This window comes from Vulpes lagopus, chromosome X (assembly GCF_018345385.1).
Source record: "Vulpes lagopus strain Blue_001 chromosome X, ASM1834538v1, whole genome shotgun sequence".
NCBI classification, from domain to species: Eukaryota; Metazoa; Chordata; class Mammalia; order Carnivora; family Canidae; genus Vulpes; species Vulpes lagopus.
In genome coordinates, this window is record NC_054848.1 from 97,778,856 (window position 1) to 97,850,944 (window position 72,089).

A 72,089-nucleotide genomic window follows, 5' to 3' on the forward strand; every position below is an offset into this window, starting at 1 on the left:
CTTTCTTCCCTCTCCTTCCTTCCCCTTTTCTCCATCCCTCCTTTTCTCCCTTTCTAGCTATATATTTAGGAATGAAAATTTACTTTGTATGACCTATCACCCTCTAAACAATCCTCCATACTGCAATGATGAAGAAGATATCACAGTACTAAACCATTAACAGAGGCAACCTCATTAGTGTAACTTGATATCTCTGAACAATGACTGATGACATTGATGAGGTGTTTCTTTAAAAAGCAATATTTTAGGGATCCCTGGGTGGCGCAGCGGTTTGGCGCCTGCCTTTGGCCCAGGGCGCGATCCTGGAGACCCGGGATCGAATCCCACGTCAGGCTCCCGGTGCATGGAGCCTGCTTCTCCCTCTGCCTGTGTCTCTGCCTCTCTCTCTATCTCTCTGTGACTATCATAAATAAAATAAAATAAAATAAAAAAAAATTAAAAAAAAATCTTTAAAAAAAAAAAAAAAAAAAGCAATATTTTAATCAATTATTTTATTTGCAGCAAGGATGGTGTGTGTGAGGCCTTATTATTCTATATATTAGCACCACATAAAGTAGTTATCTCTATACTTTTTGGTTCCAAGATAAAATTAAAGCCTCAGTATATAAGTCCCATCAAGCAGATTGGCTGATACCAAATTCTTCAACCAAAGAGCAGTCATTTTAAACATATTGTGATCTTAGTTTCCATGGTGTACTTCCTATCCAACTGTTTGCTAGAAGTATTGAGAGTAGGCATACATTATCTTCTGCTATCCCATTTTTTCTTAAAGTAATCTCATACTTCATACTGTATATCAAAAACTGTAATTTAACTAAACAGTCCTTTTAATGACATACTACTCTGTGCTAAACCTACCCCAAACCACAGCATCTTAAAACTGCAGAGGTTTAAAGAAAATAAAACATTTTATTTGTAACGCAAGGGTAACGCAAATATAGATGTATAAGCAACAGTTCCCTTTGCTACGCACAATAGACTTAAAAATATGAACTCTATGTAGACAAATGTCCATCTTCTTCCTCTCAGTTTTTCATTTTCATGGACTTTTGGTTTAGATGTTTCTAAATTGCAGTTAAAATACTAGATATCCTGTCTCTTTGGAAATGAATCACACCAAGGAATCATCAAATTTTGCAGAATTCAGAACTTTAATCATTTTACCTCCAACTCTTCTTCAGGAGCTTTAAGTAGCATGAGTGTAGTGTAAAAATGTTACACCTGTAAGCCATAAAATGAACAATACAAACAATAATATGTTAACTTCAGAGTGGGAATTAAAGTATTTTGTACATAATGTTTTTTGAATGAAACTTTCAAATTGGAGTATCATATAGTAAGTGTATCTTTTAGGCAGGGCTTTTAAAAAAAAGTCATTTATGTAAGTCTATGTTTCCAAAAATACTCTCTTGTGCTTGTTCTGTGAGATGCTATGCAGAAAAAGAAATATGTCCACTTGTCAAATTCTACTTTAAGAGATCTTGCACTAGACAGTCCTCTCTAGAAGATTTACATTATATTAAAGACAGGGCCATAAGCAGCAGTAATAAAACATTTAACCTTGCTGAACCCACAGATCTCCAAATGTATTTTCCTTGCCTAATATTATTACAGCCACCCCATGTGATCCTTATTTATCTGAAGAACTTACTATAGAAATGTTGATGAAACAATTTCTTTTCTAAACTAAATAGGAGGCCATTGCCCACAAACATCCAGTCTTTCCCCTATGTCCTCAACTAATGTATTGTTCAGATAATTTTTCTTAAGAATCGTGATACAAAAATGTTCCCCTTCAAAATTGAACACTTATATGTCAGTGCAATAAAACATAAAAGGATTCAAGAGTCAACAACTTCTTCCTTTTTATCAGTCTGTTAATTAATAGTCAATCCTCCCATTTACTCTGAAAACCTTTCTCGACTCTATTTTTGGCCTCAAAACAAAGTTTCCTCTCTCACTTTCTTTTTACTGCCAAAGTACCAGTTGGTTGCTAGTCCCATCAGGTGTATATCAAATAATCCACTTATACCTACTTTTCTTAAGGAAAAAAAAATACTTATTCAGTATTTATTGAACACACATGTCCCCAAATCTGAGTCCAAGATAGTCAGTGACCTCCAGAAAAGAATTTACTAGAGACACAGGCTCAATGGGGAGCACAGAGAAGAAGCAACAAAATGCAGCCTACTATAGGTTTTATAGAGAGAGCAGGGGCAGCTGGGGTCCAGAATTCACAGAGGAAAGTGGGATCTGGGCCCCAGCAAGGAGTCAGAGGTTGGGCTCAGAACTGCAGGTGGTTTAGCTTGAAGGAAAAGGAGAACCCACTTGTATCTACTTAAATATGATATATATTTTCACACCTCTCTGCCTCTACTTTTCCTTCAGAAAGAAATGACTTTGTTCCAACTTTTTAACTTGTTGAATTAAGAAACTATTTATTTTTCAGTTTCATATATAACTTGCTCTAGAATATTTCCTAGTCACTTTCATAATGAATCCTTCGTTTGCATTTTTATAGAAAATTGCTTATGTAACTAATCCTGCTTAAAACTAGGCTTAATTTTACCTCATATAAGATTGTTTTTTACTATGTTTACAGACTGTAAATCTTGAGAGCAAAAGGCCATGAATCATTCTCTATATTACGTAGAACAGTGTCTTATACAAACTGTCATTAAATACAGATTTGTTGATTAAGTAAATGTCAACAAATTGAACTTTGAAGAGAGCTCTATTTACTCCACCCAAGAAATACACATACTTAAATTCTGCATTTTTATAATAATAAAACACTGAATTTAATCAGAACCTGTATTTCTCTTTCTTTAAGTTGTACACCTTTCTGTCTTTAATTTGTTAATCCTTACTACCCCAAGTCTGTATTCCAGAGAAAGGAGCATTTTCCCCAAATGTTCTATAATCTATCACTTCAATTATACTTTGCACTAAATAGCATCAAATTTTTCTTGTTTGAGTAATATGACTAGTTTCTGTGCCTGCACTATCATATTAAATTAACACAGAGGACATACAGGAAATATAGGGAATTAATGCAAAATAAATAGTTGACCCATAATAATTAAATATAATAACACTCTTTTCATTTGTCTCTCTCTTTCTCCCTCCCACACACATTCAGGAGCTCAAAATGCTGCGTAATTAAAATGTAATATCAAAAGAGAAAAATAAGATCATAATATACAAGTTCAAATACTCAAGTAAAGCCCTGATGAACGCCATCTTCTTTATTTTCTAAAAAGTACTAACAACAAGAACAGTAATAATAAAAGAGACCCACAAAAATGAGCCTAAGGCAGTGCTGACAATAATGAAAAGAACACAATATTCAAGGAATGGTACTAATGACCTTAGGTATTTATGAGTTTGGAAGTGAAAAGAAATGATCAATGCAAAATTCCTAAAGGAATAGGATTTAAGGCCAAAGTTTTCTTGGGTCATTATTCTCTTTCTTTAAGAGTGCCATCAAATGAACTAAATTATGAACATAAAATATAATAACCACAGCCATTCCTTTAATTCAACTCTGAAAGAATCCAATCAAAAATAATTCTAAAATATAAATATAGGGACACTTCGGTGGCTCAGTTGGTTAAGCATCTACTTTCAGCCCCGGTCATGATCCCAGGGTCCTGGGATCAAGTCCTGCATTGGGCTCCCCACTCAGCATGGAGTCTGCTTCTCCCTCTGCTACTCCTCCTGCCTGTGCTTGCTCTCTCTCTCTCTCTCTCTCTCTCTCTCTCTCTCTGTCAAATAAATAAATAAAGTATTTAAATATATGTATATATATATGCACATATAAATATTAAATTTTGAATACACACATATATCCTCCAGAAAACATCAGTAAAAATGAGATGGCATATTTTCTATAGTTATTAGACCTTGAACTGATATAAAACCAGAAAAGAGTATATTCTTGGAAAGATATTTAATGAAACTTGTGCTTGATTCACTTTGATTCTCTGCTCTTCAAATATGCTTCACAGGGATTTATTACAGGGTCACATAGGTAATAAGCTCATTTTCCCTTATAACTTTAAATCCTACAAGCCACCAAAGTACACCACAATTCCAAAACGCCAAGATCCTAGATTAAAATTAAATAAAATAGCTAAGCCAAAGCAGTAGCAACAACAACAACACATAAACACACACAAACATCTGCAAGTTTCCTTCATGAAGAAAGCAGCATATTTCTCAAAATTAAAAAAAAAAATCTCATTCAGTATACAAACACTGGTCCCAAAGTGCCAACATGCTGAAATCCTGGCAAAGAGGCCCAGGCAGCAAAATAAAATCTCTCATCTCCCTATGGATTGCAGAACATAAATAATACCAACACAGAGCTAATAAGTGGACTCATTTACCCTTTGCTGTGGCTTTCAGGAAACCTTTCATCAAATTTATTGCCAGAGCTGCTGCACATTATTGTGTTCTTTATTAGGCATTCTTCTCCCTGAAGATTAATTCAGGACTTTATGAAGCTGCATGATCCAGAGTAATAGATGACTGCAAGTAAGTTAAGAGGTGTCACATTCACATCACTATAGACACATGCAATTGTGGTCAAATATATAATGACATTCTTAACATAGTGTGTTGTCTTAAACTCGACATGACCATGTCTTAAACTCTCTTTTTGGATGAGTGTCAAAGAATGTTAAGGGGATATTCATATTTGAAGGAGACAGATAATGCAGAATAAATACAGTGGTAGTATGTTCCCTCAGCTGCATCTATATAGGATGACAACGCAACTTTTAAGAAAGTGAAATAGTCCGTCAAATCACAGGGTTTTATTTCTCATCTCCCTGATATCATCTGTGCTAAAAAACTATATGGAACTAATAAAAATGAATCAGATGTTTTATATACGTAACTTCTATGAAGATGAATTAAGTGTACAATTAATTGGTTTAATTTGTACATCTGAAGCAAATTTTGAATTTACAGCAGCATGCTTCCATAAATGAAACTGATTATTTTTTCTACACAGCTTCAAATTGAATCTATCCATCCATTCAACAACCATTGAGTGCCTACTATCCATTAGGTACTTTTCTAGGAACTGGGGAAACAATTTTTTTTTCATTGCAGAAAAGGCTAAGCTGAATTGATTGTTTAAATTTTATGTAATGAGGGGCAGCCCAGGTAGCTTAGCGGTTTGGCACCGCCTTCAGCCTGGGGTGTGACCCTGGAGACCTGGGATCGAGTCCCACGTCAGGTTCCTTGCATGGAGCCTGCTTCTCCCTCTGCCTATGTCTCTGCCTCTCTCTCTCTCTCTCTCTCTCTCTCTCTCTCTCTCTCTGTGTGTGTGTGTCTCTCATGAATAAATAAATAAAATCTTTTTTTATAAAAAAATAAATTTTATGTAATGAACAAATTGAAAGTTGATTAACTTAGCCATTTAAATATTATTTAGATATCTGCAAAGAGATCTGTATCTAAACCACAAAGCAGAATGCTGAACATTTAGTAATTACAATTAGTGTATTCAACATAGAGAACCCATCTGTGCTATCCACACCTCCAAGTAGACTTTTGATAATATTGCTTGGTCAAATTTACTGGAAATTTTAATTAGTTCTTTTTGTTTGTTTGTTTGTTTTGAAAAATGCTTTGTATATCTTGAGATCAATGCCAAAATAATGTTTACATACTTTTACTAAGATTAATATCTATAGGGTGTGCCTTTCATCTTTAGTGCAAATGACATCAAATTAAAGGGGATATTTAACAAAAAACAACATATACTTCTTTAAGCACTTACTAGGGGCTTCTGGAGGGCTGAGTTGGTTAGGCATCTGCCTTAGGGTCAGTTCATGATCCAAGGGTCCTGTCAGGCTGCCTGTAAAGGCCCACTTCTCCCTCTGCCCCTCCCCCTCACTCATGTGCTCTCTGTCTCTCTCAAATAAATAAAATCTTTAAAAAAATAAAAACACTATGTGACAGATACTGTTATAAGTAAGAGAGAAGAAAATCTATGTTTTAGTTTGGTATCTTTGAACTATGAATCTTAGAAATCTGAATTATCTACAGTCATGACTTCTTGACAGTTTGTTCCAAGTGCCCATACTTAAAAGGCGCTTATTTAGAATGAAAACAGAAATCTTATTTTTAACTGCTCTCCTAAAAGAGATTATTTTACAGTTAAAATTTGTGTAAGGCATAGAGTTTTACACATGTTAGCTTTTCTAACTAAATGGACACAATAATCCCTCTGTAATTCTAAAATTCAATGATTCATCCACTTACAAATAGGAAAATAGTACCTACTGGTGAAAATTATGGGCATACAGCTAATATGGATAAAAAGTAAAATTAAAGGCTCTAAAGATGGACTGTCTAGTCTGAAATAAAATCTTCATTTTTCTTGATTCAGCTTCACCATTGATAGTAGGCAATATAAACAAGTTGCTTGTGTTTTTCTTTTTTCTTTTTTCTTTTAATTAACTTTTATTGGTGTTTAATTTACCAACATACAGAAAAACACCCAGTGCTCATCCCGTCAAGTGTCCACCTCAGTGCCCGTCACCCATTCCCCTCCAACACCCGCCCTCCTCCCCTTCCACCACCCCTAGTTCGTTTCCCAGAGTTAGGAGTCTTTATGTTCTGTCTCCCTTCCTGATATTTCCCAACATTTCTTTTCCCTTCCTTTATATTCCCTTTCACTATTATTCATATTCCCCAAATGAATGAGAACATACACTGTTTGTCCTTCTTCGATTGACTTATTTCACTCATCATAATACCCTCCAGTTCCATCCACGTTGAAGCAAATGGTGGGTATTTGTTGTTTCTAATTGCTGAGTAATATTCCATTGTATACATAAACCACATCTTCTTTATCCATTCATCTTTCGATGGACACCGAGGCTCCTTCCACAGTTTGGCTATTGTGGCCATTGCTGATAGAAACATCGGGGTGCAGGTGTCCCGACGTTTCATTGCATCTGAATCTTTGGGGTAAATCCCCAACAGTGCAATTGCTGGGTCATAGGGCAGGTCTATTTTTAACTCTTTGAGGAACCTCCACACAGTTTTCCAGAATGACTGCACCAGTTCACATTCCCACCAACAGTGTAAGAGGGTTCCCTTTTCTCCGCATCCTCTCCAACATTTGTTGTTTCCTGCCTTGTTAATTTTCCCCATTCTCACTGGTGTGAGGTGGTATCTCATTGTGGTTTTGATTTGTATTTCCCTGATGGCAAGTGATGCAGAGCATTTTCTCATGTGCTTGTTGGCCATGTCCATGTCTTGCTCTATGAGATTTCTCTTCATGTCTTTTGCCCATTTCATGATTGGATTGTTTGTTTCTTTGGTGTTGAGTTTAATAAGTTCTTTATAGATTTTGGAAACTAGCCCTTTATCTGATATGTCATTTGCAAATATCTTCTCCCATTCTGTAGGTTGTCTTTTAGTTTTGTTGACTGTATCCTTTGCTGTGCAAAAGCTTCTTAACTTGATGAAGTCCCAATAGTTCATTTTTGCTTTTGTTTCTTTTGCCTTCGTGGATGTATCTTGCAAGAAGTTACTGTGGCCAAGTTCAAAAAGGGTGTTGCCCGTGTTCTCCTCTAGGATTTTGATGGAATCTTGTCTCACATTTAGATCTCTCATCCATTTTGAGTTTATCTTTGTGTATGGTGAAAGAGAGTGGTCCAGTTTCATTCTTCTGCATGTGGATGTCCAATTTTCCCAGCACCATTTATTGAAGAGACTGTCTTTCTTCCAATGGATAGTCTTTCCTCCTTTATCGAATATTAGATGACCGTACATTTCAGGGTCCACTTCTGGGTTCTCTATTCTGTTCCATTGATCTATGTGTCTGTTTTTGTGCCAGTACCACACTGTCTTGATGACCACAGCTTTGTAATACAACCTGAAATCTGGCATTGTGATGCCCCCAGCTAAGGTTTTCTTTTTTAAATTTCCCCGGGCTATTCGGGGTCTTTTCTGATTCCACACAAATCTTAAAATAATTTGTTCTAACTCTCTGAAGAAAGTCCATGGTATTTTGGTAGGGATTGCATTAAACGTATAAATTGCCCTGGGTAACATTGACATTTTTACAATATTAATTCTGCCAATCCATGAGCATGGAATATTTTTCCATCTCTTTGTGTCTTCCTCAATTTCTTTCAGAAGTGTTCTATAGTTTTTAGGGTATAGATCTTTTACCTCTTTGGTTAGGTTTATTCCTAGGTATCTTATGCTTTTGGGTGCAATTGTAAATGGGATTGACTCCTTAATTTCTCTTTCTTCAGTCTCATTGTTAGTGTATAGAAATGCCATTGATTTCTGGGCATTGATTTTGTATCCTGCCACGCTACCAAATTGCTGTATGAGTTCTAGCAATCTTGGGGTGGAGGCTTTTGGGTTTTCTATGTAGAGTATCATGTCATCGGCGAAGAGGGAGAGTTTGACTTCTTCTTTGCCAATTTGAATGCCTTTAATGTCTTTTTGTTGTCTGATTGCTGAGGCAAGGACTTCCAGAACTATGTTGAACAGCAGTGGTGAGAGTGGACATCCCTGTCTTGTTCCTGATCTTAGGGGAAAGGCTCCCAGTGCTTCCCCATTGAGAATGATATTTGCTGTGGGCTTTTCGTAGATAGCTTTTAAGATGTCGAGGAAAGTTCCCTCTATCCCAACACTGAAGGGTTTTGATCAGGAATGGATGCTGTATTTTGTCAAATGCTTTCTCTGCATCTAATGAGAGTATCATATGGTTCTTGGTTTTTCTCTTGCTGATATGATGAATCACATTGATGGTTTTACGAGTGTTGAACCAGCCTTGTGTCCCAGGGATAAATCCTACTTGGTCATGGTGAATAATTTTCTTAATGTGTTGTTGGATCCTATTGGCTAGTATCTTGTTGAGAATTTTTGCATCCATGTTCATCAGGGATATTGGTCTGTAATTCTCCTTTTTGGTGGGGTCTTTGTCTGGTTTCCGAATTAAGGTGATGCTGGCCTCATAGAACGAATTTGGAAGTACTCCATCTCTTTCTATCTTTCCAAACAGCTTTAGTAGAATAGGTATGATTTCTTCTTTAAACGTTTGATAGAATTCCCCTGGGAAGCCATCTGGCCCTGGACTCTTGTGTCTTGGGAGGTTTTTGATGACTGCTTCAATTTCCTCCCTGGTTATTGGCCTGTTCAGGTTTTCTATTTCTTCCTGCTCCAGTTTTGGTAGTTTGTGGCTTTCCAGGAATGCGTCCATTTCTTCTAGATTTCCTAATTTATTGGCGTACAGCTGTTCATAATATGTTTTTAAAATCGTTTGTATTTCCTTGGTGTTGGTAGTGATGTCCCCTTTCTCATTCATGATTTTATTAATTTGAGTCTTCTCTCTCTTCTTTTTAATAAGGTTGGCTAATGGTTTATCTATCTTATTAATTCTTTCAAAGAACCAACTCCTGGTTCTGTTGATCTGTTCCACAGTTCTTTTGGTCTCGATATCATTGAGTTCTGCTCGAATTTTAATTAACTCTCTTCTTCTGCTGGGGGTGGGGTCTATTTGTTGCTTTTTCTCCAGTTCCTTTATGTGTAAGGTGAGCTTTTGAATTTGAGATCTTTCCAGTTTTTGAATGTATGCTTGTATTGCGATGTATTTCCCCCTCAGAACTGCTTTTGCTGCATCCCAAAGATTTTGAACGGTTGTATCTTCATTTTCATTAGTTTCCATGAATCTTTTTAATTCTTCCTTAATTTCCTGGTTGACCTTTTCATCTTTTAGCAGGATGGTCCTTAACCTCCACGTGTTTGTGGTCCTTCCATATTTCTTGTTGTGATTAAGTTCTAATTTCAAGGCATTATGGTCTGAGAATATACAGGGGACTATCCCGATCTTTTGGTATCGGTTCAGACCCGATTTGTGACCCAGTATGTGGTCTATTCTGGAGAAAGTTCCATGTGCACTTGAGAAGAATGTGTATTCAGTTGAGTTTGGATGTAAAGTTCTGTAGATATCTGTGAAATCCATCTGGTCCAGTGTATCATTTAAAGCTCTCGTTTCTTTGGAGATATTGTGCTTAGAAGACCTATCCAGGGTAGAAAGAGCTAGATTGAAGTCACCAAGTATAAGTGTATTATTATCAAGGTATTTCTTGAGTTTGGTTATTAATTGGTTTAAATATTTGGCAGCTCCCACATTCGGGGCATATATATTGAGGAGTGTTAAGTCCTCTTGTTGGATAGATCCTTTGAGTATGAGATAGTGTCCCTCTTCATCTCTCACTATAGTCTTCGGGGTAAATTTTAATTTATCTGATATAAGGATGGCAACCCCTGCTTTCTTTTGAGGACCATTTGAATGGTAAATGGTTCTCCAACCTTTTATTTTCAGGTTGTATGTGTCCTTCTGTCTAAAATGAGTCTCTTGTAGACAGCAAATAGATGGGTCCTGCTTTTTTATCCAGTCTGAAACCCTGCGCCTTTTGATGGGGTCATTAAGCCCGTTCACGTTCAGAGTTACTATTGATAGATCTGAGTTTAGTGTCATCATATCTATTCAGTCCTTGTTTTTGTGGATTGTTCCACTGAACTTCTTCTTAAAGGGGAATTTTAAGAGTCCCCCTTAAAATTTCTTGCAGAGCTGGTTTGGAGGTTACATATTCTTTCAGTTCCTGCCTGTCTTGGAAGCTCTTTATCTCTCCTTCCATTTTGAATGAAAGCCTTGCTGGGTAAAGTATTCTTGGTTGCATGTTCTTTTCATTTAGGACCCTGAATATATCCTGCCAGCCCTTTCTGGCCTGCCAGGTCTCTGTGGAGAGGTCTGCTGTTACCCTAATATTCCTCCCCATAAAAGTCAGGGACTTTTTTTCTCTTGCTGCTTTAAGGATCTTCTCCTTATCCTTGGAATTTGCAAGCTTCACTATTAAATGTCGAGGTGTTGAACGGTTTTTGTTGATTTTAGGGGGGGATCTCTCTATTTCCTGGATCTGAATGCCTGTTTCCCTTCCCAGATTTGGAAAGTTTTCAGCTAGGATTTGTTCAAATACATATTCTGGCCCTCTGTCCCTTTCCGCGCCCTCAGGAACCCCAATTAAACGTAGGTTTTTCTTCCTCAGGCTGTCATTTATTTCCCTTAATCTATCCTCATGGTCTTTTAATTGCCTGTCTCTTTTTTCCTCAGTTTCCCTCTTTGCCATCAACTTGTCTTCTATGTCACTCACTCTTTCTTCCACCTCGTCAAGCCTCGTCGTTAGGACTTCTAGCTTGGATTGCATCTCATTTAATTGATTTTTAATTTCTGCCTGATTGGATCTAAATTCTGCAGTCATGAAGTCTCTTGAGTCCTTTATGGTTTTTTCTAGAGCCACCAGTAGCTGTAAAATAGTGCTTCTGAATTGGCTTTCTGACATTGAATTGTAATCCATATTTTGTAACTCTGTGGGAGAGTGGGCTGTTTCTGATTCTTTTTTTTGAGGTGAGGTTTTCCTTCTAGTCATTTTGCTCAGTGCAGAGTGGCCAAAAACAAGTTGTATTGGGAAAAGGAGAAAAAGAGAGAGAAAAAAGGAAAGAAAAGAGAAAAAGAAAAAAGAGAAAGAAGAAAAAATAGGGGAAAAAGAGAAGAAAAAGAAAGAAAAAGAAAGAAAGGAGAAAAAAGAAAAAAAGGGGGGGTGGGGGAAACAATCAGAAATCAAGAAGAAAGAGAGAAAAAAAAAGCACAAAACAAAACAAAAAACAAAAACAAAAACAAAAACAAAAAAACAAAAAACAAAAAAAACCACGGGGGAGTATCTTCCGATTCTGTGTAGTTTAAGTCCCTTGACTTCCCTTGGAACTGGTCCGTCTCGCTGGTCTTCTGGGGGAGGGGCCTGCTGTGCTGATTCTCAGGTGTTAGCACTTGGGGGAGCTGCTCTGCCCCTGCCTGGTGCAGGGCTCAGTGGGGGTTGTTCACCCCGTGAGGCCCCGGGAGGTAGCCACAGTGGCGGGGGCAGCTCTGGGACCCTGGAGTCAGCCCCCGCAGTAGCTCCGGGGCTCTCCGTCTGCAGGGCCTGGGGGCTCCGGGGCGGGGCCGCTGATCTGCTCAGTTCCAGGCAGGAGCGTCCTTGCTGTCCTGGGCCCTCCCGGCCTCTGCCTGTCCCGGGGAGGCCGGATCCTGGGCTGTGTCCCGGCGCCCTGTGTTCCGGGGCCTGCGCTGTTGGATTCGCGCTCCCGGCGGTGCAGCCCCCTCCGCGGAGCCGCTGCCCGAGCCCCTCCGAGCTGTTCCCGGAGCCGCGCAGCCCCCTCCGCGCGGAGCTTCTTCCTCTGCGCGAGCCGCCGCCGCTGAGCTGTTCCCGGAGCCGCGCAGCCCCCTCCGCGGAGCCGCCGCCCGAGCCCCTCCGAGCTGTTCCCGGAGCGACGCCGCCCCCTCCGCGGAGCCACCGCCCGAGCCTCTCCGAGCTGTTCCCGGAGCCGCGCAGCCCCCTCCGCGCGGAGCTTCTTCCTCTGCGCGAGCCGCCGCCGCTGAGCTGTTCCCGGAGCCGCGCAGCCCCCTCCGCGGAGCCGCTGCCCGAGCCCCTCCGAGCTGTTCCCGGAGCCGCGCCGCCCCCTCCGCGCGGAGCTTCTTCCTCCGCCCGAGCCGCCGCCGCTGAGCTGTTCCCGGAGCCCCGCAGCCCCCTCCGCGGAGCCGCCGCCCGAGCCCCTCCGAGCTGCTCCGGGTCCCGCCGAGCGCTGCAGCCCTTAGGGAGCTCGGCGCACTCTCCGGGGCGCGGTTCCTCTGTTACTGTCCCAGTGAGCCCGAGGGCATCCCCGCCTTTCTGGGGATCCTGCTCCAATTCCCGGGGAGCCCCTTTCCACGGGGAAGGTTGGTGCAGCTCCTGCTCCTCCGGGACGGGGCTCTCCTGTCCTGGGGACACTCGCCCCGGCCTCAGCCCGGCTCCTCGGGGCCCCTCCCCCTTGGAGGCCTTTTGTTCCTTTATTTCTTTTTCCCCGTCTTCCTACCTTGATAGAAGCGCGAACTCTTCTCACTGTAGCGTTCCAGCTGGTCTCTCTTTAAATCTCAGGCCGAATTCGTAGGTTTTCAGGATGATTGGATGGTTTTCTAGGTAATTTGCTGAGGACCAGGTGACCTGGAGACCCTACTCCTCCGCCATCTTGCCCCTCCACTGTGTTTTTCTTCTTAAAGTTATTACTTTAAAAATTCCTCTGGAAACCATTTCCACCCCCCAAAATATTGCAATATTTCTAGAACAGTTTGTCCACTGCCCAACAGGAAATAAATAATAAGAGTGGAGTCTTAAGTTGAAAATAATACAACTATATAGAACTAGACTATTTCTATGTGGAAAAAAGCCAGAGCAATATCTGAAAGACCTTAATAATTATACACTTTAAATTCCTGCTTTGGTATTTATTTACAAGTTCCATTCATACCATTTTCATCTTAGTGTGGAACATTTTCTACACTAAAACTTCCTAATTAGTTCTCATAAGTTTTTCACAGACAGGCTTGCTAGCAGAAGTTGTTTGTTAGGCTGTGACTACAGTAGGATCCATTTAGCTTTATATTATTATTATTTGGTGTTTTCAGCTATTTATGGATCAAGGTAGGACAATTTGGCAAAACTTTTTTAAAAGCCTTGCATATTTTGATAAAAAATAGTGCAGAGGATCATAGGGGAAGGGAGGAAAAACTAAACGGGAAATCATCAAAGAAGGAGACAAACCATGAGAGACTCTTAACTATAGGAAACAAACTGAGGGTTGCTGGAAGGGAAGTGGGTGGGGGGATGGGGTTATTGGGTGATGGGCATTAAGGAGGGCATTGGATGTAATGAGCACTGGATATTATATGAAAGTGATTAATTATTTAACACTGCATCTGAAACTAATGATGTACTACTATATATTGGATAATTTAATTTTTTAAATGAACTATATATTGGATAATTGAATTTAATTTTTAATGAAAAATAAATAAATAAAGGCCTTGCATTTTTAGAGCCAACTACATAATGGCACATTCTTTTCCAGCTCTGTAACAGTATAGCAAAAATCAAAAACAAGAAAGCAAATAAAACCTCAAAAATCATGAAAATAGGGCATATTTTTATAAAGCCTACATATAAAAGGCCTTTATCTCGATAAAAATATTATTCAGGTATAACATTTTAAAGTTGGGAAATGTGTGAAGCAGCAACAAGATTTTGTGAATTCCTTTACAGAAGTGAATAATATAGAAATCTCTTGTTAAAAAAAGAAATCGGGGGAGGGGCAAGATGGCGGAGGAGTAGGGTCTCCAAGTCACCTGTCCTCAACAAATTACCTAGAAAACATTCAAATCATAAAGAAACAAAAGGCCTCCAAGGGGGAGGGGCCCCAGGACAGGAGAGCCCCGGCCCGGAGGAGCAGGAGCTGCACCAACCTTCCGCTGGGAGTTACAGCAGGACCCCAGGGCGCAGGTGTCTGTTAGTGTCCCAGGGAGCCCAAGGGCATCCCCGCCCTCCTGGGGTCCTGCTCTAACTCCCAGCGAGCCCCTTTCCGCGGGGAAGGTTGGTGCAGCTCCTGCTTCTATGGGTCAGGACTCTCCTGTCCTGGGGACACTCGCCCCGGCCTCAGCCCGGCTCCTCGCGGGGCCCCTCCCCCTTGGAGGCCTTTTGTTTCTTTATTTCTTTTTCCCCAGTCTTCCTACCTTGATGGAAGCGCGAACTCTTCTCACTGTAGCATTCCAGCTGTTCTCTCTTTAAATCTGAGGCCGAATTCGTAGATTTTCAGGATGATTTGAAGGTTATCTAGGTAATTTGTTGGGGACAGGTGATTGGTGGACCCTACTCTTCCGCCGTCTTGCCCCTCCTCCCTACTTTTTTTAATTTTTAAAATTTTATTTAAATTCAACATGTTGTGTAATATTAGTTTCAGGCACAGAATTCAGTGATTCATTAGTCACATCTAACACCCAATGCTCACTACATAATGTGCCATCCTTAATGCCCATCACCAATTACCCCATCCCCCCATCCACTTCCCCTCGAGCAGCCCTCAGTTTATTTCCTAGAGTTAAGAGTCTCTATGGTTTGTCTCCCTCTCTCTGATTTCATGTAATTCTGTTTTTCCCTCCTTTCCTCTGTTTTGTTTCTTAAATTCCACATATCAGTGAAATCTTATGATAATCATCTTTCTTTGATTGAGTTATTTTGCTCAGCATAATACCCTCCAGTTCTATCCACGTCTTTGCAAATGGCAAGATTTCATTTGTTTGATGGCTGAGTAATATTCCATTATATATATACACCACTTCTTCTTTATCCATTCATTTATAAATAGACATCTGGGCTCTTTCAATAGTTTGGCTGTTGAGGATATTGCTGCTATAAACACTGGAGTGCTGGTGTACCTTCAGATCACTACATTTCTATCTTTGGGGTAAATACCTAGTAGTGCAATTGCTGAGTCATAAGGTAGCTCTATTTTTAACTTTTTGAGAAACCTCTATCCCATTTTCCTGAGTGGCTATTCCAGCTTGCATTCCTACCAGCAGTGTAGGAGGGTTTACCTTTCTCTGCATCCTCTCCAACATTTGCCATTTCCTGACTTGTTAATTGTAGTCATTCTGACTGATGTGAGGTGATATCTCATTATGGTTTTGTTTTTTCCTGATGCTGAGTGATGTGAAGTAATTTTTTATGTGTCTATTGGCCATGTGTATGTTTTCTTTGGAGAAATGTCTGTTCATGTCTTCTGACCATTTCTTGATTGGATTATTTGTTCTTTGTTGAATTTGATTAGTTTGTTATAGATTTTGGATACTAGCACTTTATCTGATGTCATTTGCAAATATCCTCTCTCTTTCTGTCAGTTGTCTTTTGGTTTTGTCAACTCTTTCCTTTGCTCTGCAGAAGCTTTATATCTTGATGAAGTCCCAATAGTATATGTTTCCCTTTGTTTCCCTTGATTTTAGAGACATGTCTAGCAAGAAATTGCTGTGGCTGAGATTACAGAAATTGCTGCCATGTTCTCCTCTAGGATTTTTATGGCTTTCTGTTTCACATTTAGGTCTTTCATCTATTTTGAGTTTTTCTTTATGTATGGTATAAGAAGGTGGTCCAGCTTCATTCTTCAGCATGCAGCTGTCCAATTTTCCCAACAGCATTTATTGAAAGGACTGCTTTTTTTTCTATTGGATATTTCTTGCTTTGTCAAAGATGAGTTTACCATATAGTTGAGGGTCCATTTCTGGGTTTTCTATTCTGTTTCATTGATCTACTTATCTGTTTTGTACCAGTACCATACTGTCCTGGTGATTGTTTGGGAACTTCTATACAACATTATAATAGTGATTTTAGTCAGTGCAATAAGAAAAAAAAAAAGAGGGCAGAAGATAAAAGCATGCAGATTAGAAAGAAAAAAGCAAAATAGAAGTCCTACTGGCATGATCTTTAATGTAGAAAATCCTAAAAAGATAGGCTTACACAAACACACACATTATTAATACTAATAAACACATTTAGAAAAGTTATAGAATACAAGAACAATATATTAAAAGCAAATAGAGGGCAGCCCCGGTGGTGCAGCGGTTTAGCGCCGCCTGCAGCCTGGGGGTGTGATCCTGGAGACCCGGGATCTAGTCCCACATCGGGCTCCCTGCATGGAGCCTGCTTCTCCCTCTGCCTGTGTAATTTCTAGACCAATACACTGAAAATTATAAACCATTGCTGAGAGAAATTAAAGATAATCTAAATGATCAATATTTAAAAGCTCAATGTTGTGAAAATGGAATTTCTCATCAAATTGATCTATAAATTAAAAGTGATACTTATCAAATGAAGTCACCAAAAATTACTAAGTAAGGAAATCCAAAACTCCGTTACTTCACAAAAGCAGGAAGTAAGCTGACAAACTGTCAAGATCAACTTTCGCAGAACTCTAGAATGAAATTAAAAATTTAAAATAAACAGAGTGTGCTTGGGGATCCCTGGGTGGCGCAGCGGTTTGGCACCTGCCTTTGGCCCAGGGCACGATCCTGGAGACCTGGGATCGAATCCCACATCAGGCTCCCGGTGCATGGAGCCTGCTTCTCCCTCCGCCTGTGTCTCTGCCTCTCTCTCTCTCTCTCTCTCTCTCTCTCTCTCTCTCTGTGACTATCATAAGTAAAAAAAAATAAATAAATAAAAATAAAAAAAATAAAAAAATAAACAGAGTGTGCTTAATGAAGAAAAGGTGATGAATTTACATAAGAGAAATCTGTGACATTTTAACTTACATGTTAACATCTCCTGCTCTCCATTCTACTTTGATGATGACAACTTGCATTTCCATTGCAGTTTACAAGTATCAGAAGAAAACATACAGAACTTATTTTTAAAGAATTCTGGTTGTGTGTTTTCACCTGTCTGGTGGCTCCTTGAGAAATAATCCAACGATCTGAGCTTGTTTTTTCTGCCACAGAACCTCCCCAGGGCTGAAACAGCATTCTGGTCAGCATTAAAGGATATGTATTAGCCACTGCTGCTATGAGCAAAGGATAACTAGATAACCAATAGGCCAAAAAGCTTGGAAAGGAAAAGGATAGAGAAAGAGATGTTTCCAGGAATAAGGGCTTTAAAAATCGCCTGTATATTCTAAGGAATCTAGAAGGCCACAGGTATGTCTGTTGCCAGAGAGATGTTCACAAAAGACCTGAGAAGACACTAAGCTCCCACCTCTGGCTTACCTTAAGGCTCTGTGCAAGCAAGAAGTTAAGGCCAAGGCCAGCTTGTAAACTGTCTGGCTAACTAGTTGCCTGACTAAGCATTAAATTCCTTAAAACAGACACAGTCTGCAAGCACTGGGAGATAGAAAAATAAAATCAAACCCAAACATCAAACATGTGATTATTTATTGACATATGAAAATAAATACTGTACTATCAATTCAGAGAACTAATTGCATGATCATAATTATACTCCAAGCATGAGTTGATAATTCTTACTAAAAGAAAATCTCATACACTGATATAACAGAGATTAATAAATAGTAAAATGGTAAAATCACAATGTCAACATTAGTAGCTAACAAATTTTAATAACTCTGTAATAGAACTAGGGTGCAATAGTACCCTGAAATAGTAAAAAATGTTGTGGGCAGAAATAAGCAAAAGAGGCAGAAAAGTAACATTTATTGAGCACTTATTATGTGCCAGAGTCTTTCATACACACTATCTCATTTGATTCTTGCATTTCCCTACAGTTTGGTGTTATTATCCCTATTTGAGAGCTGATCAAACAGCCTTACAGGTTGAGGAATTTGCCAGGATAAAATAGACATTAGGATTTGAACCCAGTTCTATCTGATTCCTATCCATTATACTGTTGAAATGTTTCTTTGTAAAAAACAGACTTAAGTTATTGAGGAGGAGAATGAGATAAAAATTCTGATGCCCAATCTGCATCATGATTTTCTGGGAGTGGATCCAGGCATAATTTCATAGAGTATAAAAGGGAATTTTAATGCATAGCCATAGTTGAGAATGACGGTCAAAAGAGAATTTGGGGCACACATGGGTGGCTCCCAGGTTGATCATCTGCCTTTGGCCCAGGGCATGATCCTGGAGATCCAGGATCAAGTCCCATATCAGGCTCCCCATAGGGAGCCTGCTTCTCTCTCTGTCTGTGTCTCTGCCTTTCTCTGTGTGTGTCTCTCGTGAAAAAATATATAAAATCTTAAAAAAGAGAGAGAATTTGGATTTTCCAAAGGAAATATAGGATTGATAATCAAGACACTGTGCTTTAGTCTCCTCTCAACTGTCACTAATTGTCTCTATGGCCCCTGTCAAGTCACCCAGCAATGTTGCTAAGGAGCTTACATATTAGAAGGAGGAGGCAGAAAATTAAAAAAAAAATAAACATGTAATTGAGATAGCATGATATAAGATGATAAGTTTATGGATAAAAACTTTAGCATGATATAAGATGATAAGTTTATGGCACAGGATTGTGGGATTCAAGTTTGGAATAAGGCAGGGCAGGAGAAGGGGACAGGGACTTTTAAAGAAGGTGGTGGCTACAGAAATCTCATCAAGAAGGTGAATATATATAAAAGTATTGGAAAAGTATAAAGGATTATATGTGCATATAATATGGTGCTATAGGACAGTTCTAGACTCTTGACCTAAGAGGGTTAAAAAAGCTCTGGGCTTTATCTGCGTATATGAGCAAGTATTTTTATTGAAACATATTTAGGTTATAACTTCACAATGTCAAACAATCAATTTGACTTCTTAAAATCATTCTGGGGGCACCTGGGTGGTGCAATTGGCTGAGCATCTGACTTGGTTTCAGTTCAGGTCTCCCACAGAGCCTGGTTGAGATTCCCTCTCCCTCTGCCCCTCTTGCTTGTGTTCTCTCTCTATCAAATAAATTTTAACTAATAATAAATAAAAAAGACTAATAATAAATAAAAAAGATAAAACCATTCTGTTGACCAATTTTCACTACTTGCTTGAAGCTGGCATAATTAATGCTAATATAGTGTTACATAGTGCCCCCAAAATCCAAACTATTAGTCAATTTGGTCTGTTCAATCCCTAGTTAAGTGAAGACAAAATTTGGACAAAAGTGATTATCTGATCGTGTTTTAAAATGGTAAATTCAGTATCCCTCTATGACTATGAATATATTTCATTGAATTTTTATAATACACTCAGTGCTCTTTTCTGGCCTTAGAGCTTCTGTTCATGTCCATATGCCATTGTACTCAAATAACATTGTGAGATAATAAAAATGTGTTAGCTACGAGTGCCATCACTGAATTTTATCATTCATCAGTGTCCTTTGTGTGCAACTCCAAGTTTCTGTATTTTAATAGAACCCATCAATTTCTGTGCACCTTATGCATAATTATGATCAGTTTGTGAGTTTTCTGAATTGATAGTACAGGATTTGTTGTTATGCGCTTAAGAGCCAAGAAAAAGGTCCTTTTTTTAATTTGCCTTGTTGTGTTTTCAGAATTCTAGCTTTTACCCATTTGTCTCCTTCATGTAAACCTTATGTTACTTATGTTAGCCATCTGAGTTCCTGGTGTTCCCAGTCTATTCAATGACCTTCAGAAAGATCAAAAAACCATGTTTATGCAGTTGATGCTGGACATAAGTTTAGCTACATATGATATTCTGAGTGATATTTAGGGATGGCTGTGTGACTTCAGAAGTAAAATAATCCTGATGCCGGAGAGCCATCTGTTACTCCTCAGCTTTTTCCATATTGTTTTTCTTACCTGAAATTTTCTCCCTCACTCTTCTTCACTCTGCTCAAGCCACTTGCTGAACCAAACATAGCATATATGCTCCAGGCTTAGAATATTTACGATTGCTTTTCCCTATGCCTAGGAAACTCTTCTTCAGCTACCCACATGGTCAACTCCCACACTTCATTTAAATTCCCTCTCCTCAGAGAGACATTCATGCACATCCTATGGTAATTATTTCTATCCCCACCTTTTTTTTCTATCCTTTAACTAGGGCAGTTGGCCTGGCCATAGTCTACTGAGCTATAATATTGAAAATTATATGTTGAATTATCTAATAGGTATATACACATGCTAATAGTACTGTCAAAATAGGGTCACTAATACATTTCTTTAAAATAACTTGCTATCATTGACTTGAGTACTTTAAACTTATTTTTTAATAATATATCAAGGATGGGAGTGAGGAACAATTTTCTTTTTAGCCCTTTGGACCTCCAAAGGTCTTACTTAATCCTACTTTAGAACTATGTCACCATTCTTTGACAAACTACATTCCATGCTAAGTTAAGTATATGTGTGTAACATAAGTCACACCTCTTATTTAGCTTCTTTAAAAATGAATATAAGCTCAGTTCTTTACCTGATAAGATCTTTCAAGATGAAAAAGAAGAAAATGTACTTTTTCCCTATCATTTTATTTTTATTTTAAAGGCATCATATTAAAGATCTTGTTTTATTTTTCAAAAGTATGGTGGCAACCTCAAATGGTAATAAGGCTCTAGTTAATATTATTCAAGATGACTTCTCAGAATAGAATATATAATAGTGCTGATCTGAAAGAGAATCTAACTAGCCTCTATCACTGTGTCTTTTAAAAGTACATGTGTGCTCTATTATCCCAGGGTTTGATGCTTAACAGTGACAAGAACTGAGAACTTTAGCATTGAGTGGACAATATGGCTATGGCAGACATGCAGTTGTAGACTATGAGATGCCTACTGCTTACATAAGTTTTTCCCCATCTTATAGTACTGTTGATCCCACATAGTTCAGTATCTTATATTTCCCCCTCTCCATTATCAGCATATAAATGCTCTTCATCATCTTTCTTTGGAAGTACGTCACATATCAAATTCTCCATCCTTTGAAATATATGGTCTGGAACTATTTAATAGCTCCAATATGATAATCCTGGGCTGCTGAGCACAACTGATTGGTGCATTAAACTGCTAGGAGACTCTTATCGAAGGTAGACAGAATTCTTCCCAATGTGGCCCTAAGGGACCCTCCAGTAATGAAAAATAGTAATTCAAAGATGTTCCTACTTGTCTGTTGTCAGACAGCTCTAAATAGAGTCCCAATAGTTTTTCTTTTTCCATAACCCTTATTAAAGCAAATCAAATGTAAGCCAGAAGTTGAAGAGTTTGACTAGAGACCCTGATATTATAAATTTAAGAAGTATTTCAAAGTCTTATCATTCCCATATATAACACTATAAAGCAATTTGATACATGCAAGAAAGTACATTTTCTTAAATTGCTATCACTAACCCAACTCATCAGTTTAAAAGAAAATCAGACTCACCCTTACACATATTCACATATATGTGCAATTATGCTTTCCAAGAGAAAGCATAAATTTTTATAAACCTGAAATGCATTCTTAAATATAAAGAAAACTTTCATGTTTTGCCAATCACACTATACCCAAAATGAATTCAGGAAGCTCTAGATAGTTAAAATAAAATGATACCTGATTTAAGATTCTGAGTTTGAAGACACATGTCTCTTCAAATAAATCTGAAAATTTTAAATTTGAATCTTGTCATTCACACATTTAAACATGATATGATTTCTTAAAATTGATCAATTTTTAGAATGAATAAATCTGTAATTGAATGGTATTTCAATAGCAGTATTTCTAAAGATGAAGAAAACAATGCTGAATTTGCTTGTGTGCAACAATTGTATATTATTGTACTCTAATTGCTCATAGTATTTTTTAATTGCTTCTTACTAATTGCTATATAGAGTTTCTTTGTACATCTAAATTCTCCTAAGTTCTATCCTAAAAGTAGCTGCATGCTGCACTGACATGTGATTGATCTATTTGTTGTAAAACACCTAAAAATCATAAGGCATTATTATCTGGAAAGACCTATAAAGATAGATTACAGTTATTTTTAAAAATGTCTTATTATTTCACGAACTCAAATGTTATTTCCTTTAGCTTCTACTCTATCATTATAGCTTAACCAAAAATAATTTCCTGCATTATGCTAAAATCATTCTTCAGAGATGATTGTGTTGCTTTAAAAGTTCTTTAATGGAGGAAAAAAGCTGAGATCTTTTTGATTACTAATATTCCTTTACTCTACATATGCTGTATCCTAGCAGAAGATTATATCAAATAATTGTTTCATTAAAATTTAAAGTACTTTTTTTTAGTTTTGCACACTGAAAGGGACCTGTTGCCAAAACAACAATCCTTTAAATATTCAATTGTGATTTACTTTAACATTATTTTCCTATTTTGCAAGCTTACCACAAGAATTTCAAATTAATGAGCTGTTTTTAAATTAAATCTGTACACAGCTTCATATCTGCAAATCTGAGATGGTAGATAAAGCAACAGCATCTGAACTTTCTATTATCAATATATGACATGTACTCATAGCAGGCCAATCATCCAAAATCGACAGCCTGAACAACAAGATGAAGAATGCATAAGTGGGGAGGGGGAGCTTTGAGTGGCTCAGTTGGTTAAACATCCCACTCTTGATTTTGGCATGGGAAATGATCTCGGGGTTGTGAAATGGAGCTCAGAGTTGGGGCTTATCTGCTTAAAACTCTCTCCCTCTACCTCTGCCCCTTCCCTCCCCTACCCCCACTTTCTCAAAAAAAAAATAAATGGAATACTAAAAGAATTCTTCTTAATTTCAACAATAAAATTCCATGTTAATTTTATTTTCTACAACCAGCTTTTCATTCAAATACAACATTTTATATTTATGGTAGAAAAAATCATTAAAAATGCATAGTGGTTTGCACTATCTGGAGTTTGGCAATAAACTCTGTTTCTGAACTGCACTTAGGTAAAAGAAAGCATTTTTAATTTTCAAATAGTTGCATTTAAGACTTAAGCACTAGGTTTATTTTCCAACCAACAGTAGGATGGTAAGAATATACTTAATAAGATTATTTAAGTCACTACATTAAAATATCTTGCAATTCATAGGATTATATTACTGGTACATACTGAGAACCATAATGTAAGTTTCGTTATATTCTTAATTTGGTTCTAATAAGTACACTTAGATTTTAATTTGTGGACCAATAAAGTAACATTGACATTGAAAAAGCCTCTTTCATATTTCATTTAAAGCAAAATACTGCAGAGAGCAAAATGACTAGAAGGAAAAATTCACCACAAAAGAAAGAATCAGAAACAGTACTCTCTCCCAGAGAGTTACAAAATTTGGATTACAATTCAATGTCAGAAAGCCAATTCAGAAGCACAAGTATAGAGCTACTGGTGGCTCTAGAAAAAAGCATAAAGGATTCAAGAGACTTCATGATTGCAGAATTTAGATCTAATCAGGCTGAAGTTCAAAATCAATTAAATGAGATATAATCCAAACTGGAGGTCCTAACAACGAGGGTTACCGAGGTAGAAGAACAAGTGAGTGACATAGAAGACAAGTTGATGGCAAGGAGGGAAACTGAAGAAAAAAGAGAAAGACAATTAAAATATCATGAGGATAGGTTAAGGGAAATAAATGACAGCCTCAGAAGGAAAAATCTACTTTTAATTGGGGTTCCAGAGGGCACCGAAAGAGACAGAGGACCAGAAAGTGTATTTGAACAAATCATAGCTGAGAACTACCCTAACTTGGGAAGGGAAATAGGCATTCAAATCCAGGAGATAAAGAGATCCCCCTCTAAAATCAATAAAAACCGCTCAACACCTCACATTTTATACTGAAACTCGCAAGTTCCAAAGATACAGAGAAAATCCTTAAAGCAGCAAGACCCCTAACATTTATGGGGAGAAATATTAGGCTAACAGCAGACCTCCCCACAGAGATCTAGCAGGCCAGAAAGGGCTGGCAAAATATATTCAATGTCCTAAATGAGAAAAACATGCAGCCAAGAATACTCTATGCAGCATGGCTGTCATTCAGAATAGAAGGAGAGATAAAGAGCTTCCAAGATAGGCAGAAACTGAAAGTATATGTGACCAAAACCAGCTCTGCAAGAAATATTAAGGGGGACTCTAAGAGAAAGAGGAAGTCCAAGGAAACAATCAACAAAAACAGGGACTGAATAGGGATCATAAGGGCACATATCTCCCAATAGTAACTCTGAATGTGAATGGGCATAATGACCCCATCAAAAGGCGCAGGGTTTCAGACTGGATAAAAAAGCAGGATCCGTCTATTTGCTGTCCACAAGAGACTCATTTTAGGCATAAGGACACCAAGAGCCTGAAAATAAAAGGTTGGGGAACCATTTACATTCAGATGGTCCTCAAAATAAAGCAGGGGTAGCCATCCTTATATCAGAAAAATTAAAGTTTATCCGAAAGACTGTAATAAGAGATGAAGAGGGACACTATATCATATTTAAAGGATCCATCCAACAAGAGGACTTAACAATCATGAATATTTATGTCCCGAATGTGGGACCTGCCAAGTATATCAATCAATTAATAACCAAAGTTAAGACATACTTAGATAATAATACACTTATACTTGGTGACTTGAACATAACACTTTCTATAATCAACAGATTTTCTAAGCACAACATCTCCAAAGTAAAAAGAGCTTTAAATGATACACTGGACCAGATGGATTTCACAGATATTTACAGAACTTTACATCCAAATGCAACTGAATACACATTTTTCTCAAGCGCACATGGAACTTTCTCCAGAAAAGACCACATACTGGGTCACAAATCAAGTCTTAAACGATACCAAAAGATTGGGTTGGTACCCTGCATATTTTCAGAGCATAATTCTTTGAAACTAGTACTAAACCACAAGAAGAAGTTTGGAAGGATTTCAAACACGTGGAGGTTAAGGACCATCCTGCTAAAAGATGAAAGGATCAGCCAGGAAATTAGGGAAGAATTAAAAAGATTCATGGAAACTAATGAGAATGAAAATACAACCATTCAAAATCTTTGGGATACATCAAAAGCAGTCCTGATGGGGAAATACACCACAATACAAGCATCCATCCAGAAACTGGAAAGAACTCAAATACAAAAGCTTACCTTCCACCTAAAGGAGCTGGAGAAAAAACAGCAAATATATCCTACACCCAGAAGAAGAGAATTAATATAGATTAGAGCAGAACTCAATGAAATAGAGATAAGAAGAAATGTGGAACAGATCAACAAAACCAGGAGTTGGTTCTTTGAATGAATTAATAACATAGATAAACCATTAGTCAGCCTTGTCAAAAAGAAGAGAGAAAAGACTCAAATTAATAAAATCATGAATGAGAAAGGAGAGATTACCACCAAAACCAAGGGAATACAAATGATTTAAAAAGTTATATGAGCAGCTATACGCCAATAAATTAGTAAATCTAGAAGAAATGGACGCATTTCTGGAAAACCAAAAACTACCAAAACTGGAACAGGAAGAAATAGAAAACCTGAACAGGCCCATAACCAGAGAGGAAATTGAAGCAGTCATCAAAAACCTCCCAAGACACAAAAGTCCAGGGCCTGATGGCTTCCCAGGGGAATTCTATCAAATGTTTAAAGAAGAAATCGTACCGATTCGTCTAAAGCTGTTTGGAAAGATAGGAAGAGATGGAGTACTACCAAACTCTTTCTATGAGGCCAGCATCACCTTAATTACAAAACCAGACAAAGACCCCACCAAAAAGGAGAATTATAGACCAATCTCCCTGATGAACAAGGATGCAAAAATTTTCAACAAGATACTAGCCAATAGGATCCAACAGTACCTTAAGAAGATTATTCACCATTTCCAAGTGGGACTTATCCCCAGGATTCAAGGCTGGTTCAACACTCATAAAGCAATCAAGGTGATTGATCATATCAGCAAGAGAGAAAATAAGAACCATAGGATCCTCTCAATAGATGCAGACAAAGCATTTGACAAAATACAGCATCGATTCCTGATCAAAACTCTTCAGAGAGTAGGAACAGAGGGGACATTCCTCAGCATCTTAAAAGTCATCCATGAAAAGCCCACAGCAAATATCATTCTCAATGGGGAAACACTGGGAGCCTTTCCCCTAAGATCAGGAACAAGACAGGGATGTCCACTCTCACCACTGCTATTCAACATAGTACTGGAAGTCCTAGCCTCAGCAATCAGACAACAAAAAGACATTAAAGGCATTCAAATTGGCAAAGAAGAAGTCAAACTCTCCCTCTTCGCCGATGCCATGATACTCTACATAGGAAACCCAAAAGACTCCACCCCAAGATTTCTAGGACTCATACAGCAATTCGGCAGTGTGGCAGTATACAAAATCAATGCCCAGAAATCAATGGCATTTCTATACAGTAACAATGAGATTGAAGAAAGAGAAATTAAGGAGTGAATCCTATTACAAAGGCACCCAAAAGCATAAGATACCTAACCAAAGACCTAAAGAATCTATACCCTAAAAACTACAGAACACTTGTGAAAGAAACTGAGGAAGACACAAAGAGACGGGAAAATATTCCATGCTCATGGTTTGGAAGAATTAATATTGTGAAAATGTCAATGCTACCCAGGGCAATTTACATATTTAAAGCAATCCCTATCAAAAGACCATAGGCTTTCTTCAGAGAGCTGGAACAAATCATCTTAAGATTTGTGTGGAATCAGAAAGAACCCCGAATAGCCAGGGGAATATTAAAAAAGAAAACCATAGCTGGGGGCATCACAATGCCAGATTTCAGTTGTACTACAAAGCTGTGGTCATCAAGCCAGTGTGGTATTGGCACAAAAACAGACACATAGATCATAGGAACAATGAGGGTCCAAAGGTGGACCCCCAACTCTATAGTCTACTAATATTCGACAAAGCAGCAAAGACTATCCACTGGGAAAAAAAGACAGTCTCTTCAATAAATGGTGCTGGGAAAATTGGACAGCCACATGCAGAAGAATGAAACTAGACCCTTCTCTTACACCCTACACAAAGATAAACTCACAATGGATGAAAGATCTAAATGTGAGACAAGATTCCATAAAACTACTAGAGGAGAACACAGGCAACACCTATTTTGAACTTGGCCATAGCAATGTCTTGCAAGATACATCCATGAAGGCAAGAGAAACAAAAGCAAAAAAGAATTATTGGGACTTCGCCAAGATAAAAAGCTTCTGCACAGAAAAGAAACAGTCAACAAAACTAAAAGACAACCTACAGAATGGGAGAAGATATTTGAAAATGACGTATCAGATAAAAGGCTAGTATCCAAGATCTATAAAGAAATTCTTAAACTCAACAGCAAAGAAACAAACAATCCAGTCATGAAATGGGCAAAAGACGTGAACAGAGATCTCACAGAGGAAGACATAGACATGGCCAACAAGCACATGAGGAAATGCTCTGCATCACTGGCCATCAGGAAAATACATATCAAAACTACAATGAGATACCCCCTCACACCAGTGAGAATGGGGAAAATTAACAAGGCAGGAAACAACAAATGTTGGAGAGGATGTAGAGAAAAGGGGAACCCTCTTGCACTGTAGGTGGGAATGTGAACTGGTACAGCCACTCTGGAAAACTGTGTGGAGGTTCCTCAAAGAGTTAAAAATAGACCTGCCCTACGACCCAGCAATTGCACTGTTGGGGATTTACCCCAAAGACACAGATGCAATGAAATGTTGGGACACCTGCACCCGGATGTTTCTAGCAGCAATGTCCACAATAGCCAAACTGTGGAAGGAGCCTCGGTGTCCATCGAAAGATGAATGGATAAAGAAGATGTGATCTATGTATACAATGAAATATTACTCAGCCATTAGAAACGACAAATACCCACCATTTGCTTCGATGTGGATGGACCTGGTGGGTATTATGTTGAGTGAAATAAGTCATTTGGAAAAGGACAAACTTTATATGGTCTCAATTCATTTGGGGAATATAAAAATTAGTGAAAGGGAATAAAGGGAAAGGAGAGAAAATGAATGGTAAATATCAGAGAGGGTGACTGAACATGAGAGACTCCTAACTCTGGGAAATGAATGAAGGGTAGTGGAAGGGGAGATGCTTGGGGGATTGGGGTGACTCGGTGATGGGCACTGAGGGGGGCACTTGGCGGGATGAACACTGGGTGTTATGCTATATGTTGACAAATTGAAGTGCAATAAAAAGAATTTTAAATATTTTTTAAGAAGGATAAAAAAAGAAGCAAAATAAAAAAATTCAAACTTCAAGGAGTAATAGAGAATCAATAAAATACAGTGTTTATGGATTTTAATACTTCTTTCCTCATTTGTCTGCTTTCACTGTGTGTGTGTGTGTGTGTGTGTGTGTATGCACGCAATGCACCATATATGCGTGTATGTGGAGAGGGATAGCTGAGGAGTTAATGCATGTGATGTCATGATTGTCTTTTTTTTTTTTTTTACTATTGTCTTAATAAGGAAAACTAAACCTGGGAGGGGTAAGCAGCTCGATTAAGGTCACACAACCATTAAGTGACAGAGCTGAGACTCAAGACCAGGCTTATTTAATTCCAAATTCTGTGTACAATCTACTATACAAGACTGGTTTGCATTAAACTATGTACTAACAGTGTCAGATACAATTTGTTAAAATACAATTCCATAAAAAGAACACATGAACAGTGAGTCTATATAGGAAGTATTAGTTCCATTATCCAACATTATGATTAGTATCTGACATTTGTATGTTTAATTAAAACCAATGTCAAAGCTTAAACTTATCTTCTAGGTATTTATAACATTCCCTTAGAGGGCTTAGAGCCAAGCAAGATAGCAGTGAGGTTTAGGTCAATAAAAATTGAATCAATGAAACAAATTAGAAGACCTTTCATAAGAGAAGGACTTATTTAGTCCAATTCTTATACTGCTCAGAAGATCCTCAGAAATGCTCTAAGTATAGCCATTCGTATAGAATGCTGAACTTGAGACAATGAAGGACAATGTCAAATCAAAGGCAAAAGTTTAAATTCTTGTCCTGGAAGGAAAAATTTGTTGAGGAAGCTCCTACTGCAGTTTATAGAAAAACCTTTATTCTGTGCTATGATAGACAGAATATTCTAGTTTGGTATAGTGTAGGTAAAATGCTTTACTATCTCAGCTTGTTTCCTCATTTTCTGCAATATATTTAAGCACCAGGACTACTGTTAAAATAATCCAACTATATATATATAGCAATCAGTATTTACAATGAATGGAAAAAGGAAGCTTTCAAGCTAAGGAGAATGAATTAGAAGACATTATCTGGCATCCAAGATAGAGCTCTAATTCACTTGAAAGTTAAGTTATAGAAATTAAATTGTAGCACCTGAATCTGTAAATCAGCTACAACATAGTTAAAATGATCTAGTCAGTTCCCCAGGATTGATCCTCCTAATATCGGTATGAATTTCTACATGCATTACTCTATACTAATTGTTAAAATCCATAGAGGCAAATCAGCATGGACAGAAGTGTGGGAAGCTTGTCTTAAAAAATTGATTGATTGATTGATTTGAGAGAGAGAGAGAGAGAGAGAGAGAGAGAGAGAGAGCACATGAGCAAGAGGAGGAGTAGAAGGAGAGGGAGACAAACAGATTCTCTGCTGAGTAGGGAACCTGATACTGGGCTCAATCTCAGGACCCTGAGATCATCACTTGAGCTGAAATCAAGAGATGGAGGTTTAACTGACTGAGACATCCAGGCACCCCAGAAACTTGCCTTTTACAAGCAACTTTATAGACAATTTTAAGGGACAGACCTAGACAGAATCAACAGTCCAGCCCGAGTTAGGCCACACTAAGGTCCAAGTTCACTTTTCCAAATGGGTCAATCATCTCAGCTCAGTTCCCATGAATTTTTCATCATACATCAACACAGTTTAAAAGATGTTACAGATTCTATTAGAAGTGTACCCATACTCCTTTGCAAGTCACATATTGTGCCATTTCAAGATCTTATAATTATCAGGCATAGCCTTGTGATTTTAACAAATCTTCTGGAGACTTTAGATGCCATGTGAGGAAAAGTCTGGTGAATCCACTACTGTAGTCTCTTTTCCATAACATATTTAGTCACTATTTGACTACCTTAATATCTAGTGATCACCAAATTGTATTTTATGTAGCCCCAGCCCTCTCTGTAGGAGCCTTAAGTTGGCTTGAATATCAGAGGTGATAAAGAGGTAGTAAAGAGTGGGGAGGCAGAGCTCCATGTTCTCCCATTTATCCTGCTTCAACAAGAAACTTCTCCTCTTAAAAATGTTCTAATTACTTAAGTTTAATTATTTCTTTTGTTTTTTTTTTTAAGTTCTGCTGCAGAACTATTTCTATTTGTAGGTCAGTAGAGAAGACTCAAGCAAGTAATTTCCATAATTTACTAATGTTAAGAAATTAACCAATTATGTAATAGCTCTTTCTAACCAAAAATGCATTATAGTAGATAATCAAGTTTATCTGTGGATAAACTTAGTTTGACTCTGTAGAACCACTATTTCACTTTAATATATTATAATTACAAGACAGTTATCACAAAGATCCAAGATTTGACTGAGATAAGCAGAGCAATGCAACGATAATAAAAATTATTATTTATAACATCACACAAGTTCCTTTCTGGGAGTAGCTGTGATGATTAATGTTATATAACAAATTGACTGGGCCAAAGGATGCTCAGATACTTGGTTAAATAACGTTCTGGATGTGTCTGTGATGGTGTTTGGGCTGAGATTTGAATTGGTAGATTGAACAAAGCAGATTGACTTCCCTAATGCAAGAAGGCTGAACATTCTTATATCCTAAGAGAGAACTACTGTCTGAGTTGGCACATGGATCTGTTCTTGCTTTTAGACTAGAGCTGAAATGATATGTTCATAGGTCTCAGGCCTCATAGCTTTCAGATTGGAACAGACCACCAGCTCTTCTAGTTCTCCTCAGGCTTTTTTAATCAAACTGAAACTAAATCATCAGCTGTCCTTGTTTGCAAGCCTTTGGACTCAGACTGGAACTATACCATCAGCAGTCCTGGGTTTCCATTGCCAACTGCTCTGGAGAATCTTGCTTAATACAGTTCCTTTTTCATAATTACATTTTAGCTAAACTTCATCTGAGTAGGATAATGAAATTCTAGCTCACATGCAAAAGAATAACAAGTCTTGCACTTCCAAAGTAAAATATTAAGTCACTTCCTCATTCATTTCACTTTTTTTTTTTTTTTTAGAAAAAGCAGTACATCATTGTATATAGTGAATGAAAAATAATTGGTTAGGGTTTATTTATTTCCACAAATCATGAGTATAAATCAAATCTAATTTATTAACTCATATTATTATTTTAATAATCAGAAATTCAGCAGAATCTTCAGAGTTATTTGAGGAAAAGTATACAGTATATCATGTTTACTTATAGGAAAAAGGCTTCAAAAATTATCATACTGTATATGATACTTCCCTACTTCTAAGTTAAATTTTGGTCATCCACTTAAAAAAATGTAAGTTTTATTACAATGTGAAAAATCATCCCATTTATTCATTAATATAATATATATTTATTGAGCACTCTTCTACAAGCTCAACATTGTACTACATGGAGTATACACTGGTTAATTAAAAAAAGACATGATTTCTGCTTTTATGGACCTTTCAATTTGATGAGGGTGAAAGGCAACAAAAAAATAAACAAACAAAAAAGAATATTTACTAACAGTGGAGAGAGTAAGCCATTGTATTTAAGGATTCTAGAGACCTTCTATTTATACTTGTCCTCACTCTTCATGTAAAAATGCATATAGAACAAAAGTATTAACATAAAGGAGAAAACAATGTATTTTCTAATCACCTTATTTCTAAGAGTAGAGTTGGCTTCTAACAAAAATGAATACTTGGCTTTAGTGGCTTTGCCTTTCTGTACCATACCATTTACTGAAAACCTTCTCTGGCAACTTTTCTGTGTATACATTTTGATTATTCATGAAAATTGTTTTGTCACTGTTATCTTACCCAAGGTCACCTCTACTGACTATCTTTGAGACCTATGCAAGCAGTGGATAGATTCCTCATAGATTATAGTGAATACACTATATGAAGGAAGGCTGACCTGAGGAAATCTACCCCAAAAGATGGCACAAATCTTTATGGAATGAGTATAATATTGTCTGCACTACAAAGGATAACAAGATGAACCAGAAAGGGACACTATCTTCAAATGGCTCTATTATCTAAAAGGGGTCATAAAAAAGCTACATGAATATATCAGGCATAACAAAGAGGGAACATTCCAGAAGTATTGTACTTATCTGATGTTTTAAATGCCAACATAGTAGAAATGAAGTAAAGGTGAACACCTTGCTGCCCTCCCAACATATTATTAGATAGATAGATATAGATAGATGATAGATAGATAGATAGATAGATAGATAGATAGATAGATAGATGATAGATAATCTTCACTTTTACATCTTTCCATAATTCCTAAAACCTACTATAGTTCATAAGGTGATCCTATATCAACATAAAAATGTTTTTTATTCATCTATTTAGTAATTGCTACTTACTAAGCTCTGAGCTAAGGATTGGCAATATAGAAGTGAGTACCCAAACAGTAACTTTGAAGGATATTTAAGGAGCTCTCTATCTACTGATATACTGTTCCCTGTGGTAGCTAGTATGATGTGTGGCTACAAGCAATCGAAATATGACTAGTCTAAATTGAGATATGCTGTGATCATAAAAATATATAGCAGATTTTGAAGATATAGTACCAAAAAAAGGAATGTAAAATATCTTATTATCCGTTTTCTATTCTGATAACATGATGAAATGATAATTTGAACTAAATAATTAAATAAAATAAATTAGCATAAATTCATTCCACCTGTTTCTATTTATTTTTTAAATATCCCTAAATAAAAAATTTTATTTTTTAAAAAAAATTATCTAAATTCATTTAGCCAATATATAGTACATACTTAGTTTTAGATGTAGTGTTCAATAATCTACGTATACAGTTACATATACACCACTTACATATAACACCCAGTGCTCATCTTGTCATGTGTCCTTCTGAATGCCTATCACCCAATTACTCCATCACCCCACCCACCATCCCTCCAGCAACTCTCACTTTGTTTCCTATAATTAAGAGTTTCTCATGGATTTTCTCCCTCTCTGATGACTTCCCATTCAATTTTTCCTCCCTTACCCTATGATTCTATGTGCTATTTCTTAAATTTCACATATGAGTGAAACCATATGATAAATACCTTTCTCTGATTGACTTATTTAGCTCAGCATAATATCCTCCAGTTCCATCCATGTCGATGTAAATGGTAAGTATTCATAACTATATAGTGGAATTTAGTCATCACCTTCTTTATGTATTTATCTGTTGATGGACATCTTGTCTCTTTCCACAGTTTGGTTACTATGAATATTTCCTGCTATGAACATTGGGGTGCAGGTGCCCCTTAAAATTGCTACATTTGAATATTTGGGGTAAATACCTAATAATGGAATTGCTGGGTCATAGTACGGCTTTATTTTAAACTTCTTGAAGAACCTCCACATCATCTTCCAGAGAGGTTGCACCAGTTTGCATTCTCACCAACAGTGCAAGAGGGTTCCTTTTTCTTTAAATCCTCTCCAACCTTTGTTGTTTCCTGTCTTGTTAATTTTAGACATTCTGATTGGTGTAAAGTGGTATCTCATTGTATTTGTAGTTGTATTTCCCTGATATCAAGTGATGTGGAACATTTCATATATCTGTTGACCATTTGTCTATCTTCTTTGAAGAAATGTCTGTTCATATCTTCTACCCATTTCTTGATTGGGTTATTTATTTTGGAGTGTTGAGTTTGATAAGTTATTTATAGGTCCCGGATACTAGCCCTGTATCTGATATGTCATTTGCAAATGTCATCTCCCATTCTATAGATTGCCTTTTAGTTTTGTTGACTATTTCCTTTGCTGTGCAGAAGACTTTTATCTTGATGAAGTCCCGATAGTTCATTTATACCTTTGGTACTCTTGCATTTGGAGACATGTCTAGCAAGAGGTTGCTGCTGCTGAAGTCAAAGAGGTTACTGCCTGTGTTGTCCCCTAGGATTTTGATGTCTCACATTTAGGTCTTTCATCCATTTTTAGTTTATCTTTGTGTATGGTATAAGAAAATGTTTCAGTTTCATTCTTCTACATGTGGCTATCCAATTTTCCCAGCACCATTTATTGAAGAGACTGTCCTTTTTCCATTGGATATCTTTCCTACTTTTTCGAAGATTATTTGATCATAGAGTTGAGTGTCCATTTCTGGGTTTTCTATTCCATTTCATTGATCTATGTGGGTGTTTTTGTGCCACTACCATCTTTCCTTGATGATTACAGCTATGTAATATAGCATGAAGTCCAGAACTGTGATGCCATCAGCTTTCGTTTTCTGTTTCATCATTCCTCTGGCTATTCGGGGTCTTTTCTGGTTCCATAAACATTTTAGAATTATTTGTTCCAGTTCTGTGAAAAATGTCAATGGTGTTTTGATAGGGATTGCATTGAACATGTAGATTTCTCAGGGTAACATATACATTTTAACAATATTTGTTCTTCCAATCCATGAACATGGAACATTTTCCCATTTCTTTGTGCCTTCCTCAATTTATTTCAGAAGTGTTCTATAGTTTTTAGAGTATATATCCCTTACCTCTTTGGTTAGATTTATTCCCAGGTATGGTATGGTTTTGGATGCAATTGTAAATGGGATTGACTTTTTAATTTCTATTTTTTTCTGTTTCATTGTTAGTGTACAGAAATTCAACTGACTTCTGTGCATTGATTTTGTATCCTGCCATATTGCTAAATTGCTGTATGAGTTCTAGCAATTTTTGGATGGAAGCTTTTGTGTTTTCTACATAAAATATATCCTCTGGGAAGAGTGAGAGTGTGACTTCTTCTTTGCCAATTTGAATGTCTTTTATTTCTTTTTGTTGTCTGATTGCTGAGACTAGGACTTCTAGTACTATGTTGAACAACAATGGTGAAAGTGGGCATCCCTGTCATGTTCCTGACCTTAGGGGCAAAGCTCTCAGTTTTCCCCCATTGAGGATGATATTTGTTATGGGCTTTCTGTAGATGATTTTATGATATTGAGTTACATTCCTTCTATACCTACACTGTGGAGTTTTAATCAAGAAAGGATGCTGTGGTTTGCCCAATGCTTTTTGTGCATCAGTTGAGAGGATAAGAATGTTCTTGTCCTTTCTTTTGTTAATGTGAATTATTACATTGATTCTTTTGCGGATGTTGAACCACCCTTGCATCCCAGGAACAAGTCCCACTTAGTCATGAGAATTAATCCTTTTAATGTACTGTTAGATCCTTTTGGCTAGTATCTTGGGGAGAATTTTGGCATCAGAGATAGTAGTCTGTAATTGTCCTTTTTGGTGAGGTCTTTGTTTGGATTTGGGATCATGGTAATGCTGGCCTCATAGAATGAGTTTGTTTTCCTTCCATTCCTATTTTTGAAACACCTTTGGGGATACCTGGGTGGCTCAGTGGTTGAGCACCTGCCTTTGGCTCAGGGCATGATTCTGGGGTCCTGGGGTTGAGTCCCACATCAGGGTTCCCACAGGGAGCCTGATTCTCCCTCTGCCTATGTCTGCTTCTGTCTGTGTCTCTCGTGAATAAATAAATAAAATATTTTTTTTAAAAAAAGAAAAACTATTTCCCTGATGGCAAGTGATGCAGAGCATTTTCTCATGTGCATGTTGGCCATGTCCATGTCTTCCTCTGTGAGATTTCTCTTCATGTCTTTTGCCCATTTCATGATTGGATTGTTTGTTTCTTTGGTGTTGAGTTTAATAAGTTCTTTATAGATTTTGGAAACTAGCCCTTTATCTGATATGTCATTTGCAAATATCTTCTCCCATTCTGTAGGTTGTCTTTTAGTTTTGTTGACTGTATCCTTTGCTGTGCAAAAGCTTCTTATCTTGATGAAGTCCCAATAGTTCATTTTTGCTTTTGTTTCTTTTGCCTTCGTGGATGTATCTTGCAAGAAGTTACTGTGGCCAAGTTCAAAAAGGGTGTTGCCTGTGTTCTCCTCTAGGATTTTGATGGAATCTTGTCTCACATTTAGATCTATCATCCATTTTGAGTTTATCTTTGTGTATGGTGAAAGAGAGTGGTCCAGTTTCATTCTTCTGCATGTGGATGTCCAATTTTCCCAGCACCATTTATTGAAGAGACTGTCTTTCTTCCAATGGATAGTCTTTCCTCCTTTATCGAATATTAGATGGCCATACATTTCAGGGTCCACTTCTGGGTTCTCTATTCTGTTCCATTGATCTATGTGTCTGTTTTTGTGCCAGTACCACACTGTCTTGATGACCACAGCTTTGTAATACAACCTGAAATCTGGCATTGTGATGCCCCCAGCTAAGGTTTTCTTTTTTAAAATTCCCCTGGCTATTCGGGGTCTTTTCTGATTCCACACAAATCTTAAAATAATTTGTTCTAACTCTCTGAAGAAAGTCCATGGTATTTTGATAGGGATTGCATTAAACGTATAAATTGCCCTGGGTAACATTGACATTTTTACAATATTAATTCTGCCAATCCATGAGCATGGAATATTTTTTCCATCTCTTTGTGTCTTCCTCAATTTCTTTCAGAAGTGTTCTATAGTTTTTAGGGTATAGATCTTTTACCTCTTTGGTTAGGTTTATTCCTAGGTATCTTATGCTTTTGGGTGCAATTGTAAATGGGATTGACTCCTTAATTTCTCTTTCTTCAGTCTCATTGTTAGTGTATAGAAATGCCATTGATTTCTGGGCATTGATTTTGTATCCTGCCACGCTACCAAATTGCTGTATGAGTTCTAGCAATCTGGGGGTGGAGGCTTTTGGGTTTTCTATGTAGAGTATCATGTCATCGGCGAAGAGGGAGAGTTTGACTTCTTCTTTGCCAATTTGAATGCCTTTAATGTCTTTTTGTTGTCTGATTGCTGAGGCGAGGACTTCCAGAACTATGTTGAACAGCAGTGGTGAGAGTGGACATCCCTGTCTTGTTCCTGATCTTAGGGGAAAGGCTCCCAGTGCTTCCCCATTGAGAATGATATTTGCTGTGGGCTTTTCGTAGATGGCTTTTAAGATGTCGAGGAAAGTTCCCTCTATCCCAACACTCTGAAGGGTTTTGATCAGGAATGGATGCTGTATTTTGTCAAATGCTTTCTCTGCATCTAATGAGAGTATCATATGGTTATTGGTTTTTCTCTTGCTGATATGATGAATCACATTGATGGTTTTACGAGTGTTGAACCAGCCTTGTGTCCCAGGGATAAATCCTACTTGGTCATGGTGAATAATTTTCTTAATGTGTTGTTGGATCCTATTGGCTAGTATCTTGTTGAGAATTTTTGCATCCATGTTCATCAGGGATATTGGTCTGTAATTCTCCTTTTTGGTGGGGTCTTTGTCTGGTTTCGGAATTAAGGTGATGCTGGCCTCATAGAACGAATTTGGAAGTACTCCATCTCTTTCTATCTTTCCAAACAGCTTTAGTAGAATAGGTATGATTTCTTCTTTAAACGTTTGATAGAATTCCCCTGGGAAGCCATCTGGCCCTGGACTCTTGTGTCTTGGGAGGTTTTTGATGACTGCTTCAATTTCCTCCCTGGTTATTGGCCTGTTCAGGTTTTCTATTTCTTCCTGCTCCAGTTTTGGTAGTTTGTGGCTTTCCAGGAATGCGTCCATTTCTTCTAGATTTCCTAATTTATTGGCGTACAGCTGTTCATAATATGTTTTTAAAATCGTTTGTATTTCCTTGGTGTTGGTAGTGATGTCCCCTTTCTCAACCACAATGAGATACCACCTCACACCAGTGAGAATGGGGAAAATTAACAAGGCAGGAAACAACAAATGTTGGAGAGGATGCGGAGAAAAGGGAACCCTCTTACACTGTTGGTGGGAATGTGAACTGGTGCAGCCACTCTGGAAAACTGTGTGGAGGTTCCTCAAAGAGTTAAAAATAGACCTGCCCTACGACCCAGCAATTGCACTGTTGGGGATTTACCCCAAAGATTCAGATGCAATGAAACGTCGGGACACCTGCACCCCGATGTTTCTATCAGCAATGGCCACAATAGCCAAACTGTGGAAGGAGCCTCGGTGTCCATCGAAAGATGAATGGATAAAGAAGATGTGGTTTATGTATACAATGGAATATTACTCAGCAATTAGAAACGACAAATACCCACCATTTGCTTCAATGTGGATGGAACTGGAGGGTATTATGCTGAGTGAAATAAGTCAATCGGAGAAGGACAAACAGTGTATGTTCTCATTCATTTGGGGAATATGAATAATAGTGAAAGGGAATATAAAGGAAGGGAAAAGAAATGTTGGGAAATATCAGGAAGGGAGACAGAACATAAAGACTCCTAACTCGGGGAAACGAACTAGGGGTGGTGGAAGGGGAGGAGGGCGGGTGTTGGAGGGGAATGGGTGACGGGCACTGAGGTGGACACTTGACGGGATGAGCACTGGGTGTTTTTCTGTATGTTGGTAAATTAAACACCAATAAAAGTTAATTAAAAAAAAAAAGTCAGTATGTCTATGTCTTTGTGGTGGGTGATCATCTCCTCTAGTTTATATTCTATTTTGTAGTATATTTTGTAAACATATTTGTTATGCTTTATGTAATGTTTTACGTTAAAATATTAAAGAATACTTACCAGAAAAAAAAAAAAAAGAAAAACTAAACAGCTTCAGAAGAATAGTTATTATTTCTTCTTTAAATCTTTGGTAGAATTCTCCTGGGAAGCCACCTGGCCCTGGAGTCTTGCTTGTTAGGAGATTTTTGATTACTGCTTCAATGTTGTTGCTGATTATGGGTCTGTTCAGGTTTTTAAAATTTCTTCCTGTTTCAGTTTTCCTAGTTCATAAGTTTCCAGGAATTCTCCATTTTTCTGGATTGCCTATTTTGTAGGCATAGATTTTCTCATAATATATCCCTAAAATTTTATGTATTTCCTTAGTGTTGGTCATGACTTCCCTTCTTTCATTCATGATTTTATTAATTTTGGGCCCTTCTCTTTACTTTTTGATAAGTCTGGCTAGGGGTTTAGTGATCTTATTAATTCTTTCAAAGGATCAGCTTCCAGTTTCTTTGATCTGTTCTACTTTTCTTCCGGTTTCTATTTCACTGATTTCTGCTTTAATCTTTATTATCTCTCTTCTCCTGCTGGGTTTAGGCTTTATTTACTGGTCTTCCTGCAGCTCTTTTAGGTGTAAAGTTACCGTGTGTAGCTGAGAATTTTCTAATTTTTTGAGAAAGGCTTGTATTGCAATGTACTTCCCTCTTAGGACCACTTTTGCTATATCTAAAAGGTTTTGAACAGTTGTACTTTCATTTTCATTAGTTTCCATGAATTTTTCAATTCTTCTTTAATTTCCTGGTTGACTCATTCATTAATTATCATGATGCTTTTTAACCTCCGAGTGTTGGTGTTCCTTCCAGTTTTGCTTTTGTGATTGAGTTGAAGTTTCAAAATATTATGGTCCAAAAAGATGCAGGGAATATCCCAGTCTTTTGCTACTGGTTGACACCTGATTTATGACTCAGTATGTGAATATGTAAAGTATATTATTCTGGAGAATGTTCCATGTGCACTCGAGAAGGATGTGTAATCTGTTGCTTTAGGGTGGAATGCTCCATAGATATCTGTGAAGTCCATCTGGTCCAGTGTGTCATTCAAAACCCTTGTTTCCTTGTTGGTCTTCTGCTTATATTATCTGTCGTTTGTTTTGAGTGGGGTGTTAAAGTTCCCTACTGTTATTGTATTATCAATGTGTTTCTTTGAGTTATTAATTGGTTTATATAGTTACCTGCTCCCAAGTAGGAGCATAAATATTTCTAATTGTTATTTCTTCTTGTTAGAAAGATCCTTTAAGTACAATATAGTGTCCCTCTTCATCCCTTATTATAGTCTTTGGATTAAAATTTATTTTTTCTGATATAAGGTTTGCTATCCCAGCTTTCTTTTGAGGTCCATTAGCATAACAATTGGTTCTTCCAGCCTCTCACTTTCAATCTGGAGATTACTTTTGTTCTAAAATGAGTCTTTTGTAGACAGCATGTGGATGGGTCCTATTTTTTTTTATCCAATCTGATACCCTGTGTCTTCTGATTTGAGCATTTAGCCCTTTTACATTCAGAGAAACTATTGAAAGGTATGAGTTTAGTCCCATTTATTATAGGTAAAGTCCTTGTTTCTGTAGATTGTCTCTGTTTCTTTCTGGTCTATGTTAGTTTTGGCCTCTCCCTTCACTTGCAGGATCCCCCTTATTATTTTTTGCATGATTGGTCTAGTGGTCACATATTCTTTTTTTTTTTCTGTCTGTCCTGGAAGCACTTTATCTCTCCTTTGTTCTGAATGAGAGTCTTTCTGGATAAAGTATTCTTGGCTGCATGTTTTTCTCATTTATTATCCTGAATATATCATTCCAATCTTTTCTGGCCTACCAGGTCTCTATGGATAGTCCTGTTGCCAGTCTAATATTCTTACCCCTGTAGGTTAAGTACCTCTTGTCCTGAGCTGCTTTCAAGATTTTCTCTTTAGTTCTAAAATGTGCATGTTTTATTATTATATATCTGGGTGTTATTTTCATTGATTTTTGAGAGGGGTCCTCTCTACCTTTTGGACTTGAATGCCTGTTTCCTTCCCCAGATTAGGAAAGTTCTCAGCTATGATTTTCTCAAATACACCCTGTTTCCTCTCTGTCTTTCTTTCTTCTCCCTGGGGTACCCCAATAATTCTAATATTGTTTCATTTTATGGCAACCCTGATTTCTCAAAGCCTCCTCTCATGATCCATTATTTTTTTTGGTTTCTTTTTTTCAGTTTCCTTCCTTTCCATCAACTTGTCTTCTATGTCACTGACTCTCTCTTCTGCCTCATTTACCCTAGCTATTAGAGAATCCAATTCAGACTTCACTTCAGTTAGACATTTTTTATTTCAGCTTGATTAGTTTTCATTTTTACATGAAATTTTATAGTGTTATTTATGCTTTTTCAAGCTTAGCTAGTAACTTTATAATTGTTATTCTGAATTCCAGCTAGGACATCTTGCTTTTATCCATATCATATTGATCTGTAGCAGAGTATTACCTCTGGCTCTTTCTTTTGTTGTGAATTCCTCCTTCTAGACATTTTTCCCAGAAAAGATTGGATGGGGGGAAATAGAATATAATCTCACAGGGTGGACAAAGCAGGATAATCCTCTTGTTCCTGAGTCTGTCTGTGTGTTAGAAGACACTAAGTCCCAAAATTGTAAAGAGAACAAAACTTCATATATATATATATATATATATATATATATATATATGAAAACTTTCATATATATATGTATATGTGAAATCAAAACTTACACACACACACACACACACACACACACACACACACACACACATGAAAATAAAATTGAATACAGTGGAAGGAAGCCAAAACTGAAACATATATTTATAAAATGCAAATGTAAAAGATGAAGGTTAAAAAAAGACTTAAAAACAAAGAGTTGATAAAATAAGAAACTAGTTGAAAATAGAAAAAAGAAAAAGGAATGGAGAAGTTTTAATTGACAGATAAATGAATCATAAGAAAACAAGCTCAATTCCAATCCTCTCAGGGAAGGTGGAGTTGCCAATTTGTGCACTTTGTGGGGCTCCAGCTCAGAAAGCATTTAACCAGCTCCACCCATCCCAGAAGAAGGTGGAGGGTTGTTGTGTTCCAGTCCTTTTCAGGGCCCCAACAAAGAAAGCAGTCACCCTAAAAGGCTGCAGTTTGCAGTTTATGGCAAGCCAAGCAAAGAGCCCTCTCCCAGGCATGCTAACCAAAACCAGTTTCCCTGATCCAAAGCTTGGAAACTCTGCTTACTTAGGCACCCCTGTTCTTTCTGTAACCCTGGGGATTGAGAGACCTCACTGTCCAACCTGGGACCCTGCCATGCTTCAGCACTGAGCACCTCTCAGGAAAGGAAGTCTCACTGGAGCAGATTTCTAAAGGTTTTTATTTTGCCCTCCAGGACTATATAACATTGTGGTAGCCAGCTTACACAAGTTTCCTCCTCCTCACCATTTATTTTGTGACATATCCCCTCAATTCCACTTGTCCACACCCCTACTTTGCAAAAAGTATTTTTTCTATTGTGGAATTTCAGTCATTCTTTTCTTACACTCTTCCTCTACTCTTATTTAACATCTCACTCCAAACATGGTTATACCCTGCAAACATTAAACATCCCATAATCCCATGTAATTCCCAATCCCCTTAGCCACATATTTTGTGCCCAACTTTGTTGACTCCATTTAATTTTTTTTATTTATTTATTATAGTCAGAGAGAGAGAGAGAGAGAGAGAGAGAGAGAGAGGCAGAGACACAGGCAGAGGGAGAAGCAGGCTCCATGCACCGGGAGCCCGACGTGGGACTCGATCCCGGGTCTCCAGGATCGCGCCCTGGGCCAAAGGCAGGCGCTAAACAGCTGCACCACCCAGGGATCCCTGTTGACTCCATTTAATCACTTCCACTTGTTTTAGCATCTATCTCCATCATACTATTAAAAAATGTTCTCGGTACACCTAGGTGGCTCAGCGGCTGAGTGTCGGCCTTCCACTCAGGGTGTGATCCCGAAATCTGGGATGGGGTCCCACATCAGGCTCCCTTCATGGAGCCTGTTTCCCCCTCTTCCTGTGTCTCTGACTCTCTCTGTGTGTCTCTTATGAATAAATAAATAAACCCTTTTAAAAATGGGAAGACGATCTGAATAAATATTTTTTAAAATGTTCTCAAAATCAACAATGATTTTCAGGTCCCTAAATTTGATTAAAGCTTCTTGTCCTTATTTTGCTTAATCTACTCTATTACTGAGTACTATATATCACTCCCCCCCATTCTGGGATCATTGATTAGTTTTTATTTATTTATTTTTGCTTCATGAAATTTCACTCTTCCCATTTCCTTCCTACCTCTCCAACTATGACAATTCTGTTTCCTTTGTAGGTCAATCTAATTTATCCCCTTTTATTACAAGTTGTAGTTTCAATTCTAGGCCATTGTTTTTTTCTATAATTTATCCTTAGTGAATATCATGTATGCCTATGGTTTCTATTATCAACTGCATGCAGATGAGTTGGAGATTTCTATTTCTAGTGATGAGGACCAGCTTTCTGTATCCAATTGCCAACGTAATCTCTTCACTTTAATATATCAAAGGCACTTCAATTTCAACGTGTGCAAAACCAGACTCATAATCTTGTACCCTCACCTTAAGGTGGTTCTCTTCTGGTATCACTTAGAAATCTCCAAATGGGTAAACCATAAAACTAGAATCTTTTTTACCTATTTTCCTCAATATTCAATTTCTGTAAATTCTACTTCCCAAATACAGCTTGAATTCATGTATATATTTCAATATGTACCAACATTATCATAAGAGATGCTTTTAAATATTTGTTAAAACAATAAAATATTGTTGATTGGCTGAATAAATGAATAAATAAATTAGTAATAAAAACAATAAGGCATGATAGTTTAGTGTCACTTTAGGAAAGATTAAGTAGTATTCTGAATTGCCTGGCTTCTTTCAGTGAGATACAATAGTAAAAGGGAAACCTAGAAAGAAAAATAGGTGTCATGTCATGGTGAAATTTGAGTTTTATGTCTGAGTTTGGATTTTATTTTGTGGGTACTAAAAGGACTTGAGTGCTTCTTTTATTTATGTTGCAGTTTTATCAGGGGATATATTGTATTTTAAAAAGATTATTTGAGAAGGAAACCTGGGTTGTTCTGTTAAGCATCTGACTTTGTGGTTCAGGTCATGATCTTGGGGTCCTGGAATTAAACCCCACATGGGGCTTCATGCTCAGCAGGGAGTCTGCTTCTCCACTCCTCCCTCTTTCTATGCCCCTCCCCCTCTCATGCATGTGCAGGTGCACTTTCTCTCTCTCAAATAAATAAATAAAATCAAAAGAAAGAAAAAAAGAAAGAAAGAAAGAAAGAAAGAAAGAAAGAAAGAAAGAAAGAGAGAAAGAAAGAAAAATGTTATTTGAGAAATAGTGCATAGCATGGATGGAAAGGAGAGAGGTTAATTATCAGATTTACATCAGTTTAGATGCTATTGAAAATTTATAGGCAAGAAATAATGTGAGTCAGAACTAGGGACTTCATTGCAAATAGAAATGGAAAATAGATAAGGAGACACTGTAACACTATATTTTTCATTATAGGACTTGACTGTAGGGATAAGAGTGAGAGGAGGAATTAGAAGTAATTCTGAGGGCAGCCCCAGGGGCCCAGTGGTTTAGCACCGCCTTCAGCCCGGGGTGTGATCCTGAAGACCTGGGATTGAGTCCCACATCAGGCTCCCTGCGTGGAGCCTGCTTCTCCCTCTGCCTGTGTCTCTGCCACTCTCTCTCTCTCTCTCTCTCTCTCTCTCTCTCTCTCTGTGTGTGTCTCATGAATAAATAAATAAAATCTTTTTTTTAAAAAAAGAAGTAATTCTGATATTAAAACTTGGATGATATGGAGAACAATAACAGAAATATTAAAAGCCATATATTATATTACTGAATAGACATCTCCACTAGGATATACCACATACATCAGAAAATGAACATATGCAAAAATGACCTTGTCATTCCCCCAAAATATTTCTCTCATATCTCCTATTTTGATAAAGGTCATCACCTACTACCTAGAAACTTCATGATCATCCTTGACTTTTTCTTCTACCTGGACCATAATGTCCAATTACTCATCATGTCTTACTGACTTTGCCTATGAAACTTTGTTCATATTTTTTTCTCTCCTGATAATCTCTCACACATACTAGTGCAGGCTACTCTAATATGTATCCTTGTTTCTCATATCTTTTTCCAGGAACCTTATGTATGGAAAATGATATAGTGCAGTGAAAAAGACTGGTGTTTGGAAATGGACTGAACTATGTTCAAATACCAACCCTGTTACCTTTAATAAATTATATAATTTCTTTGAACTCCAATTTCATTCATTATAAGTGGGAGCTAGATCAATACAACAATTGGAAACAAATATGTAATATATTTGGATGTAATTGGTGCTGAAAATCAGTGATTATTATCATTTGTTATTATTACTCTCATTCCATATTTAGTCTCATTAATACTAGCTATGTAACACTGGTGAAACAACATAACTTCTCTGGGCTTCAGTTTCCTCATTTGTGAAATGGGAAAATTGATATTTATCTTGAGTTGTTGAAAGGATGAAAACAGAGTCGTATATATTGCAAAAAAAAATTCCTGAGAAGTAGTGAGTGCTCAATTAATGTTGGTTCAAATTTTTTGCAGTCTCCCTTTTAATCATGCCAAATTCTTAAAATGTCATACTTAACTATGAACAAGGTAAACATTTAAAACCATCTGAAGGGTTAAAAATGAAAAGTAAAGGGACACCTGGCTGGCTCATTTGGTGGAACATATGACTCTTGATTTCAGGGTTGTAAGTTTGAGCCCTACATTGGGTGCAGAGATTATTTTAAAGTAAAATATTGAAGAATAAGAAAGAAGAAGAAGAAGAAGAAGAAGAAGAAGAAAGAAGAAGAAGAAGAAGAAGAAGAAGAAGAAGAAGAAGAAGAAGAAGAAGAAGAAGAAGAAGAAGAAGAAGAAGAAGAAGAAGAAGAAGAAGAAGAAGAAGAAGAAGAAGAAGAAGAAGAAGAAGAAGAAGAAGAAGAAGAAGAAGAAGAAGAAGAAGAAAGAAGAAGAAGAAGAAGAAGAAGAAGAAGAAGAAGAAGAGGAGGAGGAGGAGGAGGAGGAGGAGGAGGAGGAGGAAGAGGAAGAAGAGGAAGAAGAGGAAGAAGAAAAATAGGCATCTGGGTGGCACAGTCAATTGAGCAGCCAAATCTTGATTTTGGCTTAGGTAATGATCTTGGGATTGTGGGATAGAGCCCCTCATCATACTCCATGCTCACCACGGAGTCTGCTTGAGATTCTCTCTCCCTCTTCCTCTGCCCCTTCCCCCTGCTCTCTCTCTCTCTCTCTCAAATAAATAAATACATTTTTTAAAAAATTGAAAAGTAAAAATACCTCTCCCTCTCCCCCAAATCTCACTTTGAAATCTCAGATATAGGGGCACCTGGGTGGCTCAGTGGTTGAGCATCTGCTTTCAGCTCAGGTAGTGATCCTGGAGTCCCTCATCAGGCTCCCTGCATGAATTCTGCTTCTCCTCCCTCTGCCTATGCATCTGACTCTCTGTCTCTGTGTCTCTCATGAGTAAATAAATAAAATGTTTTTTTAAAAATAAAAGCATATATAGATAAAACTAGTTTTTTAAAACAATATTGTTATATCAATTGCATGCATGTACCGTAATCATATACATTTCTCTCATTCACTTATTAGGGACATGAAATTTGCTTCCTTTCTTAGGTTAAACAAAGTTATACTGAAAATAAATACCTATTTTTTCAAAAACTTGTCTAAGTATGTTGGCAAAATATATTTCTACGGTAGGATTAGCTGAGTCAAATGGTGTATGTATTTAAAATGTTGGTAGAAATTGCAAAATTGCCCTCCAAAAAGTGCACATATATGAATTTCCTTCTGAGTATTATACATTATTTTTCATATTTACCAATATGATAGGTAAAATATGGTATTGTTTTTCTTTATTTTTTGTTTATTTATTCATGACATTTGTATATTCCTTGTTTGTTTATATTTTGGTTACTGCAAACAGCATGATAATTCTTTGCCAATTTTGAAAAATTGAGTTATCTTTTACTTAGACATTTGTAGAAATTCTCCATACTATAGAAATTAGATTTTTTTCTTAAATGAATTAAATGAATAAACAAGTTTCTACTATTTTTTTCGAAAGGTGTTTTGGAATTTTTACTTTTGGGTCATGCAAAATTCACCTGTAATTATCTATAAATGCTTGTTGAACAGATGAATTGAGGTACTTTAGATTGAGCTGAATTAACATTAAACTAAAGCCTCATGAGATCTAGACACTTATTATTTTCCTTTTCTAAACTAAAAGCCTCTAATACTAAAGCCTAAGAGAAACCTTTCCAAGTTATTCAGGGGCTCCATTTCACATACGTGAAGCATATATAAAACAAGATGAACGTTCCTTATTAAAATTTTGTATAGAATTTATTCATTAGCTGACATGAAGTTAAAACCAATTATTTATTAGGAATCCTTTCCTTCATTGATCTCATTCATATTTGATGGAGACAATCTTTGATATTTCTTATTTAATATGACTAAACACTAAAAATCCTCTAGTAGTTCTGTGTGATTTATGTATGGCTACAAGCATAAGTCATGTAAGACAATAAAGTCTACACCACTTATAAGAGTGACTCATAAGGCTGCCATACTGTATGTGATATTTATCAAGAGCATACCACTATCTTGTCACCTTGTTCCTAAATGCATAAATGAATTTCAGATAACACTTATCATAGATGAAAACAGATAGGTCAACATTGACTGAAGCTACCACTTTATAGATGAACACAAGGAATGAAAAGACCTCAACACAAAGCATATCTCAACTGTGAAGACATTTTTACCAAAGCAGACAATTAGATCAGGGAAAAGGGGGATAAACTCACTAGTTTATCTGCTATAGTTTGATATCACTTTTAAAAACACCATAGACAGTAAATCACAGAGGCTGAACCAAAGAACCTCATTTTAGGTGACAAATGTCTTTAAATAGCAAGGGGCTGTAAAAGAGCCTATGAATAAAAGGTGAATTCAATTTTGCCCCTGAACTACCTCACAAGTATTAGACTATGCTTTCATCTGATTGCTCTCCCAATGTGGTTTTTCTAAGTACCCTGAGCCTCTGTCTTGAGCCAAATTATAACTAGGCCGCATTTTTGTTATATCTTTCCTTCCTGCCATCCGACCTATGTGATTCATCTCTTTAAGGTTAGTGCAATGTCAGCTCAATAAGGAGCTAATACACTTTGCAGATAATAGCAAGGATACAACATTGAGGAAACACTTGAGAGAGATTTCCAATGCCTTACATTCCTCCGGCTATCCATCCCCAAGCTAATTTGATCTTCACTGTATTTACCTAAAAATCTATTGTGGATTATTTTGTCCTTTTATGTTTTGTTATTATTAGAGTTTAAAGTACCCTAATAATAATGTACTCTAATAATAACACTAATCATGGTCTGCACTTAACAGAAAAAGCTGACCCAAAGGCCTCAGTTAATGGCATGAGATCCTCAGTTTGTGTAAGCTCACAGAAATTAAAATGAGGGGAGAGAAAATAATGATTATTTTGTGAGTACCTATCATATGTTGATCACTCTATTACAAATATTTTATATATTTTCCCACTTAATGCACATAAAAGGTTATCATTTGGTTGTTATAGCCTTTTTAGTTTTAAGGAAGAGCTCAGAAATGTAAATTATTGCTCCAAATGACACAGCTAGAAAATATATCAGCCAAGATTTGAGCAGGTCTGTCTGAGTTCAAAACCATAGTGCTTTCCACTTTATCACTTAGCTTGTCTCACCACCTGCCTCAAACTAGCTTCTCTGATGCCTCTATAGAAATCATGAACCACTAAGAGACCAAAATCCCACAAAAATAAATTTAGATCAAATGTGTAAAATAGCTTAACACTGTATCTATGGTGCCCATCTGTCCTGTACAGAAAATGTTTGAATTTAAATAGTTCTATTATATATTAACTGTTACAAAAGTAAAATATTTCAACAATCAGATTATACTTCCTATGTCATCTCCTACCTGAAAGAATCATGAAAAGCTAACTACTTAAAAAAAAAACAGTAAAACATAGGACTCATTTTAAAAAGTGGCAAAAAAAAAAAGGGTATGTCAAGAGGCTTCTTTTAGGATTAAAATTTTATTCTTTACGATGCTAGTTTGAAAAAGAAATTTTTGTAATCAAGTGAGGGCACAGCTCAAGGCAAGAGATTAGTTGTACTTGAGGTACTTTCAGGATTTATTCTGTTATTTTTTTAATGGAAAAAGACTTCGCTTTATTTTATTTTTTTGTATTTTTTTTATTGGAGTCCAACTTGCCAACAAATAACATAACACCCAGTGTTCATCCTGAGAAGTGCCCCCCTCAGTTCCTGTCACCCAGTCACCACATTCTCCCACCCACCCCCCTTTCCACTACCCCTTGTTCATTTCCCAGGTTAGGAGTCTCTCATGTTCTGTCACCCTGTCTGATATTTACCACTCATTTTCTCTCCTTTCCATTTTATTCCCCTTCACTATCTTTTTATATTCTCCGAATGAATGAGACGATATAATGCATGTCTTTCTCCAATTGACCTACTTCACTCAGCATAGTACCCTCCGGTTCTATCCACATTGAAGCAAATGGTGGGTATTCGTCATCTCTAAAGGCTGAATAATATTCTATTGTATACATATACCAAAGCTTCTTTATCCTTTCATCTTTTGGTGGACACCGAGACTCCTTCCACAGTTTGACTATTGTGGACATTGCTGTTATAAACATTGGGGTGCACGTGTCCTGTTATTTCTCACTGCATCTGTATCTTTGGGGTAAATCCCCAGCAGTGCAATTGATGGCTAGTAGGATAGCTCTATTTTTAACTCTTTGAGGAACCTCCACACAGTTTTCCAGAGTGGCTGCACCAGTTCACATTCCCAAAAACAGTGTAAGAGGGTTCCCCTTTCTCTACATCCTCTCCAACAATTGTTTCCTGTCTTGTTAAATTTCACCATTCTCACTGGTGTGAGGTGGTATCTCATTGCGGTTTTGATTTGTATTTCCCTGATGGCAAGTGATGTGGAGCATTTTCTCATGAGCTTGTTGGCCATGTCTATGTCTTCCTCTGTGAAATTTCTGTTCATGTCTTTTGCCCATTTCATGATTGGATTGTTTGTTTCTTTGCTGTTGAGTTTCATAAGTTATTTATAGATCTTGGATACTAGCCCTTTATCTGATAGGTCATGTGCAAATAACTTCTCCCATTCTGTAGGTTGTCTTGTAGTTTTGTTGACTGTTTTTTTTTTTTTTTCTGAGCAGAAGCTTTTTATCATGATTAAGTCCCAGTAGTTTATTTTTGCTTTGGTTTCCCTTGCCTTCACAGATGTATCTTGCAAGAAGTTGCTGTGGCCAATTTAAAAAGGGTGTTGCCTGTGTTTTTCTCTAGGATTTTGATAGATTCTCATCTCACATTTAGATCTTTCATCCATTTTGAGTTTATCTTTGTGTATGGTGAAAGAGAATAGCTAGTTTCATTTTTCTGCATGTGGCTGTCCAAATTTCCCAGCACCATTTATTGAAGAGACTGTCCTTTTTCCAGAGGATAGTCCTTCCTGCTTTGTCAAATATTAGCTGACCATAGAGTTAAGGGCCCATTTCTGGGTTCTCCATTCTGTTCCACTGATCTATGTCTCTGTTTTTGTGCCAGTACCACACTGTCTTGATGGTCACAGCTTTGTAGTACAACTTGAAGTCCGGCATTGTGATGCCCCAAGCTCTGGTTTTCTTTTTCGATATTCCCCTGCTATTTGGTGTCTTTTTTGACTCCACACAAATCTTAAGATGATTTGTTCCAACTTTCTGAAGAAAGTCCATGGTATTCTGTTAGGGAATGTGTTCAATGTGTAAATTGCCCTAGGTAGCATTGACATTTTCACAATATTAATTCTTCCAACCCAGGAGCAAGAAATATTTTTTTATATTTTTGTGTCTTCTTCAATTTCTTTCAGAAGTGTTATGAAGTTTTTGGGTAGAGATCCTTTCCCTCTTTATTACGTTTATTCCTAGGTATCTTATGCTTTTGGGTGCAATTGTAAATGAGATTGACTCCTTATGTTCTCTTTCTTCACTTTCATTGTTAGTGTATAGAAATGCCACTGATTTCTGGGCATTGATTTTGGATCCTGCCACACTGCCAAATTGTTGTACGAGTTCTAGCAGTCTTGGGGTGGAGTCTTTGGTGTTTTATATGTACAGTATCATGTCATCTGCAAAGAGGGAGAGTTTGACTTCTTTGCCAATTTGAATGCCTTTAATGTCTTTTTGTTGTCTGATTGCTGAGGCTAAGACTTCCAGTACTATGTTGAATAGCAGTGATGAGAGTGGACATCCCTGTCTTATTCCTGATCTTAGGGGAAAGGCTTCCAGTGTTTCCCCATTGAGAATGATATTTGCTGTGGGCTTTTCATAGATGGCTTTTAAGATGCTGAGATATGTTCCCTCTCTCCCTTCACTCTGAAGTGTTTTGATCAGGAATGGATGCTGTATTTTGTCAAATGCTTTCTCTGCATCTAATGAGAGGATCATATGGTTCTTGGTTTTTCTCTTGCTGATATGATGAATCACATTGATTGTTTTACGAGTGTTGAAACAGCCTTGTGTCCCAGGGGTAAATCCTACTTGGTCATGGTGAATAATTTTCTTAATGAATTGTTGGATCCCATTGGCTAGTATCTTGTTGAGAATTTTTATATCTGTGTTCATCAGGGATATTGGTCTATAATTCTCCTTTTTGGTGGGTTCTTTGTCTAGTTTGGGAATTAAAGTGATGCTGGCCTCATAAAACGAGGATGGAAGTATTCCATCCCTTTCTATCTTTTGGAACAACTTTAGTAGAATAGGTATGGTTTCTTCTTTAAACGTTTGATAGAATTCCCCTGGGAAGTCATCAGGCCCTGGACTTTTGTGTCTTGGGAGGTTTTGGATGACTGCTTCAATTCCCTCCCTGGTTATTGGCCTGTTCAAGTTTTCTATTTCTTCCTGTTCCAGTTTTGGTAGTTTTTGGTTTTCCAGAAATGCGTCTATGTCTTCTAGATTGCCTAATTTATTGGCATATAGCTGCTCATAATATGCTTTTTAAATCATTTGTATTTGCTTTGTATTGGGTGTGATCTCTCCTCATTCATTCATGATTTTATTAATTTGAGTCTTTTCTCTTTTCTTTTTAATGAGGCTGGCTAATGGTTTATCTATCTTATTAATTCTTCCAAAGAACCAACTCCTGGTTTTGTTGATCTGTTGTACAGTTCTTCTTGTCTCTATTTTATTGAGTTCTGCTCAAGTCTTTATTAACTCTCTGCTTCTGGTTGGTGTAGGTTTTATTTGCTGTTCTTTCCCCAATTCTTTTAGGTGGAGGTTAGCTTGTGTAATTGAGGGTTTTTTTCCTATTTTTTGAGGGATGTTTGTATTGCGGTGTATTTCCCTCTTAGGACTGCTTTGCTGTATTCCAAAGATTTTGAACCCTTGTATATTCATTCTCATCAGTTTCCATGATTCTTCTAATTATTCTCTAATTTCCTGGTTGGCCCACCATCTTTTAGAAGGATTCTCTTTAACATCCATGTGTTTGAGTTTCTTCCAAATTTCTTCTGGCGATTGAGTTCAAGTTTCAAAGAATTATTGTCTGAAAATATGCAAGGGACAATCACAGTATTTGGTATGGGTTGAGACCTGATTTGTGACTCAGTTTGTGGTCTCTTCTAGAGAAAGTTCCATGTTCACCTGAGAAGAATATGTATTCAGTTGCATTCGGATGTAAAGTTCTATAAATATCTGTGAAATCCATCTGGTCCAGTGTACCATTTAAAGCTCTCGTTTCTTTGGAGATATTGTGCTTAGAAGATCTGTCATTTGCAGAAAGTGCTGTGTATTAGTGTATTATTATCTAAGTTTGCCTTAACTTTGGTTATTAATTGATTAATTGATTGATATACTTGGCAGCTCCCACATTAGGGGCTTAAATATTCATGATTGTTAGGTCCTCTTGTTGGATAGACCCTTTAAGTATGATATAGTGTCCCTCTTCATCTCTTACTACAGTCCTTGGGATAAACTCTAATTTATGTGATATGAGACTGACTACCTCTACTTTCTTTTGAGGACCATTTGAATGGTAAATGGTTCTCCAACCTTTCATTTTCTGGCTGGAGGTGTCTTTTAGTCTAATATGAGTCTCTTGTAGACAGGAAATAGATGGTCTTGCTTTTTTATCCAGTCTGAAACCCTGCATCTTTTGATGGGGTCATTAAGCTCATTCACCTTCAGAGTTAGTATTGAAAGATATGAATTTAGTGCCATCATAATATCTATTCAGTCCCTGTTTTTGTGAATTATCTCTTTGGGCTTCCTATATCTTTTACAGAGTCCTCCTTAACATTTCATGTGGAGCTGGTTTGGTGGTCACATATTCTTTCAGTTCCTGCCTGTCTTGGAAGCTCTTTATCTCTCCTTCCATTCTGAATGAGAGCCTTGCTAAATAAAGTATTCTTGGCTGCATGTTCTTCTCATTTAGGACCCTGAATATATCCTGCCCACCCTTTCTGGCCTGCCAGGTCTCTGTGGAGAGGTCTGCTGTTAATCTAATAGTTCTCTCCATATACATTAGGGATATCTTGTCTCTTTTTGCTTTAAGGATTTTCCTTTTATCTTTGCAATTTGTGAGTTTCAGTATTAAATGTCAAGGTGTTGAACATTTTTTATTGATTTTAGGGGGGGACCTGTTTCCTGGATCTGAATTCCTGTTTCCTCCCCAAATTAGGGAAGTTCTCAGCTATGATTTGTTCAAATATGCTTTCTGGCTTCTGGCCCTCTCAGAAGCCTCTGGAACCCCAATTAAACGTAGATTTTTCTTTCTGAGGCTATTATTTCCCTTAGCTTTTCCTGATGGTCTTTTAATTGTTTTTCTTTTTTTTCCCTCAACTTCCTTCCCTGCCATGAAGTTGTCCTCTATGTCACTCACTCTTTCTTCCACCTCATTAACCCCAATCGTTAGGACCTCCAGTTTGGATTGCATCTCATTTAATTGACTTTTAATTTCAGCCTGATTAGATCTAAATTCTGCAGTCATGAAGTCTCTTGAATCTTTTATGCTTTTTTTCCAGAGCACCAGTAGCTTTATAATTGTGCTTCTGAATTGGTTTTCTGGCTTCGAATTGTAATCTGAATTCTGTAACTCTCTGTTACTCTCTCTGTGGCAGAGAGTAATGTTTCTGATTCTTTTCTGGTGAGCTCTTCTTTCTAGTCATTTTGCTCAGTGCATAGTGGCTGTATGAGTGGGCTGAGTCAAGAATATCAATCATGACCTAAGTAAATTTCACCCTAGATTATTCTGATGAGGTCAGAGACCAGAAGTTGAATAGAAAGATCAGAATGAAATAAAACAAAAGGACCACTAAAGTGAAAAACAATTTTTAAAACAAACTCTTAAAAACTAAAAGGCCAGGAATCCTATAAAAGAAGAGGAAAAAAAGAGAAAAGAAACAGAAAAAAAAAGAAAAAGAAAGGAAAAGAAAAATAAAGGGGGAGGACTGGGAGATGGTGGTGTGGTGGTTACGAAGTTGTAGTGGAGGGAGAATGTAGCCTACCTGAGGGATTCTACAGGGTGATTCTCTTGTTTCTGAGTATATTAAGTTCTGTATGTTAGAAGATTCTTAGTCCCAAATTTATATAAAGCAGAAATACTTGTAGAGGGCCCCAACATTGACCACCAAAACATAAATGAGATAAAAGAGGAGGGCAGAATGGGAATGAGGAATCTCACAGAATCAACCAGCACAGTATACCACTTGGTTCTGGGTGGATACTGGTCATGCTTTACAAGTTATTTACTGGGATCCCCGGGTGGCTCAGCAGTTGGCGCCTGCCTTCAGCCCAGGGCATGATCCTGGAGCCCCAGGATCGAGTCCCACGTCTGGCTCCCTGCATGGAGCCTGCTTCTCCCTCTGCCTGTGTCTCTGCCTCTCTCTGTTCTCCATGAATAAATAAATAAAATGTTTATTTTTAAAAAAGGTGGTATTAACTTCTGCCATTGTAGAACAAAATGAGGCAGAGAAAACAAAAAACACAAAACAACAACAACAAAACATATCTTGTATATCTCCCAAAATTAAGTTGAGTATGTTGAAGGGAATCTAGAAGTGGGAAACATATCTAGGACCTTAATTGTAGAAATATGAAAGTCAAAGAGGAAAAATCTTAAAAAGGAAGAGGTGGTAAAATATTGTAGTTGAGGTGGTAAAAGCGAAAAAAATGGATATTTACAGTCTGATATAAAAACAAGTTGTACTGGAAAAGGAAAGAAAAAAAAGGAGGGTTACCATCTGTTTCTATATACTGTAAATCCCTCGACTTCCCCTGGAGCTTTCCAGTGCTGCTCAGTCAAGAACTTGCTCTTCCCCTGTCCTTCCAGCTGGTCTTCTGGGGGAGGGGCCTGCTGTGCTGATTCTCAGGTGTGCGCACCTTGGGGAGCTGCCCCTCCCCCCACTGGGTGCTGGAGCTGTTACCCCGTGAGGCTGCTGTTCCCTGGCAGCCCCGCCTCCCAGCCACAAGGTGACAGCAGTAGGAACAATCACACGGTGGCGGCCAGGTCTCCAGCTCTAGAGTCCGTTCCCACAGTAACTACCACAGTCGCCCCGTCTGCACTGGCCTAGATGCTCTAGGCATGGCGCGGGTGCCCTGACCTGCACAGCTCGGGGGCGCCGGTGGCAGGAGCGTCCTCGCTGACCTGTGCCCTCCCCACCTCTGCCTGTCTCGGGGGGGAGCGCAGGATACTGGGCTGTGTCCCCGGTGCCCTGGGATCTGGGGTCTGCGCTGCTGGAATCGCGCTCCCGGGACCGTGGCTCCTGAAGGGAGCAGGGCGCAGCCCCCTCCATCGGGAGCCACCGCCTGAGCTTCTCCCGAGGCCCCGCCAGGCGCGCTCCAGCCCTTTACCGAGCTCGGCCCACAGTCTGGGGCGCTCTGCCCCGGGGCGCACTTCCTCTGTTAGTGACTCTGGGATCCTGGATTTTTTAACATTCCTGCTTCTCCAGGGCTGGGCTTTGCTGTCTGGAGGCTCTCACCGCTTGGCTTTAGCCCGGCTCCTCGCGGGGCTGCTCCCCCAGTTGATTTTTTTAATTTTTTTTCCACCTTCCTGCCTTGTTAGAAGCGAAAACCCTTCTCTCTATAATGTTCCAGCTGTTCTCTATTTATTTTTTTAAGATTTATTTATTTATTTATTCATGATAGAGAGAGAGAATGAGAGAGAGAGAAAGAGAGAGAGAGGCAGAGACACAGGCAGAGGGAGAAGCAGGCTCCATGCAGGGAGCCCGATGTGGGACTCGATCCTGGGACTCCAAAATCGCATCCTGGGCCAAAGGCAGGCACCAAACCGCTGAGCCACCTAGGGATCCCCTGTTCTCTCTTTAAGTCTCAGGTCGAAGTCGTAGGTTTTCAGGATGATTTGAAAGTTATCTTGGTAAGTTGGTGGGGACAGGTGAGTTGAGGACCCTATTCCTCTGCCATATTGCCCTCCCCCCTGGTTTATTCTGTTAGAACGATTGTGATAGAATTTAATCTGGGGCAATAGTGAGGCAGCAGATAAATTTCTCCATCAGAAAATCTGTTAATTTGTGTAAAAAGGCTACTTATTCTAAATTTTCTTTCACATTCTGATTTTAAAATAATAAATCCTTACAGCACAGTAACCCGTTATGAAAAATTATTTGTCTATGCTAGTAAACATGTTCAGTCAACTTGTCTGTTTTTGCTTTTTGAGTAGTATAACCCTCCAAAATTGTCAATGAAACCTAAAATATTGTGATTAGGGAGTAATCCCATTGGGAAATTATTATTTAAATACAATATTCCTGGGATATGTAATGCATTAACCTATTGTTTTTATTAATAAACTTTACACAATTTATAGGATTGATTTATAATCTGTTAATTTCCAAGTTATATGGTCTGTTGTAGGCAGAAGGGGGGACAATTATAGGATGAGAATATTTTGATGGGAGATTAGAACAGGGGAAAGATGTAGATCTTGGAAATGTGCTTAATTGATAAGGTCAGGATTGAGGGTTGGGATGGGTGAGAAGAAGGATAGTGAAAAATAAGATAAGAAGGTCAAAAAGAGCCTATCTACATGCCACTTGTCAAAGTATACCTGGGGAATAGACATCACAGAATCCAACTGTGCTTTAGAAGGAGGAAGAGCTGCCTTTCCAGCTGGAAATGATTCCATCTAAGTTGCTTTTATAACTTCAGGAAATGAAAATACATAATAGTAAGTTTGAATAAAAATCTATGCCTCAAAATGAAGATGAAAAACAGCTGTGATCTCTTTCACAACAATCATTAGACTTCACAGACAGATGGGAAGAGAGATGGAATGATGGACAATCAAATGCGCTATTAGCTCTGGCACATTCTAAATATTGGCTGACTTTCGAAGCTTGCATGAAAATCAACCTGATAGAAATACTACACATATTCAATGAATGTTAAAGTATATTTGGAAAAGTATATTCTCCTCAAGGTTTTCCTTATTTCTTTAGATTACTTCTAGTAAGTCTGTTTTCTTCATGCCATGAAAAAATGAATCATTTGAAAGGGAAAAACATAGAAATAGGATTTTATAGTAAAAATGTTTTTTTCTTTAACCAGAGACCGGTAAGAAAGTTTAGATTTAATGCTTATAGAGAACTGATCTTTCACTTGATTTTAATGATTATCTGGACTATATTTTGTTTATCTGTTTTGAAAATGATAAAAATCTGTGGTATTCCAGAAGAATTCAAGTAATCTACATATATCATCTAATTAGTTTGAGTGACTTGCTTTTGCAAGCTTGGTTGAAGAAGGGTCACTCAGATTGCAATCTGACCACCATCCTCACTCTATCACCTATTACTGGTACACATCTTTTCCTGTCACATTGTGATATCTTTGAAAATAATGCTTTAAAATGTCTTCTTCATCTGGCAGCTAATAAGTGTGAACAAGATTCAGGAAAGCACTGTGTTACTAAAGATTAAAATCAGCAAAATGTACGTTCTGCCAGTCAAAATTCCAGGTGTGTGAGTAAAGCAGTTGCAGCATAATGATTTTTTAAGACAGGGAGAATTATTTGTCTTCAATCATGCTTATGAATAATTTTGATTTATTTCTCATGCATTATAGAAAAAAGTGCCTTTCTACTTCATGTCTTGTAACATGTTGACATATAACACTGTAAGGTACATTTTCTAGAAGCAGTTATATACAGAGGCATAAGAAGAAGGAAAGCAGATTACCATGTGTCATAAATTAAATATGGACTATTTGAATGTACAATATGGTGCCTTTAAAACATGGTGATGCCTTCTTACCCCACATGTCATATACCTCCAAAGTCTGAAACATATATGGTAATTTGTAAGCAATGTGTTTCCTATGGCAAAACAGGTACCTCCTTATTCATGTAGATTTGGTCAGACCAGGTTCCTGCCCATGAAATGTTCCAAATACATCTCTGTCACCTCATTTGCTGTGCTGAATCGGCACTCTCTGGGCATAAAGTTTTCTTGAAAATTTCTTCAAAATATTACACACTGGAGGGGATACTTTCACAAAGGCTGAGTCAGCAAGCAGAACAAGAGAGGAAGTGAGAGATTTATAGGGTTATTTCAATGCTGGAAGAAGCCCTGCTGACAGACAAGAGGATGATTATGCAAGTTAGGCTATGTGGGCTGAGCTTCCAGATTATGAGCCTCAGTCTCTTCATTTTGTTTGAAATTAACACTATGTAGCCTAGTCATGTACGTTACTACTCATAGCACAGGCCCTCCATGACACTTACATTCGAACGATACTTTTCATTTTTCAAAACATTTTCACATTTGTCACTTTATTTGTTCTTCTTCAGACAACAGTAAGACAGACAAACAAGCCAAATTTGATAGATGATGAAAATAAGGTGGAGGGAAATTAAATAACTTGTCTAAGATCACATAGTTTATTATTGATTTGAGACTAGAAGACTATAATCCTGGTTGCTTGATCTCCAGTCTAAGAACTTTTCAATGTATATACTTTCTACATGTTTGGACATGTAAATTCCATATGGAGGGAGAGAGAGAGAGAGAGAGAGAGAGAGAGAGAGAGAGAGAGAGAGAGAGAGAGAGAGATTACTATATACCAGTCATTGTGCAAGGCACATTAGTTACCTTTATGAATAAATCAGTCTCTGCCTTCAAGGCAGAGTGAGAAAAGACAGTTTAAACTCAATTGTTTCAATCTCATGTATGCTGTTGGTTAGCATAAAATAAAACAGAATCTCTGAGTTATATATTTGAATGTAGGCATTAATTTCAGCTGTGATACCAACTTATTTCTAGAGCTTCTGAACATGTTTCATTATCTCACTAATTACTGGTAGGGTTTTTTTTTTAATGTTAAGATCCCAAACTGATGGAAAGTTTCTTAAAAGTAGAGATCTGTAAAAGCAAACAAACAAATAAATGTAGAGGGCTATACTTCTAGAGTTACTGCACTCTTGGGTTTATAATATCAGATATTCATTCCATGCTCCCTATATGTAGCACAGTCCAGAATGGTAAATCCCATGGGAATCTGATTCTGCCTTGCCACAAACAAGTAAGCAATCTTCCATTCCTACCTTGTCTTAAATTTCACAAGTGAAACTTTTCAATCTGTATACTGAATTTTCTTAAAGCATAGATTATCCCTGCATCTTACTAATAAAGCTGGTATGTTATTAATACAAACTAATTAGGGAAAACTGAAATCCATTCATTTGTTCACCAAGCGGTTATTGAGTACTGCTGTGAGCCAGGAATTATTCTATGTGCCCAGGTGCCTGCCCTCAGCAGGGAAATTGGGGAAAAGGCAGACATTAATAAAAATAATTGCAAAAAGTTGCAACTGTTCCAAGTGCTGTGAGGGGAAGTCATATATGTTATTTGAGTTTATAATAGATGTGTTATCTATTGAACCAAGAGCTAAGGAATAAGGAGTTAAATAGGCAAAGAGTTTAGGGTAGACATTCTAGGCAGAAACAGCGTGTATGACAATAATACAGGTATATTTTTGTAGAGTGGATTAATGGTCTTTAGCCATTGTTTGAGAAACCAAAGAAATAGCAAATTCAACAAGAAAAAATACTATACTTTATGTTGAGTAAAGAGCAGAAGATTGTATGTAGATGCTCCCAATCTTCTTTTGGACAATGTTCATCCCCTAACAACCTTTCCTGAAGGGCTATATACTTCTAAATACCAATTTTAATCATTCATATGATTGTCCCAAGAAGTGTTGTTAATTCAATTGTTTGATAGGAATAGAAAATAGGGGTTTCCCCGTGTTATCCCAATGTATTCAGCCACTCAGCATTGTCTCTGTCTACTGGTGGATGAAAGGTGTTTTTTTTTTTCTCTAATCAAAACAGGAGTCAGAAGGTATGTCAGATTCTTTGAAACTAGCAAAATGTTTCACTTTATTCTAGAAAACCTGGACACTCCATTCCAGACAACAAGAGATAGTCACCATACACCAAAAGTAGCCCTAAACTAAACATAGCTTTATAAGTCATCAAAGCAATTTAAAAGACAGTTTGAGCAAGGTCCACAACAGCCAAACTGTGGAAGGAGCCATGATGTCCTTCCACAGCTGAATAGACAAAGAAGATGTGAGATAGATAGATAGATAGATAGATAGATAGATAGATAGATGATAGATAGATAGATGATAGATAGATGGAAGATAGATATAGATAGATAGATGATAGATAGATAAATAGATAGATAGATAGATAGATAGATAGATAGATAGATAGATGATAGATAGATGGAAGATAGATATAGATAGATAGATGATAGATAGATAAATAGATAGATAGATAGATAGATAGATAGATAGATGATAGATATGACAAATACCTACCATTTACATTGACATGGATGGAACTGGAGGGTATTATGCTGAGTGAAATAGGTCAATCAGAGAAAGACAACCATCATATTGGTTTCACTCATATGTGGAATATAAGAAATAGTGAAAGGGACTATAAGGGGAAAGAGAGAAACTGAGTGGGGAAAAAATGGAGAGGAAGACAAACCATGAAAGACTCCTAACTCTGGGAAACAAAGGATTGCAAAAAGGGAAAGAGGGTGGAAGGATGGGGTAACTGGATGATGAGCACTAAGGAGGGAGGGCACTTCATGGGATGAGCACTGGGTGTTATCCTGTATGTTAGTAAATTGAGTTTAAATAAAATATTTTAAAAAGAACTTAAAACCAATAAATAAATAAATAAAAGATCAGTTTGATGTTTGACAGAGTCAATATATATCACTATGGTTTGTGATGACATGCAGAAGTAGCAGTTTACTCAGCTTTGAGCCTTTGCAGGAGACTCAGAAGATGAGTAAAATCAAATGAAAACATGATAAGAGCCTAACACTGAGAATCTGAAAATACGTGGGTAACATTCTTTACTGAATGCATAAGATGTAGCAAAAAGGCCAATGTAAAAAAGGCTTGCCTGCTCCTATTAACCCAGATACCCTTTCCAGATGGCATTGCCTGTTTCCTTTGACTCACATGCTACAGCCTTCACAGGTCATTTACACTCTACTTGTTAAGCCTTATTATTTATCACTCTAGTATCTTCTTTTTCCAAGGAGATTGTGAGGCACTTGAGGACAAAAGCTCTGCCTTCCTTCTACTTTCTTTGTTGTCTCAGGTACTTTTCCTAGTTCTATATGTACACAACAAACATACTAAAACTGTACGTGCTAGTTGAGAAAATGTACTATATTGTATTGGAGACCATCCAACTGATTTAACCAAAAATAAGTGGCTAGTAAATGGTGAAGTCTGCATTTGTAACCTGGTCTGCCTGGCTCAAGTGAGATCTAAAGTTAGACAAACCTGGACTGGAAACCTGGTTCCATTATGTATGTAGTTGTGAGAAAATCATTATCTCATTAAAGGCATACTATGAGCCAAGCATTATGCTAAATTTCTATTACTCTTCCGTCTTCTCAATAATCCTAAAAGGAAAGTGCTATTATTATTCCCATATCACAGAAGAGTATATCAAGCCACAGAAAGGGTGAGTAACCTGCCCAAGGTCTTAGAGTTAATAAGTAGCAGAACTGAGATACAAACTCAAGGCATTTAACTCTGAGCACATCAATGTAGCTGATGTTGCCTCCCTAGTTGTTATCAACATTAATTGAATAGACACTAGATCAGATACTCCTAAACCCTTGGAATTGCATGGAAAATTTTACTTTCTGCATATGCATATTTCCCCTGAAAATTGCTTTCATTGAGTTCTCAAAGTTGTTCATGAATCCAAAAAAGCAAAAAAACATTTATTAGAATCAGGGGGAGGATTATGGAGATATAAAGTAGTGTAGCACATGTTCTTTGCACTCCAACAGCTTATGATTCACTTCATGACCTAAGATGGTAAAAGAGGTAAATATAATATACAAGACAAGATATATTCACTTCTAAATAAACAGGGGGGCACTTGACGGGATGAGCACTGGGTGTTATTCTGTATGTTGGTAAATTGAACACCAATAAAAAATAAATGTATTATAAAAATAAAATAAAAATAAATAAATAAACAGCTTGGAGAAGGAAAAGATGATTTTAGCTGAGGCAATAAGGAAAGACATCACAAGAAGAGAGTAGATCTGAGTTGTATCTTGAAATATGGGCATGATTTTGAAAAGTTAAAAAAAGGAGTAAAACAAGACTCATAGGCTGCAGGGGTGAAGGATGTGGTATGAGCAAAGACAATGTCAACTTATGCTGATAAAGTCTGAAAAATCTATAATTTTTCCTTACTATTCTAGCATAGCTCTGAACTCACCTGCTCACACTGATTTTTGTAGATGTCCTGGTGACTTAGAAGGCTTGGCAGAAAGTTTTGCAGAGCACCTGTTTTAAGCTGGTGGTTTTCACAACCTTGCATTCAAGCATCCCAAAGCCAAAGTGAAATTAAATTAATTTGACCCTTAAAAATTACATTTGTAATAAGGAGAACTAAAGACCATAAAATGAAGATAGCACAACAAAACAGAAATCAAATTAAGAGGCTGTCCTGAAGACCTTTAAGGTGAGGAGGACCTTTTATGCATTGGGTGTTGTTAAATCATTCAGTTCATTTCACAGTGACTTGCCTTTGACGCAGTCTAGGATGAAATGTATTTCATTGCTCCTGTGCATAATTAATATCATTCTGTAGTCTTCATCAGATAGGTCACCTCTGAATATAAAATAATTGTATTTTTCCAGAATTTCCTCTTGTAATGGATCCTCAAAACATACATGAGGGACCATGGAGGAGTGTCTGAAGACCTACTATAAGTACTGTCCTTTAATGAACTTGGTTTTCTTATCTATAATGAATTCATTAATTTATTCAAGCATTCATTTCTTCATCCATCCATTAAGTAAACAAATATTTATTCATCTTTTTTATTTAGTTGCCTTAATGTCTATTACCATAAGGCACTGTGTTAGAACTAAGGCAGGTTTTACCTGTGAGTTGCTCAGTCAAGTAGAGAAAACTGGAGTATACACAGATAAACTACAATGTGATAAGATAAATTTTCATTTTTATTTTTTTAAGATATCATTTATTTATCCATGAGAGACAGAGAGAGGGGCAGAGACATAGGGAGAGGAAGAAGAAGGCTCCTCACAGGAAGCCCCATGTGGGACTCGATCCCTGACCCCAAGATCATACCCTGAGCCAAAGACAGATGCTTAACTTCTGAGCCACCCAGCTGTCCCTAAATTTTCATTTTTAAAGGGTGCAAGAGTTCTAATATTAAAAATCTTGGTATTAAAATTTTTTAAAAATATATGTAATAAAATAAATTCAAGCCTTACAAAATGAATTAGAATAAAAAGACACTATCATTGCAAACACTCAGTTCCCTACCCAAAGGCAAGTACTATTCTGTTTCTTATATTTCTTTCTAGAAATTATCATTATACGTATGCATATGCATACACATTATGCCCATCCATCTGCATGTTGTTTTTTTTCACTTAGAATATCTTGGAGATTTTCCCATATTAGTGCTCACTCCTCACTCTCTTTAATAACAAAATGGCATTTTATTGTGTGGCTATAAGCCAAATTAACCAATCTCTTCTTAAGTACATTTTGTTGGTTTTCAGGTAGTTGCTATTTCAGAACAAAGAATATTCCAATAGAAAGCTTTGTGTTTATCATTCATTGTGCAGTGCATTCTAGTGGTGGAAGTTTTGTATCACAGTATTATGCAAATATTGCATTTGGACAAATATTTTCCAATTACTTTTCAAATAAATTACTTGTTTTCCTCTTTACTTCTCTCTCAAAGAAATATTTTTAAATAAAAGGGCACCTGGGTGGCTAAGTCAGTTCAGTGTCCAACTCTTGGTTTTGGTTCAGGTCATGATCTTGGGGTCCTGGGATCAAGCCCTGCTTCTGGGCTCCCCACCCAGTGGGGAGTTTTCTTCCCCTCACTCTCACCTTCTGCCCCCCCCCACTCAAACTCGCTCTCTCTAAAATAAATAAATAAATCTTTAAAAGAAAAATTTGTTTTAAAATAGATGAACATAGGGGAAGGGAAGGAAAAATAGGATAAAAACAGAGAGGGAGGACATACATAAGGGACTCAACTCTAGAAAACAAACTGAGAATTGCTGCAGGGGATGGGGTAATTGGGTGATGGGGATTAAGGAGGACACTTGATGTAATGAGCACTGAGTGTTATATGCAACTGAGGAATCACTAAATTCCACTCCTGAAACTAATAATACACTATATATTAACTAATTTGAATTTTTAAAAAATTAAGAGAAAAAATGGTTTGTGTTCATTGTATTGTAGTAGTAGGATAGTCTAGAAGTGTGAGCAACTAATTCTGCCTGGCACAGTAGGATAACTTTTTCAAATAAGAAGAGTTTGAGTCCAGTATTAAGAAATGAGTTCACCAGGTGGAGATATGGACATGGACATTCTAGGTATAGGGAATGAAGTTGAAGACACTTGAAAGAATATAGTGTGTTTAAAGAAAGTTGACAAGTTTCCTATAACCGTAAGGCATAGTGATTAGACAGTAAGGACAAGAAGTGAGATTGGAAAGGCAGGTTGGAATCAGATAATAAATTACTTTGCTAAGAAGTTTAGGATTGTTCCTGTAGGAGAAGGGAAACTTTGGACATCTTTAAGCAGAAGAGAGACATAATCAATTGTTTTTTAAAAGATCATTCAAGCAACAGTGTTTGAAATGGCTAGGAAAAGAGGACAAGGGTACTAGTTAGAAATCCATTACAATAATTGAGGAAAGAAATATCTTTGTTTTTTCCTGTTGTTCTTTTTTTTTAATACCTTTGTTAATACAGACTTATTCACAAATGTTACCCTAATGTAAGACTCTGCTCTATTATAGTGCCCAGAAGGGCTGCAGTCTAGAATGGTGGGCTGACTGATCTTGGACTGCTATTGACCACAGGTATCAGGCAGGAGGAAAGTATTTCCTTCCTGGAGAAAGTTAACATCATCCTAAACATAAAACGATTTCTAAAAATATTTTTTCATATAATAAATGTCAAATAATCAATGATGAGGCACATGGCAATCCTTGTAATTATCAGATTTCGACTTTAAAACAACTATGCTTACAATACTTATGGAAATAAAATCCTTACTTTTAAAAATATAGCAAGAAACTGGGAACTATAAAAACTTACAATACAGATTTGAAAATTAACCAACAGAAATTATAGAAGTGAAAAATATAATAATCAAAATTAAGAATTTATTGGATGAGGTTAATAGAAAAATAGACACAATTAAAGGGAGAATTAGCTATCTAGGTTCTAGCATATAAGTAAGAAAAATAGTACAAATTGAAGTACAAACAGATGAGAAAAGTTCTCAATAAATTCCAAAGGATTAAACATGTTAAAAATAATTGAATACCTTATATCTGTCCCTCAATTTAAGAAATACAATATTACTAGTGTCATTGCAAGCTTTTTCATGTCCCTGTCTTGCTTTTTTTTTAAGATTTTATTTATTTATTTATTTATTTATTTATTTATTTATTTATTTGAGAGAGACCGTGTGTATGAGAAAGCACAAATGGTGGAGAGGGAGAAGCAGGCTGCCCATTGAGCAGGGAGCCCAACGCGAACCTGAGCCAGACCTGAGCTGAAGGCAGTCACTTAAGCAGCTGAGCCACCCAGGTGCCCCACCTTTTTGCTTTAAATCTTTTTCTCTTCATCAGAGATAAACCTCATCCTAATTCTGTATCAATTGTTTCATTATCTGTCTTTATTTTTTATTACATTCATATGCAGCTCTAAAAATATATCATTTAGCTGTACCGATGTTTTGAATTTTCCATATACAGAATCATATTGCTTGTATTATTTTGTCTTATTTTTATCTCTCATCAGTAATGTTATTTTTTTAAATTCATGCATGTTGATGCATGCATTTATTTTCACTTTTGTGTAACATTTTGTCGAATATGAATATATCACACTTTGTATATTTATTTTACAATTAATGGAACTTTGTGCTGTTTTTTTCCCCCTATAACAGTGTTGTTATTGGCATTCTGCTACATGACTCCGAATAAAAATAAATTTTTATTTAAAAATAAAAAAATGTATGAGTGTTTATCTAGGAAGAAAATATTTTAGGTAGTGAAATCATAGGTTGTAGGATATGCCCATATAAGAGGTGCCAAATTATTTTCCAGAGTGGGTGTGACAATTAACATTCTCACAGTGAATGAGAATTCTAATTTCTCAACATCACTGAACAGTATCTATTGTGAGATATTAAAATTTAGCCCAATCTGTTTGAAATGAAAAAAATTATATATTGCATTGTAGTTGTACTCTGAATTTTTCTGATTAAAATTATATTAATGTATTTTCATATTTATGGACATTGTGCTTCATCTTCCATGAAATGCTTTTTTTTGTCTTTCATTTCTTAAAAATTGGGGTAATTTCTTTTCTTCTGGAATCATAGGAGTTCTTTACATATTACGAATTCTAATTAACTGTCCATTAGAAATGCTGCATTCCAATAAAATTTTATTTGTGGGACAATCTAATTTATTTCAACTTGAGAAGTTAGAGACTAGTCAAGCATAAGAATTTTAAACGTTTCCAAGGGAATTTTAATATGTATGCAGAGTTGCAAAACACTGCTAGATCTGTTCAAAGAGAATCGATATGTTTCAGACTCTAAGTCCTCTATCTTTAATGTATTTTAATAAAGTATTTATTGATTGTCACACAAAGGCTGTGTATACCTTTTGTCATATTTATTCCTCAGTTTTAATAATATTATTGAAAATGAAGATGGGATTTTTTAAAAGATTTTATTTATTTATTTGAAAGAGAGAGCACAAGCAGAGAGAGTGACAGGCAGAGAAAGAGGGAGAAGCAGGTTCCCCGCTGGGTGGGGTCCTCCCCCCCGCCATTGGTGCAGGCCTCCATCCTAGGACCCCAGGATCATAAACTGAGCAAAAGGCAGATGCTTAATCGACTGAACCTCTCAGGCACCCCAAAGATGGTATCTTTTCAAGTGTCATTTTTTAATTTCTTGTCAACGTATAGAAGTGCAATTGAATTTTCGTGTAGTGATATAGATTTGGTTTCTTGGTAGAATTTTCTATACTTTTTTGCCATAACATTTAAAACTTAATATACTTTATTTTTAGGACAGTCTTTGATATACAAAAAAGGTGAGTGGAAAAAACGGAAAGTTCCCATTTTGCTCTCCCTCTACCTACCTATATTAATATTTTGCATTAGTGTGATACATTTGTTACAAATTAATGAGTTAATATTAATATATTGTTATTAACAAAATGCCATTGTTTCCATTGGATTCACTCTTTGTGTTGTACATTCTATGAGTTTTGACCAATGTATAATGATATCCATCATTACAGAATTGTGAAGAGTCTCCTTAACTCTACTGATAATCACTGATGTTTTTACTCTCTCCACTTTTTCTTAATGTCATATATTGGAATTATACAGTTTATAGTCTTCAAATTGGCTTTTTTTTTTTTACTTAGCAATATATATTTAACTTTCTTCCATGCCTTTTTGTGGCTTAATAGTTTTTTTCTTATTAGTGCTGAATAATAATATTTCATTGTCTGGATGTACTACAGTTTATTTATCCATTCACTTACTGAAGGACATCTTAGTTGCTTGTAAGTTTTGGCAATTATGAATAAGGCTGCTATAAACATCCATGTGCAGGTTTTGGTGTTGACAGAAATTTTTGACTTTTGGTGGGGTAAATACCAAGGAATATAATTGTCAGAATGTATGATAAGGGTATATCCACTTTTCTTTTAAAGATTTTATTTATTTATTCATGAGAGACACACAGAGAGAGAGGCAGAGACATAAGCAGAGGGAGAAGCAGGCTCCACACATGGAGCATGATGTAGGAATCCAGGATCACACCCTGGGCTGAAGGCAGGAGCTAAACCGCTGAGCCACCCAGGCATCCCAAGAGTATATTCACTTTTGTATGAAATTGCCATAGTGTTTCCTAAAGTGCCTGTAACATTTTGCATTCCTACCAAAAATAAATGGGAGTTCTTGTTACTCTGTACCCTTACAAGCAATTGGTATTTTCAGAATTTTGGATTCCAGTCATTCTAATAGGTGTGTAGTGGTATCTCACTGTTGCTTTAGTTTGCATTTCCCTGAAAATTTATGGCATGGAGCATCTTTTCATATGTTTTGTATATCTTCTTTGGTGAGATGTCTATTAAGGTCTTTGGCCAATTTTTAAATTTGGTTTTTAGTTTTTCTGTTGTTGAATGCAGTTCTTTGTATATTTTGGATAACAGTTTTTTATTGTATGTGTTTTTTGCAAATTTTCTTCCTGTCTGTTGCTTGTCTTTTACTTCTCCTGATATTATATTTAGCAGAGAAGTTGTTAATTTTAATGAATCCAAATTACCAATTATTTTTCCTTCATAGATCATACTATGGTTATGGTATTTAAAAATCCATTGACAAACTCATGGTCATTTATATTTTCTCCTACATTATTTCCAAAGGATTACAGTTTTATATTTTACAATTATGATTTATTTTCAGTTAATTTTTCAGGTATGAGTTTTGTCCTTAGTCTCCTTCTTTTCTTTCTTTCTTTCTTTCTTTCTTTCTTTCTTTCTTTCTTTCTTCTTTCTTTCTTTCTTTCTTTCTTTCTTTCTTTCTTTTTCTTTCTTTCTTTCTTCTCCTTCCTTCCTTCCTTCCTTGCCTCCTTCCTTTTACTCATAGATATCCAGTTGTTCCAGCATTACTTGTTGAAAATTTTTCTTTACATTTTAATATTCTTTTTTGCTTATTCTTTTGAATCTTTACATTTTCTGTATAGAAAACAATAATGTTAGGCAATAACAAGAGTCTGATTCTTCTCTTTTAATTTTATATCTTTTTAAAATATATTTCCCAAATGTATTGGCAAGGACCTCCAACAGTATGTTATGTTGATATAATGATAGAACACATGCTATCTTAATTCCTGATCTTAAAGGGAATGCTTTTTAATATTTCATTATAGAATATGATGCTTTGTCTAGGTTTTAAAAAATAAAATATTTTATTCATTGGGGCACCTGGCTGGCTCAGTCAGTAGAGCATGCAATTCTTCATCAAAGGGTTGTGAATTTGAGCAGCATGTTGGATGTAGAGTTTACTTAATATAAATAAATAAATAAATATTTTATTTGTATGTAACTCATTTATTATAAAATTTACCCTTTTAAAGTATATAATTCAGTGCTTTTTATTATATTCAGAAAGTTATGTAACCATCATCACTATCTAATACAAGAATATTTTCATCACCCCAAATATAAACCCTTGCTCATTAATAGTCAGCATCCCTTTCCTCCAATCCCCAGTCCTTGAAAACCTGTAGATAGATTTGTCTCTTCAGGATAGTTTGTATAAATACAATTGTACAATTTGAGGGCTTTTGTGTGTATTTCTTTCACTTAGCATAATGATTTAAAGGTTAATACATGTTGTAACAAATATTAGTATGTCATCAGTCTTGATTGCTGAATACTACTTCATTGTATGAATATACCATTATTTTAAAATCAATTCATCAGTTGATGAACATTTGGATTATTACTATTTTTTGCCTTTGTAACATAATGCTGTTATTAAAACATTACCATACAGAGGTACCTGAGTGACTCAGTTGAGTCTCTGACTTGGCTTGGGTTGGGTCATGATCTCAGGGTTGTAGGATCAAGCCCCACATTGGGCTTCACACTGAGAATGGAGCCTGCCTGAGATTCTCTCTCCCTCTCCCTCTCATTTTCACTTGGCCCCTCTACCCACTCATGAATGTGTGCTCTCTCTCTAAATTAAATAAATAAATAAATCTTTAGAAAAATTGTTGTACAAGTTTTTGTGTATACACGCTTTTCAATTATCTCAGATAATAACCTAGAGCATATGGAAGCCCTATATTTAATTTCATGAGGAACTGCTATGCTGTTTTAAAGGCAACTGTGCTATAGATTTTTAAAATAGCTTTTTACTGACTGAGCCACCCAGGTGCCCCAGTGGCATTTCTGTACATAACAATGAGACTGAAGAAAGAGAAATTAAGGAGTCAATCCCATTTATAATTGCACCCAAAAGCATAAGATACCTAGGAATAAACTTAAACAAAGAGGTAAACGATCTATACCCTAAAAACTACAGAACGCTTTTGAAAGAAATTGAGGAAGACACAAAGAGATGGAAAAATATTCCATGCTCATGGATTGCAAGAATTATCCTTGTGAAAATGTGAATGTTACCCAGGGAAATTTACACGTTGAATGCAATTCCTATGAAAATACCATGGACTTTCTTCAGAGACTTGGAACAAATCATCTTACGATTTGTGTGGAATCAGAAAAGACCCTGAATAGCTAGGGGAATATTAAAAAAGAAAACCATAGCTGGAGGCATCACAATGCCAGATTTCAGGTTGTACTACAAAGCTGTGGTCATCAACACAGTGTGGTACTGACACAAAAACAGACACATAGATCAATGGAACAGAATAGAGAACCCAGAAGTGGACCCTGAACTTTATGGTCAACTAATATTCGATAAAGGAGGAAAGACTATCTGCTGGAAGAAAGACAGTCTCTTCAATAAATGGTGCTGGGAACATTGGACATCCACATGCAGAAGAATGAAACTAGACCACTCTCTTTCACCATACACAAAGATAAACTCAAAATGGATGAAAGATCTAAATGTAAGACAAGAATCCATCAAAATCCTAGAGTAGAACACAGGCAAAACCCTTTTTGAACTTGGCCACAGCAACTTCTTGCAAGATACATCCATGAAGGCAAGAGAAACAAAAGCAAAAATGAACTATTGGGACTTCATCAAGATAAGAAGCTTTTGCACAGCAAAAGAAACAGTCAACAAAACTAAAAGACAACCTACAGAATGGGAGAAGATATTTGCAAACGACCTATCAGATGAAGGGCTAGTATCCAAGATCTATAAAGAACTCATTAAACTTAACAGCAAAGACACAAACAATCCAGTCATGACATGGGTAAAAGACATGAACAGAAATCTCACAGAGGAAGTCACAGGCATGGCCAACAAGTACACGAGAAAATGCTCTGCATCACTTGCCATCAGGGAAATACGAATCAAAACCACAATGAGAAAAAAAAAAAAAAAAAAAAACCACAATGAGATACCCCCTCACACCAGTGAGAATGGGGAAAATTAACAAGGCAGGAAACAACAAATGTTGGAGAGTATATGGAGAAAAGGGAACCCTTTCCACTGTTGGTGGGACTGTGAACTGGTGCAGCCACT